Below are 72,089 nucleotides of genomic sequence, written 5' to 3' on the forward strand. Positions count from 1 at the left end.
TGTGACTACCAGGACATGTCACACACTTAAGGTAAATGTCCTATCTTGCACCTACAATGCACCCTGCCCATAGGGCGAGCTAGGGCCTACCTTAGGGTGACTGACATGTAGTAAAAGGGGGTCACAAACATGGCACACACTTTAGGTGCCACATCACAGTGGCAGTGACACTGTGCACACAGGCCCTGCAGATGCAGACGCCTGTGATAGGTTTGCTAGGCTACTTTGGTGGGTGGTTCAATCAGCGCTGCAAGCCCACCAGTAGTATTTAATTTACCAGCCCAGGCTATATGAGATACCACTTTACAAGAGACCGGCAGGTAAATTAAATAGGCCAAACAGGTGTAGACCAATCTTACCATATCTAACACAGAGAGCACACACTTTACACTGGACAGCACTGCTAAAGTGCCCAGAGGCCTAACACCACCAACACCATGTCAGAGAAAAGGCAAGGAGAAAGGCAAACAAGTTTAGGGATGACCGTTGCAAAAAGGGCCAAGTCCAACAGTTCCCAATTGGATCTTGCTTCCTTCAATGCTCTCCTCTTTCTCACAGGGAACACTGGCCTTGGTAAGCAGGTATGCTCTAGAACTCCAGCTCCAGGGTAGGTGATCTTGATGTCCTGGGTGATGTCTACTCACGCAGCAGGGAGACTGGCAGGCCCTGGACCTCAGTCCTGGTCACAGGCAGAAATCTTGCAGATCTTCCCCTTCTCGCATAGCACTTCTGGCTGCTTTGCAGATGACAAATGTTGGGGTTTCAACCTCCTTGCATAGTCCATTTCCTTTTACCAAAATGTAATTTAGGTTATTAGTCTTTATGAACATCTGACCGTCACAGCAGACATGACTCCAACGATGATTGACCCACAGCATAAGTTCCCTCCAGAGTGTGACCCACCCAGCTCGCAGGAATGCAGCAATACACAAATCGGTCTGGGGGAATTCCTCTACTGCTCATGTCTTCACCAGGCAGGCCTGGGCTTTAAATAACGGAACCAGGGCCCTCCTTACTCAGTGTACATTGACAGCACACTAACTGTCCAGCACTGTGAGCGGCTGCACCCCTTTCCTATGGCTTCTATCCTGAGTTACCCCTTCCCGGGTCCTGTGTGGAAGAGGTGTGGCGCTGCGGTTAGGGCGACTGACTCTGGGGATCACGGTTCGATCCCTGGCACCATCAGCAGATTAGCCCAGCACCATGTGACTCTGGGCAATAGCTTGCCTAATCTCCCGACGGCCCACAGTGCCTAGAGACCCTTACGGGTGATTGTCCGCTTTACAAATATGGATTTCTATTATTATTATTATAGAACTTTTCCAACGCCACAGTAGTGTAAACATGGCTAACCATTTTAGAGTCAGTGAATTCCTTTTTGTTGTGCTGGCCCTTCCAGAATTATGCTTGCTGTAGCCATGCCAGCGACTTTATGCCATGGAACAAGTTTTCTGTATTTATTTGTTTTTAAATCCACACTGATGTTTTGGCTCTTGTAGAAATGCTTTACCCAGAAGCCCTATGCATTTAAGGTGTGTCCTGTTCCCCTCCCCACGCTGAAAAGTATTTCAATCTTGATCTGAACTGGAGTAAATCGGCAACCGTTTCTAGATTGGGAGTGGGTGAGAGGTAAGTATGTGAATAACCACAAACTCACTTTTGTGAAGGTCATAAACTTTTAAAGCTAACCACACGTAAATGCTTACGTTCTCACCCCCTTCCACGGGGCTGCTGCTCAATATTACAAGGTTGTGGTGTAATGTGTCTCGTGAGTAAAACTATTCCTGACTACAGGGTTGACTTTTGTCAAGTGCTCAACTTGCACAAACAAATGGCATTGTGACCCAGGCTCAATGAGTCCAAAGTCTCCCAATGATTTAATATGGCGACTTCAATCACTGTTCTTTCTCTCTCAAACGTGCAACCAAGTTTTCAAGACTTGTTTTGGCACTGCACATAGTCGATAGCTGGTCCACACAACGCTCAAATGTAGTCAGAGAGCTTCAGAATCAATTCTTGCCTGATTTATTTCACGGTGAGATCAGAAGGGTTTGCATTTAACGTGTTTTCCCATCATAGCACTGCAGTGTGTTTTTGCGGACGTCAGCTACACTATTTTCCTGTATTTGATGCGGTTAGTATGACGCGAAGGATCGAAAGCAGGCCTCTGTGTAAACAGATTGTCTGGCCTTCCTCCCGGGGGATGCATTGGATGATGAGTAGTCCGGTTTGAGCTGCCCACGACGCGCCTGTCAGGGTCCTTCTTCAGGTGACTAATGGCACCTCTGATGCCCTGGCTAGAGGTCACTGGATAAGCACTCTGTTTACTGACCTCGAGAAGCCTCTCGACCTGCCTGATCATTGCTTACTCCCCTCGAACCTTGGGGAAATTGGATTTTCAGACAGAGCAGCGAGCAGGTTGCATTTATCTCCGGCGTGATAGACAAGAGTGTGCTGCGCAGGTTGGCGAATCAAGCAGAGTGAGGGGTCCAAGACATCCCGAGCCCTACAGTCCGCCGACTTGTGCTCAGAATGAGCAGCCTTGCTCTGCAGATGTCAAGAGAACCGCTAGCCCTGGTTTGCAAAACCTTTTCTTCTCTTCTCCCATGTGCAGTTTACATGCTTGATTTGAAAATGTGTGCAAAATATGACTACCTTTGTTCACAATTATTTCTTTTTCCAGAGTTTTATATAGGGCGAACTTGACCCGAAGGTATTAGAGCACTGTACATTAGCACCAGCTGCGTTTCAGACAGACACATTCATTTTTGTTAGGCAAGGAAAGATTAGGGGGCATATTAGCAAGAACCTCATTAAAAATATCGCCGTTTCAGCTGCAGGAAACTGCTGCTAAAATGGCGACAATGGGCTTGCTAATATGCGTTATAGAATTCCAATAGAAGCCAAGGTTAGATGTGCAGGACATCTAACCTGGGCTTCTATTGGAATTCTATGACGCATATTAGCAAGCCCATTATCGCTGTTTTAGCAGCAGTTTCCTGCTGCTGAAACGGCGATAATTTTAATAAGGTTCTTGCTAATGTGCCCCTAAGTGATTTGCTCAGATTCACAGGATGTTGAGCGTCGTTGCCCAGACTCAAACCCCATTCCCCAGATTTGAGGTTGACCGCTCTAGCCATAAGGCCACATCCTTTCCCCAATGGTAATATGAGGGTGTGTACTGTAAAAGTTTAGTTCCCTCACACTAGGGGAGTACGCATGCCAAAAAAATGGCATGAATAGGTGGCTACTATACTATTGTAAGGCTGGTAGCCAGCTCAATTTAGGCTACCCATATCAGAAGAGTGCAGCAAGGTAGCTATCCATAAAGGAAGAGCCACAGCAACTTGCCCTTCCCTACAGGTGCTGTGTCCATTTACAAAAGGTGAGAGGCATACAGGTGCTCAGTCCTGCCAGAATTGCTGGATCACTGTACAGGAATGCCCATGCATAGCATTGGGCCCAGTTGGTGATTGTTTAAACGCCCAAGGACCATGGCACAGAGATTGTACAACTGCATATCAACTTGAAGAATATTGATTACTTTTCCTAACTCCACATGGCCATACATAATGGAAATCGTAGTTCGTTTTATGATACATAAGTGCGCAACTGAGTTTTTCAGCTGAAGCATTCAACTGAATTCCCTTATTTGTACTATAGCATTTTACTTCCAGATGCAGCTGCGGCTCTTGTACCAGCAGAGTGGTAGGGTGGGCGCGGGGTAGGGGAGGACAGATGACAACCAACAGAGGAGACATGTTAGAAATTAGGTATGCACCTTAACCAGTCAGAACCCACCACTGTAGTCAGGGTAAGGGAGTTACAAGCTCAAGATAACCCCTGCTCACCTCCTTGGTAGCTTGGCAGAGCAGTCGGGCTTATCCCAGAGGCACTGTGTACAGCATTTGTGCAACACACACACATTCTCACCCACACACCCACACACCAGTGACACACTATACCCCCCACAAAAGAGACTCCAAACAGTAGTATATAAAAGTATCACTTATATTTTATACTAACACATAGACCAGAATCACATAAACCACTTTCAGGTTGCCAATAGGCAATTGTCATTATTATTACAGGTAAAACATCACAGTAAATACTGACAGGTTGTAGGTGTCATCAAAAGAACCGCTCCTATTGCACATACCTTGCAAAGATAACACAGGTTATCCAATCTTTTAAACGGAGTAAACAGGTATCTACCCAGTTGCCACTTGAATGCAGGGTAGGCGAGAGAAATACCAGGGTGGAAACCCAGGGTCAGCCTCACCTGAGCACAGGGCTCCTGCACTCCGCTGTTTGGGTGGTTATCGGGCCGCTGACCTGTGTGCTGCGGTGAGTGCTGCTGTGCGCAGAAGAAGAGGGCCGAGCGGGTCCTCCATTGAGGATTCCTTCCCACTTGTCTGACTGGGGCCACAGCTACAAAAAGCACACACCGGACTGACAAGGTAGAAGCAGGCTGGTTACATGGCCCTCGTTCAGTCGATAGTGGGACCAACAGCTAGCTCGAGCCTGCAAGACTCGGTTGTCTGATCGGAGGTGGTGGGCGCTCGGACTAGGCAATGCCGCAGTGGCAATTGCATTCACTCGGTGCTGCAGGAACCCTGGTATCTACTTTAGTTATTGCCGGTCGCAGTGGGAGGCTTCGCCACGGTGTTGATTGCCAGACAATAGTGGTTCCTCTGCACTCGCCCAGCTAGGGAGCACCTGCACTCCAGTTCTCAGGGTCAGCACTCAATCAGAAACCTTACAGCATGGCTGCCAATGCCTTGGTTGCTGCATGCTGTAGCTGAAGGGAGCACACAGTGATTACCAGTCAGAAAAGCGCAAGGGAGCCTTCCAGCGAATACAGCACAGGAAAGCTTTCAATTGAAGTAAAAGCACCAGAAAATTAAGGCACTCACCACACACTTCCTTTTGTTAAGGATGTATGAAGTGGGGAGCGCTTTCCATGCAATACTCAGCTCCAAGTGCACTTTGAAATAAAAAATAGGTGAAAAACAGTAACATCCTTCTCCTGCAGGAGCAGCAATTGCAGGCCAACACACCCATCACACAGCTCTTCAGCTCTTCATTTTGGATTTTTAGTTGGGGATCCAGCAAGAATCTTTCCTTAAGTCTTTTATCTCCCTGAGACTTCCAACATAAGACAAGCATTGTTCTCTTTGCTTCAGAGTCTCTGAGCTCAGTCCAAACCAGTTCTGGCCTCCATGGTCCGGCATGATCACAAAGGGTGGAGCCAGCATTGTACAAAGGAGACATATCCTATTCAGGTGCTAGTGAAACTTCTACCACCACTCTAAATGCAGACTGGGTCTACTCAGCCTAGAGATTAGTCCCCCAGGCAAGGAGGACACACCTTAACCCCCTTCTGACTGTCTAGTGTGAATGCACATCCCCAGTTCCTGTCCCTCTAATACTAGATTGTGAATGCACAAATAAGCAGAGGCACACAGAATAGTAAAGCGAGAACATGGCCACTCCTGTTATGTGAATAGTTTCTAAAAATTGCATTTTCAAACACACAATTTAAAAACCTGTGTGCTCTTGCCTCATGTTAATAAGTCCCAAGATAGCAAATACTTATTTTTAAAGGTTTTATACAGCGCTGGCCAGACCCAGACATATCAGAGTTCTTTACATGAGCATCAGATCATAGTTACAGGTTACATCATTACAAAGGTTACACAGTTACTAGAGCATGGCAACATAGTTACTTGTGAGGACAAGATAAACAATAAGCACAAATACGTAAGGGGAAAAACAGGCAAGGGGAAAGATTCAGGGGAGGGGGGAAGGAGCTGGGGAAGTAGACAGGTAATGAAGGAGGGAAAGAGGAGGGGAGGGTGAAGGACATCGCATGGAAAGAGGAGGGGAAGGGCGACGGGGACACAAACCGTTAGACGAGTCAAGGCAACGTCCAAAGTCTAGTAAACTGTGATCCCAGGGTATGTGGTATCACTTCTCTATCTCTGTAGCGGGAGGCTCCCTTTACGCAGTGAACTCTCTCAGAGGGGTCTCTGAGACTCCAAGGCCTACATTTTGGATCCTTCCCCAAAAAGGGGAGAGGGAGTGCTTTGGCAAGGGTGCCATACCATACCTCATCTGTGAGTGGCACCCTTGGTGCAGTGGACTCTCTCAGTGGGTACGCCTAGACTCCAGAGTATTATAAATATTGGATCTTTCCCCAACAAGGGGAGAAGGAGTGCTTGAGCAAAGGGTACAAAGGACAGGGGGCTAGGCAGACTAGCAGGCAAGGTGAGAGATTCAGTGGAGAGTGGATAGGAGCTAGGAGCTAGGGAGGTCGACAAAGGGAGAAAGAGTACTAAATTGGAACAAATTTAATTAACACCTTGGCTGCTAAGGGTTTTCCCGCTGGGCGCTGGCACTCATTTTTTCCCATTGTTCATGACAAGGTCAGCTCGTCATAAGCGCAGCGCAGGTAACACCCATGACGAGCTGACCTTGTCATTAGCATGGAAGGGGTTAATGAGTTATTATATAGCACTGGCTAGACCTGATGGAATCAGAGTGCTTTACATGAGGGACAATAATGTTGCAAATTACATCAGTTAAAAGTTACATAAGTATCAAGAAAAGCATTTAAAGAACATAATGGTAAGGTGAATGGAGCAGGAAGGGTAAGAGGATAGGGTAAAGGGGTAGGAGGAAGACAGGACGTATAGATGAGGGGAAAATCTACCCAAGGTCCGGCTGGGTAGGTGATGGCAGGGAGGGGGAGTCCACAACCCATCTTCTCTTTAGCTATATGGTAGCTCCACCGGGCATCAGCCAAATCGCTAGGTCTCTACAGTCTGGGGATAGGTTCAAGGTCTGGTCAATGTCCAATTGTTATCCCTGGGAAGTAAAACAACATGTATGGGACTACTAAGGAAGCCATCTTGAGGTCAGGCAGGGGACTGTACTGTACACTGATACACTGGTGGTCATCCTAAGGTAAGGCATCAGGCAGTTAAAGTTAATGTCTGTCTGAGGGTCGGGGGCTTCTCTGGCAATTTGTGCTGTGCTTCCTCCCACTCCGTCTCTGGATGCCCCCAAATATGTTCTACATCCGCACACCCCTCCGGGGGATCCCGCCGACTCTGGCCTCAAAAGGACGTACGTGTCCCTGGGTGCACACTGTGAAGTTGGGTCCACTGGACCGGGTGTTCCTCTCCGGATCCTGGGAGCGATTGCGGCAGTCGCGGGAACTCCAGCTCCCGGTGATCGTCATTTGGCACACTCGACGCTGGGAGGGAGGAGGGGTTGGAGGGCCCCCCTCGGTTATACGAAGTCTCTGCTACTTCCTGCAACAAGGATCCACCTCTCCGTGTCTCACAACCTGGGCATATTGCAGCCCTAGGGCTCTTCAATTTGTGTCGGAGTGCAGTGGCAGCACGGCTGAAAGTGTGTACCGGGACCTGCTGTCAGCCGTTGGTGGTCTCTGGTGTCGTGAACAGTCCTGAGACCCCCCAAGTACATTCACTGTCATGGCTATGGTGCGGGAAATGTCATTTCAGGTCCACAGTGTCCTCTATAGGGCCCCTCTGCAGGCTCGCCATGGTAAAGGCCCCCATTCACTGGCTGCGCGTGCAGCAGGTCAGAAGTGCAGGTGTAGATCAAATCTTGAGCAGGGAGCCGATGCGGGGGTAACAAGAGCCTGGAAAGGCCTCAATCTGCGTCCACGGTGCGCTGACGGGCGCCATCTTGGGGTCAGGCAGGCTCCAGGCAGAATGTCCCGAAGGAGTAGTGCCAATTCGAGTTCTGGGCCCTTGAAGGCTTTTAGAAATGGGATCTCTGGTTGGCTAAGGCTTGCGCCAAAGTCAGGCAGAGACCACCACTCTAGTCAGGGTGAGGGAGTTACATTCCAAGATAACCCCTGCTCACCCCCTTGGTAGCTTGGCACGAGCAGTCAGGCTTATCCCGGAACCAATGTGTAAAGTGTTAGCGCAACACCCACACAGTAGCAACACACAAGGCATACCACAAAATGTAACTCCACACAAGGTTATATAAAAAATAGCCTTTGTATTGTCATAAACACATTAGATCCTAATCACACAATGTACACTTCACCAACTGGCACTAGGCAGTATATACAGGGGCCTATGTACACACGAAAGGGCCAATGGGGCCACTGTCAAAACCAGTACAAATCACAAATTGTAAATGTAGCACAAATAGTAAATGTAGCGCACAACCAGTAACTACTGGTAAAGTTAGGAACTTAGCATGAGATCCTGCAACGTAAAACAGAGGATGTATAAGTCACCTTGCGCATGAATCACCTTAGGCATACAACTACATTAAGCCCAAACCTCATTAGCATCACACATTACGCAATAGGCATCACAGTAGGCATTGCAAGCATAAATACATTACGCAATAACTGTAAGCATGAGCGCCATCACATAAAAACATTGGGCATCACATTAGGGCCTTGTGCCCTACCACCATAAACTGACCCCAGGCCGACTGGCCTTTCACAGGGGTTCAAATGCCCTATGTCCCGCAGAGTCAGGGCTGGCTGCGCATGTAGCGAAGTAAAAATGCACTGAATTTCTTAAAAGTAGCAGCTGCCCACTAATTGCTAGGCAGCTGTGAAAACAAAGGTGGGCACTGGCACCCTCTGTCCCCCACTGGGATTCTAAGAGCATACATGGGCCCAAACATTGCAGCAGTGGAGATGCACCGGCATTCCTGCCACTCCCTGTGTCTCTGGTGCCCAAAACAATGCCCCTCAAGCAATGGGGGTGGGCCTTCAACGGGCCCTCTGGTGTCCCACTCTGGGATTCTGTAACCATTTCCCCCAATGTAAGAAAAAATGGCACTCTCCCTCCACAGGCCGTCGGAACCCCTCTTGGGGACTCCCAGACAAAAAGGGGCCTCCTTGATGCAGCTGCCCGCAACTGCGGCACACCTGTGAAACTGGCCTGGGCACCCTAACCATCAAAAGGGTGGGGAGACATTGTACCCTCCCCACCTTTATAGGCCCAAACTCACCGGCCATCCTGCTTGCTGATTCATTGGGGGGGGGGGCTGCACGCAGCACACGGTGCAGCTCCGGTCTGCTCTTTTTTTTGTGTGACACGCGGGGATTCTCCCTTCACTCCTGGGGAGACCCGCCAGGAGCAATGTTCTGTGTCTTTGGTGCCCGTCACAGCGTGGGGTGGGCTCCTGCCTGAGTCTTCTGGTCACGCTCCACTTCTGGCCCAACTTTTCCTCGGCTCCGCCTCTAACCCATCAGGCTGCCAGGTTTCCAGTTTTGTCGGTCCTGGGTCACAGTGGTGAACCTTTTCCTCTGTAAACGTGGCAATGCACTCTTTAAATGAAGGTGATTGCAGGGTGGGCTCCTGCCGTTCTTTAAAAACCAAATAGTGGCAGAAACGCGGGGTGGGCTCCTGCCGAAGTACACCACAATGCGGGGTGGGCTCTCGCCATTCTTTAAAAACTAAAAAGTGGCAGAAACGCGGGGTGGGCTCCTGCTCTATTCCTGCTCAATTTAGGGGAATCCCTAGTCAGGGATCCTCTCTCTCCATGTGCAGGGCAGTAGTGCCAAACCAAACACTCCTCGTTCCTGGCAGTTTGACTATAGCGCTCTTTGCCCCTCCCAGTTCCTGGGGTAAAGCTGGCCAAGGAATCCAGCAGACAGAGAATAGAATGTCCTTAGGGCTGGGTACACCCCAGCAGGTCATAGCCAGGCAGGCCAGCATGCAGGGACCCCCAAGAAGCAGCAGCTGGGTCCCATGGCAGTTCCACCTGGACGAGTGTCACCCCCCAGCCCAGGTAAGCACACCTTTCATGGGGTCACAGCCCCTTCATTTATATACCCTTTTCCCTTTGTCTGTACGCACAGGGCTGGGGAATCCAGATGCAACTGGTTTGGGGGAGCTGTGGAGCACTTTGTTTTGTTCAGCTCCTCTCTTCTTTGTCAGGTGGGGGCTCAGGGATCAGACACACCACACGGGGTGAAGCCAGCATTGTGGATGGAATCCACAGCCCTATTCATGTCCTATGTGCAACTCCTCCCTCCCATCTTCATGCAGCTTTCTCTATTCACCCCTGGGCTGACTACTCTCAGCTCCTGTCAATCACAAGCCAGACATGCAATTCACATCACCCAGGCAGACACACAGCACACTGAAATGCCATCTTCTAAAAGTATTTACAACAAGGGGTGGTGAGGGACAGAGTCTCTGAATTAAACAGAATACTCTCACCCAGTCAAGAGATCAGGGCTAGATCCAACACCGTTTTTTAGCTCACTGCACCATCCCAGTTTCAGAACCTGGCTGTATGCAAATTAGTCTGTTCCTGTCCCAGTGCATGATGGGAACAGGGCAAACCAAACTACAAAAGCCAATTCTTACACTGGGAAGGAAACAAGCTACCGGGGACCGGTTTCTGGCATTTCAGCCTCTTCGGCCCGGCTTGCTTGAATCCTGATGGTGCAATGAGCAAGGGACTCACATCTGAGTATACCCTTCCACGCTTAGGGTGGACAAAAATATTTACAACAAGGGGTGGTGAGGGACAGAGTCTCTGAATTAAACAGAATACTCTCACCCAGTCAAGAGATCAGGGCTAGATCCAACACCGTTTTTTAGCTCACTGCACCATCCCAGTTTCAGAACCTGGCTGTATGCAAATTAGTCTGTTCCTGTCCCAGTGCATGATGGGAACAGGGCAAACCAAACTACAAAAGCCAATTCTTACACTGGGAAGGAAACAAGCTACCGGGGACCGGTTTCTGGCATTTCAGCCTCTTCGGCCCGGCTTGCTTGAATCCTGATGGTGCAATGAGCAAGGGACTCACATCTGAGTATACCCTTCCACGCTTAGGGTGGACAAAAATATTTACAACAAGGGGTGGTGAGGGACAGAGTCTCTGAATTAAACAGAATACTCTCACCCAGTCAAGAGATCAGGGCTAGATCCAACACCGTTTTTTAGCTCACTGCACCATCCCAGTTTCAGAACCTGGCTGTATGCAAATTAGTCTGTTCCTGTCCCAGTGCATGATGGGAACAGGGCAAACCAAACTACAAAAGCCAATTCTTACACTGGGAAGGAAACAAGCTACCGGGGACCGGTTTCTGGCATTTCAGCCTCTTCGGCCCGGCTTGCTTGAATCCTGATGGTGCAATGAGCAAGGGAAGTGGCATTTCTCCACCAATCACCATAAATCTGCACACACCATTGCGCAGCATTTATTCTCACGAGTTCATACATACTAAACTCGCCCCTGCACTCCTCTCTTACCAGGAATTACAAGGGACACACATATCCCCCATGCATTCCTGTGGGAGGGCAGGCCAATCTCACCACACGCACTCAGAGCGCACACACACTTCACACTGGGCCACAGTGCTAACGTGCCCAGAGGCCTAAGACCACTACCATCATGTCAGAGAAAAGGCAAAAAGTTTAGGGGTGAACCTGCCGAAAGAGCCAAGTCCAACAGAGGCTGTTCCGGCTGCCCTTCCAGCACCTGTTTTTCCAATGCAGCACTACCTTGTGGGGGAAAGTTCAATGCAGCACCGCTGTGCGGCTGAAGAAATTGAAGCAGCTCCTGCCTGCGGCCAAGAGACTGGCGCAGTATCTATTTAGCACAACATTTCTCTTAGGTTTCAGACCACTGCACTGACTCTGACGCAGGACCTGCTGTGCGGTTGACAAGATCAATGCATGATGGGACCGGGGCTGAAGAAACAAACGCAGTGCAAGTTTGCCACTACTGCATCGATCTCCAGCATATCCTGATTTCCTCACATCGTACCCGTGCGACAAGCTTCTCCAATGCTTCCGTTCTCTGTGGCTGTTTTGCCTTGTGGGTTTTTTATGCAAATGAAGTATTTTGTCTAAAATCACCTTATCCATAGAGTTCTATGGACAGAATTGCTTGGAAGCTTTTAAAACTCATATATTGAGTTGTGTAAATGTTTTATTTTTGTCATTTTGGTCTGGCTTGTTTTAGATAAAGATACTTTATTCTTCTAAACTGTTGTGGTGTCAATGTTTAGTCTTTTCACTGTGTTCTGGGTGTATTGTACAAATACTTTACACATTGCCCCTGAGATAACCCTGACTGCTTGTGCCAAGCTTCCAATGGGATGAGCAGGGGTTATCTGGGTGTGTAAATCACTTATCCTGATTGGAAGGAAGGGTCCCTACTTGGGCAGGGGGCATACCACTGCCAACTATAGACTCCTATTTCTAACAGGTGCTATGTTTAAAGCTTCTGTTTTGTGAACATTTTTGTAAAGAAAAAATATCTCCCAAAGTAGGAGTTTGTTTTCGCAGTTCAAAAATGGATCTGACATCCTATGCCTCAACCACTGCATGCACATCATTCAGACCTATAAGTCCAGTGCCCACCGAAAGCTCAACCCAACCAGGGAAGAATTCTTGTTATTTCCCACAAACAACTGCACAAACCTTGCTCAATGATATGAACCTTGACAGCTTCAAACCCTAACTTTAACCAAATGCCAAGCCACTTCGAGCACCTTGGACATTGACCTCACCCTAAAGGAACAAAGACAGACTGCTACCAGTTTTCTCTTCTAAAGAAAGTCAAGCCATTTCTTCCAGAATTGAAAGAGGTGCTCAACTAGTTGCTGAATAGCCAAGTTTTAAAAGATTGGGACTGTTCTTCAAATTCATAGTAGCAAATTCCACAACTTAGCAGTTCCCTGAATAAAACATCTCCCTCCCTAAGAGGCCTGTTTAGTCTTATGACTCACCAGAAGCTTAGAAGTGGATGCCCTACCTTTTCTTGATGGGGAGTAACATATCAATCTGTCTCACAAGTTACTTGGATCAACATTGTTCAGTGCCTTAAAGTCAATGTACAGTGACTTAAATGTGATTATTTTCTCCTTCGGCAACCAGTGCAGTTTAACCAGTGCCTGTGACATTTGAGACTATCTAAGAAGGGGCGTGCTGATGCATTTTGCAATATCTACAGTGTGTCGACCAGTCTTTTTTGGATATTTAGGAATTGAGTGTTGCAGTAATTTAATTTAATAAGGCCAATGACAACTACGTTTTTCCTAAGAGCAAGTGGAATGAAAGGACATATTTTCCTGATAATTCTCAAAGTGAAGAAAACAGGTGACATTAGGGTGATAGCTTGATCTTCAAAGGTTCATTTGTTATCATAAACGATCCCCAACTTTCTCACTTTCCTCCGGGAGTGAGCAATGTGCCCAGTTACCAGGCCCAACAAACTGGGGTCCAAAAAGAGGCATCATTTCCTACAAGAAGGACCTCTGTTTTCACTGAGTTAAGCTTCAAACAATTAACTTTCATCCAGTTATCTATCTCTCATACAGGTGTTAAACCTGGTTTCTGTTTCCCATGGGTTGCTAGATAGTGCACTGACGTTGGTACCAGTTAATTTCCTTAGTTAGTGTGGCGTTGGTAAATGAACGGGACGGAAACCAAGGTGAAGTAAAGATGTTTTTTTTTAACTTAGAACATGCCTCCTCCTAGACGCCAGTCTTCCGGGGAGGATATGGAGTTGAGACTGCTTGGTGGGCTGACGTCCTATCGCTCCCAGGCTCACTCCGGTCCTTCTCCCACCGCGTCTGTCGTCGGGTTCCCGTAAGCTCCTTGATGCAGGCAGCGGGGAAGACAAAGAAAAGAAACTGACGTGAGGGTTCGGTTAATTTCAAACCCGAAGGGTTGGGAAATGAGGGGAAAACATAACAACCATGACACACTTCTAACGAACGCAAAATGCTTGAAGGTGCTCAAGGTAAGGTGAAGAGAGGGGAAGAAAGGAGAGGGGATGTGAGAAAGTGGCTCTATATATACTGTACTAGAATGAAGTACAGTGTGTATAGAGTCCACCAACCCCAAAGGTATAAAAGAGATGAAAGTCAGAACTGGCCTTACTCTCCAAAGTGGTAGCTTGGTCGAGCAGTAAGGCAGTACCAGAGGACAGTGTAAAGCATTTGTTTTACACACTCAGTCAGCAAAAGGTTTCACACACTCAAGGACTGAACTCCAGGCCAATTGTTTTTATATCCACAGTTAAAGGTGTTTTATTTTTAGAACCAACAGTTATAAAAAATACACTTTTCATGTTATGAGTTCTCTCATGTAATTACTTTGCAAAGAAGCAATAAAGTTTGTGCACACAATTAATACAGTATTGACAGTAAGCAACACAATCCTAAAACACACTATAGCATTGAGCTCAATGGGTTTTCCATATATAAGTACAGTTGATTACTATATAGATTACTTTAGTAGTCCCAGAATTAGATCATAGATTCAGTCCTGGGGTCTAAGCTGAAACCAGATTAGCAAAAACGTTTTACTTACTGTAGTGAATTTTCATGAATATAAAGCTGTTTTAAAAGTTCACACTTAAAAACTTTTCAATGGAAATCTGACAATGTTATTCAATGGGAGAAAATTCAGGTTGCAGGTAACCCAGCACTGGTCTCCTAAGGCCAGCACTGGGGTCTTTACTCAAAACACATAGGGAATTGCGTTTCAGTATTTCCTGTGATCTTTAAAGAATATTTCAAGTTTTCAAAATTAGACACACAAGAAATTTCATAGAAAAGCAGACAATGGGTTCCTATGGAGAAAATACAGATTACTAGTAACCCCACTAGGTATTACTTTTGCGGTTCAGCACTGGGCTGCAAGGTACAGTACTGGCTTCTCCCCTGATCACAGGTGAGTACTTCGGAATTCAGACTTTTTCTGATTTTATGTGAATATTTTCAGATTTCAAAACTTCACCCAGAAAATTTTTGAGTCAAAATGAGTCAATGTTATCCAATGGCAGGTAAGTAAATTACCAGTTTCCAGGTGAGTACTTGGTTGGTGAAGTTAAGGTTCTGGGCATAGACTCAGGGGTCCCCCAGGGTCAGGTAAGTACAGTTAGTTCACTCCCAGTGGCACAGGGGCGGCCGGGTGCAGAGGTACGTAGGCCCAATGATATCCAATGAGGGAAGGGGGGCCTTTGGTTGGTGGCTGCTGGCTAGCAGGCCACGCGGCTCTGGGAACTGGGCTCCTGGTCACTTGCCCAGGGCAAGGGGGGAAGTAGGATAGGACACAGGGGGTCACAGCCAGCGGCACTCAGGCGGCTGGGTGCAGGGTGCTTTTGAGCCATTGGGTGCTCAATGTTATCCAACGGGAAAGTTCAAAAAGGAACAAAGGCAGCAGGCTCGGGGAAGGAGACTCTCCAGTGGTGACCAGCACTTCGAGAGGTAAGTTGGGATCTTGGAGCACAGGTAGGTCCCCCAAAGGGAGGCACAGGGGGCTGTAGGGTGCCAGGTGCAGGGTTGTCTTTGTGTGTCGGAAAAACTTGCCCTCGGCTGGTCGTGGTTGGGGTGGCCCCTGGTTCTGAGTCTGCAGGCGTCGGCTGGTTCGTCGAGTAGGGTCTTTGGGCACTGGACTTCGGGTCCCAGTCGCCAGGGGGGACGTCCTTGTGGTCTTGGTTTGGTTGGGCCCGGGTTCAGAGGGTGCAGAGCGGGCTGTTCTGGAGCTTCCTGGGTGGCACCAGGTGGGTTGTTGGTGCAGAGCCTCTGCTGATGGGAGTCCCAGTCTTCAAGAGGGTCAAGGCAGGCAGGTCCTCCGGGTGTCCCAAGGTTGCTGTCCGCAGGAGTCACCGGGATTAAGCAGGAGCAGGTTCCAGGATCAACAGGCCGGTAGGGCTGGGGCCAAGTCAGTTGTTGTCGTTCTGTTGTTAGCAGCTGCACAGGGGGTCTTCTTCTTCTTGATCTTCTTTCTTTTTTTCCTATCGGGATCTGAGGAAGGAAGGTTCAGGGATCCCCTAAATACTGAATTTAGTGGCGTTACAAGTAGGGCAAGGACATGGACCAATGGGTCCCTGCCCAGGGGTGAGTACACCCCCTAGCCTGCTCCTCTCCTGTGGGAGGGGGGCAGGAGCCTAGCTGTGATTGGGCAGGGCTCCCCATCTTCAAGATGGCCAGAGCCTCGGGTCGTGCTTTACCTCGTCTCCCCCACCTGAGGGGTGGGGTTGCCACAGGCTAACACCCCCCCTTCCTGACGTAGTTTTTCCCACCAGTCTTCCCGCCAGAGTGGGGGGCAGGACTGGTGGGGGCTGGTTGCTGGGTATAGCAAATGGTCTGGAGAAGCTCACAGAGACGGCATGCCTTTGAAGCTTCCCCCTGCCCATCCTGGGGGAGGACACCTAGCACCTCGCCCAGGATGTGCATTGTTGCAGGCCCAGGAGAGCGGGGGCTCTCCAACCCAGGGGTTCAGCAACATGTCTGCTGTGTGGCAGCCTCTGCAGCAACTCAGCCCAGACGTGGATTTTAGGATCGGTGAGGGCTCAAATAATTAGAGTTGTAAGTGTTTGTAAAATTAATTGTTCAGTACTCATTTTTGGTTTATTTTTGTTCTTTTCCTTATTCAGGACTACACTATATTAACGGGCTTCTCTCACTAAAACTATTCTGAGGAATTCCTGTATGTATAGTGAATATTCTAAAACCTTTTGTTACATGATTTTTTAGACACATGATGTACTTAAAAAACAGAAGAATCTTTAAAGTCAGGAGGTGAAGCAGTTACCTTGAAAAGGTCCTGGAGCCCTGTCTTATGTTTTTCCCCACTTCACTTTTCCCAAGGGTACTGTTGTTACTCTGAGGTTTATTCTAGTTCTCCGGTGGTTTCAGGGCTCTAAGTGGAGTAAGGATTTGGCTCCTGGATTCGTGTCTCTCTCCCATAAGATTTGCATGGCCAGTTTGGCACAGTGGTTGTGCACAGGTGTTTCACTTGGTACCTGAAGTTACAACAATTACTCTTGGAGGGGCTTGTTGGAAATGGGTTGGTGCTGACTGCTGATAGTTTTCCATTGTTTTAAATAGGAGATCGACATGTCTGCTTTGGATGGATAATGATTTGCCAGTTTATTAGTATATTCTTGAGTCATGCTTTGAGGTTCTTCTGTGCGTTTAGGTTTACGAAATTCTGTTAGAATTTTGTAAAATTCTTTAATTGCACATTTGACATTTTGAATTCTGTCCGAACAGTAACTTCTTTTGATTGTTGTTCTTTTAAGTTTGTGTACGTGAAGTATGTCTTGATTACTATATGTTTTGGGCCAGGTGCACTGCAGCCTCGAAATTTGCTGTTTTATCTCTTTCAATTCTGCATTCCTCCATTGTTGTTTTTTCCTGTTTTGTTGTATTTACTGTTATTAGGATATCAAATGTGTCCTGGAGTCACTCATAGAGGTTTTGAATGGAATTTATTGTATCTACATCTGTGTCGGAAGTTTGCTGTTTCCTAAGCATTTAAAATTGAGTTGTATCCACGGTAAGTGGATGCATATATATGTGGCTTTAGGTACAATCATGTGGGGTGTTTTGTGGAGGAAAGCTACCAGATGGTGGTCTGACCATGTCACTGGAGTAATCCTTTGAAATGTCACTAGTTCTGGATTTGCAAAAATTACATCTAGGATGTGTTCAGCAATTTTTTGGGGTTTGGGGACGATCTGATGTAGGTATAGTGTGTCTAGGCCAGTGATGATACTTCTTGTATTCAGCATATTGGGTTGATAAAACCATATAATGAGTGGGGGTGGGTGGAACTAATGAAGTTTCACTCTAAGGAATTCCACAGAGTTACCCAAAGATTCTGAGAGATTTCGTAGAGTTCCACAAGTGGAAGAATTTGGTACATTGTGCTGCTTGTGCTGATTTTTAGCACTGTAAGCTTGCCCAGTGCTGTACAATTGGTGTGAGCGGCAGCACACGGCACACCAGAGGGCACTGCTTCTTTGTGCCACTCGAGTAGACTTTTTAACTTGAGCAGCAACTTTCTCAGCAAAAGCAGCAGCTTTCTCAATGTGAGGTAACGACTTGCAGCGCCCGCCTGCGTTGAGAAATATCACCGGGAGGCTATCTAGTACTCAATTATCTCGTTCACGCTCACCAAATTAACATTAGCGAGCTACAAATGAGAAAAACCTCTGCCATGCGGGGGTTGGCAGAGTTTTTCTGGAACTCCGCACTCCAAGCGAAGTGCAGAGGGGGCAAAACTCTGCGAACCACACCAGAGTAGCGGAGTTTTCTGACCATCCTTAATATTTAGATCAACAAGGACGCATAGGTCAGAGTGTAGTGTCACAAGGTTTGAAACTGTGTCTAGAAATGTGTCTGGAAATGTTTCATTGCCAGGTGGTGGTCTATAAAGAAGGAGGAAGTTATAGGAGGAAGCTGGTATAGGGTTTCTTTTTGGTCATGAGGGCCTCACAACCTTGTATGGAAATGTCATCAGCTTTGGTGATATTTATTGTTTCTTTGAATATATTAGCTAGTCCACCTCATTTTTTGTCGATGCGATTTTGTATGCCAGTGTAATAGCCTGGAGGAAAGGCTTAATGAAACACTGGAGCCATGTCATCTTCCAACCATGATTCAGTTATGAAGAGTAAGTAAGGTTGTGTGTCAGTGAGTAGGCCATAGATGTGGTGCTTGTTTTTAGACAGTGATCAATCATTTACTACAGATTGTGTTTTGGTGGTGCTGTTACTTTGTTTGCTAGAGGAGTTAGTATTACTCTTTGAACGTGCATTTGGTGTTTTATTAGTGTTGGTATAAATTGTTGAAAGGTAGCCATAATTTTGTTTTTTTATATCGTAATTCTCATCCAGCAGGTTTAAAAGGAATTGTGTTGGGTCTGGGTGCACAGTTGGTGGAGATGGTGGTTGAGAGTGAGTTTGTGTACTGTGTTTTAAGGCTCTACATTGTACAATGGTAGAGAGCCTGGTGAACAAGTTTTGTTGTGGTGGTTTATTTCTTGTCTGTGTTGGTAAAGATAGAAAGTTTAGGAGTAAAGGTAGCATAGGATCTGTATTATTTGTGCAGCGATGAGGATCGGAGTGGGTATATGTTTCTGTTTTGTGATGCAATAATATGCAGTTGTCTGTGTTAGAGATTTTGGCATGCTGGTTGTGTGTTCTGTTTTATTTTTATGGACTAGTGAATGAGATATTGATGTAATGAATGTCCGTGAAGGATTTGAATGTAAAGTACTGATGGTGAGCAGAAGTTGACTGTTAAAGGGGGGGGTGATGACCATCTGAGGAGAGCGTATGTGGTGTGTGAGGGGATGGAAAGGGCTATGAGTGTTTATGTTAGATTTGGTACCAGGAAGAGATAATATGTGTGGTGGAGTGAAGGTAAGGATTGTTTGGTTGTGTGTTTTTTGGTAAAAAGAGGAAGAGGGTGTTATTGGTGGATGATATGAGGGATGGTTTAGTATGGGTTTGGTGGTGATAGATAGGGATCTGTTAGGAGTAAGTAGTGGGTAGAGCTGGTGGTTTGTATGAAAAGGAAATGTGTGTTTGAAGGGATTAAAGTTATGTATAATGTGGGTTTGTGATGTGTGGATTTGATAGTGGTATATAATAGAGTAGTGTTTTATGCATGCCGTTGTGTGGCAGTTGGGGTAAGAGGGTGTATAGATGTGGTTTGTGGAGTTTTGCAGTGGTTTTTGAGACATAGAAGTGTGGAGTGGATTTGTTTTTTTTTATAAGTGAGTAGTGTTCATTTGCTTAGAGTGCATTAACATGCTTGTGGAAGTGGATGGTTTAAAGTGGTGGCAGGTGAATGGAAAATAGGGAAACATTTCTGGCCAGATGACCAGCCTGGCCCAAACTGGCAACTATCCAGGAAAGTGCCCTCTCCTCAATTGCATAGCCAACACACAGAGGAGTGGGATCTGCCCATCCGCCAAAGTTTGGGAGGCGGTGATATTGTATTCTGTGCAGATATTTGAATTGTATGAGATGCACATGGGAGAATAGTACCAGGATTATAGGGGCCATTTTCACTTCAGCCCTGTCTATGAGGACAATGTTTTGGATCTATCTTTCTCTGAGCATCAGGAATGAGTCTGGGGACTTAAATGTTAATGAATGATCTGTACATGTATGATATACACTTCTTATTGAGTTGTTCGTGTATTAGTTTTACTACAGATTGAAATGATCCAAGATCTGAGGCATGACAGGTCAACACATCCCTAAATTGTAGATATTGGAAAAACTGACTCTTGTGAAGTGTATTCTTGGCAGCTAAATGCTCAAGGGATTTCCTATTTCCATTCACCCAGATGTCCATAACTTTCCAAGTGCCAAGCCTGAAACTCGCGTTGTCTTACGACATGCTTAAGGAGTTTGCCTTATCATTGGGGGAGATAAGTGGTTGCCTTACCCTTCCAACATTTTAGTGGGATGTTGGTAATAAGAGAGATTACGGGGGGATGTTGAGACTCCAGCTTAGTCATGGGTAGTTGTACCTATCAGGTATTTAAAGTGTATGAGAACTTTCTTTCAGTATAATGCAGTAAAAATATGTAGGAGATCACAACTCAGTGGCATATAAATAGATTTATCCTAGTTAACCCTGAGACCTGCTGCATCCCTGTATACCTTTAACATGTGGATGATTTGGGGTTAGGAATGTCCCAGGGCGCAGACCAAACAATAGTAGATTGTCTGCATTTGAGAAGACTCTGAGCCTGAATCACAAATGGCCTCCTCACTGGTAACAGAGGCCCGCAGTAATGGGGGATTCTTCGCACTCGGGTGGAATGCCTTGTGAATCTAGTCATCTATCTTCAAGACCTCCTGGACACTAAAATCCCCTTAAATTCTGAATTTTGTTGAAACCATTATCCCAGGGGCTCAGTCACAGAGAAAAAAGGAGGGGTGATATAGGACACCATTGGCATGTGCCCCTACATATCAGGCAAGAAGCCAACAGGCCACCATTCTTGTGGACCTAGGCCTATAAGAAGAAGTGAAGATCCCTAAAAAAGCCAAGGAAATGTCCACCAACCCCATCCTCTCAAACACCGCAAATACGAAGGGCCAAAACACCATATGAAAATCCTGTTGTAAATCAACTGATAGTGCTAAATGGAACAAAACATGAACGTGAGCAACCAGCAGTCACTCATTCCCTGTTCCTGTGCTGTTGTGGTAGGCACTTTTGCACCAAATTACTCTGAATCAAGCAAGCAAGCGTAATCTCTTAATTTTCTCTAATTTCACATCACAAGAGTAATGTAAAAGTATCAAAATTCTATCAATTACTCCAGTGTAATCAAAATTTCATCCATGTATACCATCAATTGGAGAGTAGATATAGGGTAGAGTCCTAGTGGGCATAGGAAATGGTTATACTGAGCAGTGTTTGGCTGGCCCCTGTAAGGAAACCCTGAATCATAATAAACCTACTTAGTGAATCTAGTTGCATTGTGATGGATGTAATAGGAAAGGTTTTCTTCAGAAGTACAATCACTTCCCGCATTCCAATAGTGAACCCCATGAAAGACCCTATTGTGTCCATAACGGACAATGAAATTACATTGGATGAACCAGAGGTATGTTTCCTGCAACAGCAGGACATCTGGGGCAAGTATTTAGTGTATAGCAAGACTGCGCCTTGCTTAATTTGATCATTCAAACCATTCACAATCCCGGAAAGGATTGTGTTTTGATCTTTTGTGGAAGTTGGTTTGTCTAGGTCAGTCCTGTGCAAGTGAGGTGTATATATTCAATGTCATTTGGAGGTAGAGGACACTTACTGCAGTACCTGGTGGCTGCAACTTCAATGAGTTAGCCACTAGGAGTAGGGGACGATCATATGCAGCCCAGTTGTCCAGTGGGAAGAACCCCCACTATAGGTTTCCTCCCCACAATCTTGTACTTGTTCGTGGAAAGGCCTAACCTATAAGAATGTTACTCAAACAAAGGTAAATACTGAATATGACTCGTTATTTCACATACCATTACTTTGCAGCTTTTTACTGCAATGTTTTTATTTAGAGAATACCGTTACTACGCAAGTTTTTTGTTTGCATACCTTTACATTGCAAGTGTTAATGTATGCAAACTAAAAACTTGCCTAGTAATAAAAACCCAACACTACAAGAAATTCTAACTACAAATACACTACCCTACACAAAAAAAAACAACCCTCAAACACTACACTACCCTACACTACTCAAACAACAATACACTACCCTAAACCCGAAATCACTACCCCTGAACGACCTTCCCCCAACCCGCTCCCTACACCCAAACACCACACTGCACGCACCCCTGACACTATCCTAAATTCTAAAACGCTACCCTACAATACAGAAAAAAAAACACAACACTACCCTAAACCTTAAATCATTAACCCCAGCACAACTCTGCCCCTACCCCAAAGACAGTCCCTGCACTGAAACACTACCCTGCAGACTCCCGACACCACCCTAAACCCTAAAACACTACCCTACCCTACACTAACACCACAACACTACCCTAAAACCTAAAACACTACCCCCAGCACGACTCTGCCCCTACCCTCATTCCTGTCCCTACTCCTAAACACTACCCTGCACGCACCCCAACACTACCCTAAACCCTAAAACACTAACCTATACCACACAAATAACATAACACTACCCTAAACCCTAAATCACTAACCCCAGCATGACTCTGCCCCTACCCCCAAGACTGTCCCTACAGCGAAACACTACCCTGCACGACCCCCCCAACATTACCCTAAACCCTAAAACACTACCCTACACTAACACCACAACACTACCCTATACCCTAAAACACTACCCCTGCACAACTCTGCCCCTACCCTATTCCTGCCCCTGCTCCCAAACACTACCCTGTACGCACCCCCAACACTACTCTAAACCCTAAAACACTACCCTACACTACACAAAAACCACAACCCTACCCTTAACCCTAAATCACTACCCCCAGCACGACCGTGCCCCTACCCCCAAGATGGTCCCTACACTGAAACACTACCCTGCACGACCCCCGACACTACCCTAAACCCTAAAACATTACCCTACACTACACTAACACCACAACACTACCCTAAACCCTAAAACACTGCCCCAGCACAACACTGCCCCTACCCCCATTCCTAGCCCTACTCCCAAACACTACCCTACAAGACCCCAGACACTACCCTAAACCCAAATACACTACTCTACACTACACAAACACAACTACAATACCCGTAAACCAAAAAGACTACCCCAGCACAACCCTCCCCCTACCCTAAACCCTTAAATACTACACAGCTCATCTTACCTCTCTCTACTTCTTTCCTGTCTTCTCACTTCACACGTCAATCGAAGACAAATTAACCCAAATATGAGTCGTTATTTCGCATACAAGAGCCACAAGGTAATGTGGAGAAGGAAGCACAGCGCTGCAGATAAACTAACTAACATGGTGGTGTGCAGCACGTGGTCATAAGGGAATGTTAGATTGGTTATTTTCTTTTTATTGTGAGGTTGTGCCATTTTTCCTTTATGAATGGAAGACTACAAATACCAGACAGCAAAGAACAAAATTGGGGCAGCATAGCTATTCCCATCTGAAATGGGCGATCTTCAGAACAAATTAGAAGGAAGGACAGGGCATTTACAGCCTCTACATCTTTGTGATGAAATGGAAGTGCATCAAAGCGGAAGCACGTCTGTTTACACACAATGATGTGGATAGCCTTTGGATAGTTGAAACGCTTGCAAAGTAATGGTAAGCGGTGTAACAGCCATGTACTAATGGATATTTACCGTAAATACAACAAGCCAATCTTTAGCAACCCATCATCTCCAACTCTTTCCCACAATAATTCTGTCCATGAAGCATCTTTTGCCCTATTAACATAGATGAAAAAGAGTCAACACCAACAAACACAAAAAGTATGAGTGCGGTGCCAACCATTCACTCTACCCATCCATACGGTATACATACCAGCTCTGTATAAACACTGTGCCAGAGTCAGTTCAATAGCATCAGCCTTCACCAAAGACCGGAGATGACTCCTTAGATCTGGGCCCCGGGTATGAGCACTAACGGCCATTGTCAGTAACTTGATCATGAACTGTAGTGCCTTTAGTACTGCTTTCTGGTGCCTTATCCTGTGAAGAGGCCCTGGCTAGATTCCAGTGTCTTCTGCAGGATCTTTGCTGCTACATCCAGGGGGTTCCTGACGTTGGTCGAGTAATTTGCCATTTGGATGTAGGACTTTACATTTTTCAACTCTGGGAAGTCAAAAAATATGGATTTTCAGTTGAAGGTTACCCTCAGTTTAGCAGGGAACATAAGAGCATATGATATTCCCATTGCTTTTAGTTTTTGCTTGACCTCAGTAAAGGAGTAGTGATGCAGCTGGACTGCATGCGTATAGTGCCAGAAAAAGCATGATCTTATTGAATTCATATTTCATAGTGCCAGCAAACCAGGCCCCTTTAAGAAATGTATTTTGATCACAGTAGTTGAGGATATGGGCTATGATAAGTCTAGCAGGGCCCACACAGGAGTAGGGTATCCATTTCAGGGCCCTACATGTGAGCTCTAGGATGAAACATTGGGAGAAACTGTTTTCAGGGCCCATGAGCACAGTCGGTATTTACGGGGGGGGGGGCTTTAATATCCTGATCCTCAGGAATACCCACTATTCGGATTTTATTACATCTTCACTTTGGATATTTACATCTCAGCATGACCCACCCTCTCTGCAGTGTTTTGGAGGGCTTCCCACAACAATGTCATATCTACAAGGATATTTTTCTTTTTTCCTTCAAGTTCGGTTTTAGTGTTCCTTGATTGTCCGCTGTGTGGTATCAGTACCAGAGGTCAGTGTGTCTCTAGCTCTAGGCAGTGGAACCCAAGAGCATTCAGCTTACCTCCATTAACCGCCCTGGCATACCATGGGCCATTTTATTTATTAGGGCACTCTTTCCCTGTTTGCGCCTGGTGCACCTTAAAACAGTTACACTGGGGGCAAACAGAGAAACTGCACCCTATGACATACAATGGTCTTCTGCCAGGGCAGCAGTGAATTTGCACTGCCACCAGGGCAGCGCATTCCTGTAAGAAACTGAGTGGCTGCTTTTATAGCAGCTCCATGTTTCACTGTGCAAGCGGCAACCCACCTGCACTTTGAAGGGGAATTAGAGATCCCCTTGCAGCCGGGTGCAGTCAGTGACTGCACCTGCCTGCAAAGGGATGTCTGGAGAGTTCATGGGATGCTGGAGGGCTGCAATCAGGGGGGGCACTGACAGTGCACCACCTTTAGGTGGCGTACTGTCAGTGTGCCTCCTGACAGCTTCTTTGCCTCTGCGCCTGTGTCTGTAATACGACGTGGGCGCAGAGGCAAAGGGATTCCATCAGTTTGGGTGGCACACCCCCATGCAAATGAGAGGGTACCCCCTGCAGATACCGCTGGCGCTTTATGTGCACCAGTGCTATCCGTTATCGGTATTACAGAAGGGTCCGCACAAGCATCTGCAACCCTTCTGTAATACCAAAGTGCCCTCTGGGGGTGCACAAAGAAGGCGCAAATGCCCATTGTGTCCCTGGGACACTCTCTGTAATACAGCCCCAGTTCATCTTGGTCTGGGCCTGAGAGCAGGGCTTCTTCTTAACAACTGCATAACACCACCTCTTTCATCCAAAGGATATACAGTTGTCTATCCCCGTAGGTTGTGGGCTGCCAAGTCTTTTGGGGCTATGCCAGAGGGTAGAGGCTCCTAAGGGGGAGTTCCATTCTCTATCACAGTATATAGGATGCCATAATTTACCCAGGGTTTCAGGTAATTTTCATAGGGAATCAGCACCACTGTCAGTATCTTAGAAATGCAGGGTGAGGTGAGCTAAAGGAACAAGATGAGCTGCAGCATAAGAATCCCTACCACATGTGGAGTGTGCGGGACCAACAGAGCTCAAGTCCATGTGGTCCAATGCTGACAGGTCCGGGCCTCGCCGAAGTATCCTCCCAAAGAAGGTAGAGCTGCCCCCAACACAGTGGCCTGTGTTTTTTTTCCTCCCTCTATAGTCCCAGGAGGCACCCCCAACCACAGTTTGAAGAATATCAGTGCGGGCACACCACAATATGGAGAAAAAGACTGCTTTTTGCAGGGCCGAGACGGTAATGATGTGGGATAGAGAGGTATCTATGCTCTAGCACTGCCGCCTCAGACAAAAAGGCCCGCTGGTGGCCGCTGCCCATAGTCTCTGAGCCATTCACTACAACCACCAGAGCCTGAGCCATTCCCTTAACTATGCAACCAGTAGGTCAGCAGCTGACTCCAAGCAATTCTCTTGGGTCCTTGAAAAAGCCACTGAGCTAGCCCATCCTCTCAGCCACTGCCACATGTCCTGCCTCGTTGGCTTTCAATATCACCTATTCTTCTCTTCATCCTAGGAGCAAGAAAATACTGCACACCTGCCTACAAAGCCCTACACAACGCGGGACCTGCATACCTCAACCACCACCTCTCCTTCCACACACCCCCAGAGACCTCCGCTCTGCCCATCTGGCCTCGGTCACCGTTTCACGTATCTGCAAGACCACGACTGAAAGAAGGTCTTTCTCCTACATCGCAGCAAAGACCTGGAACACCCTGCCTCTCCACCTCGGGCAATCACCTTCACTGCCTCAGTTCATGTAGGACCTCAAGACTTGACTCTTCAACAGAACCACAGTGCCTTCGGCGGCTCAGCAGCCCCCCAAACCCTCCCGGGGCTTTGAGACCCTTTCTGGTGAGTAGAGTGGGCTTTGCAAGTCACCTCATTGATTGATTGATTGCTTGATTGATTGATTGATTGATTGATTGACTGATTGAGTTCGGGTCCCTCCTGGAGTCCACTGTATGTCTCGGTCTATCAGCTTCTCCAACTCAGGCGATGCCAAAACGTAACTGCTCTTCCAAAAAAGCGAACTAGGGTTCGCTGGGCCCCCCTCCTCCCAACACCGCCTGAGGCCAGATGAAAACACCCAGAGACCCCCTTTCCTTGAGGAAGTGTACACATGGGTTATGCCAGAATATCTGGGCAAGTATTTCGAGGTGGAATTCGGAAACGGATCATGGTGAATAGTGTGGAGGACAGCAGCTATGATAAATTAAGCAAATGCCATTTTAGTCCTTTGGCTACGCCCCATCAGAAGTTTATTCAATTATAGATTCACAGATTAAAATTCGCAAACAATAGTGAACCGTAAACCTGTACTTCTTACATTTATTGAAATATCATTTTCAAATTCGAGATGTTATTTGTACTACTTTTCACTATCGTATCAAAAAATGTGAAATACGTCGATTCAGCAGTCAGAATATATAATTTTTAATCACGTTTTTCATTGAGAATTATGAGCCTGCAAAATGACGATAATGCTCGCTTTTGCTTCTCGAATGAGCTACCTGCTTTACATATCTTTACACATGAAACTGGAAAATCCATGCTATTTTCATAAAGTCAGCATAGCTACTGAATTTTAGAGTGACAGCAACGCAAGAAAGAGAATCTGGGACAGCTCTGGATTTTTTTGAGAGTTATTGATGTTAGCAGCAGAATCGAAGTAGATGAGCACTGCAAGGGAGAGAGGTAATGGAAAATGGGAAATTCTCATCCATGCTTCAGATCACATTCTACACGTGCCTTATGATTCATAGATATACACGCCTCTGTGCCTCGTGCCTCCCTGCGGAGAATCCCAACATTTAGAATGAAATGTAGCAGATGCTGTTACAGACACAGTAGTACAACAGCAAAAGCCAAAATTAAGTTTTGGAAAAACAAATCAGTGAGACCCAGGGCATGCATTAATTGTCATTGTTATTTGGCATTTATATAGTGCACAAAGGCCATTCATATTGCGTTCAGGTATCTTTTTTTTTTATAGAATATTAGAGTTCTGTTGATCTGAAGAAAATTTTAATTTCTGAACGTTTTGATGTGAACGCGCTCAACAAAAACATCTCTTACATACTCATGTGCAGAAGCTAGAGGGGTCAATTAGAAACCAGGCATTGCATTTTTGATGGAAAAAGCCATTAAATTCACATTAGGTGCCTAAATATCTTGATTTACAAGGACAAGTGCTTGGAAAAAGTGAATTTGGGCCCGTAAATCGACGTGCACATTCATGATATAAATGCAAAGAACATTTTTTACAAGTCAAAAGTGCTTTATTCGAGTTGTTACTCATAAAAGCATATTATACACAAGAATTTTAAAAACAAATTAAATTTATAATCCAGCACATTGACGCAACACTATAGGTTACATATAAAAATTCATTCGGTTAAAAGAAGAATTAAAACATTTGATAAAAATACTTTTCAAGATGAGAAACGCTGGAGTCTAAAAGCAATTATACAAATGCAAAAAAACAATTATCAAGACAGAGAATAGTTGGTTAACTAGCAGTCTCTATCTTGATACATGGTCCTTGATAAATAAAAAGCAGTAATGTCAAATTCATGAGGGCCAATTTGTCACACAGAGAATAGTTATTTAACTAGCAGTCTCTGTCTAAATTGTCGGGCAGAGAATAGTTATTTAACTAGCAGTCTCTGCCTGAGCATCCATGCCCAACCCAGATATTTTGCTGTAGCTATCAGGATCCAAGAAACTTGAGTCGTACAAATAATTCGCATAGCTACAGAACTACTTGATGTCCCAAGGTTCCTGCACATAGGAGCTAACCATACTCGTCTTGGAATAGCATATAATCCGCATGAAAACAGAAAGTGACCCAGAGACTCATCCCCCAACCCACAAGCTGGGCAGGTGCTATTTCCACCTGAACCCCATTTAGCTGTCAATATTTTTATAGGAAGTGCACCAGCTCTCAGTTGGAATAGGAGCTTCCTGTCACCTGGTTTGGAGATGATATCCCAATATGGTTCCAAGACTGGATACATTTTGGCCTCAAGAAAATGCGAAGACATGGACCCAGAGCTTGAAGCATTTAAAGTTTTAGTAGCAATCCATTCCCAAAAAATATCTTTTAAGACACGCTTAGAAGGGAAAAATGTCCCAGCAGGGTCCTGCCATAAAGAACTCAACCCTAGCTCAAACAATATAGATTTCAATAATTTAAGCCAGCTTATCTTGTGAAAGCCATCAGCCTTGATCACATCCACAAAACCCGCGGCATAATGTGAGAGCTCAGGAGTGGTCCAGAGTCTGCGCCAATACAAGATCGGGCGTAATCTGGCCAAGTCCTTGATTTGTTTCCTTCCTAGATCGTATCGGAGAGGCAACAACGGAGTACTTTTAGGTGTACCGGTAAGAGTTCTTAAAAATTTATTTTCAGAGGCTTGCAGAGATGTAAGATTTTCAAAGCCCCACATTTCAGCGCCGTAAAGTGCAGACCCAATAGCCTTTGCTTCATATACCAATAGGGCTGGTTTAACAGGTTTGGTTAGCGATTTCCTGTGTTCAGTATTAATTGTGCCAGCTATTTGTTTGTGTCGCAAAATAGCAATATTTATATGCTGGCTCCACCTGTGGTCATCAGTTATTTGGATACCTAGGTATGTGAATGATTTAACTAACTCTAAAGGCCCACCACTCATCATAATTTTGGACTTAAAGCTACGCTGCGGCTTGAAGCTCATTAGTTTAGTTTTCATAGTATTCACCTCCAGTCCATGTTCCCCACAAAAGTTCTCAAAAATTGTCAGAGCACGCTGTAGTCCACTAGGGGTTTTTGATAAAATTAGCGTGTCATCCGCAAACATTAATATGGGGATTTTTAGTCCTGCAAGAGAAGGAGCATCAACATTCGCAGTTACCAATCGAGAAACTACCCCGTTTATGAACAATGTAAATAGAGTAGGAGCCATTGAGCACCTTTGTCTGACCCCTTTTTCAACACGGAAATCAGGAGTGACCATCCCGTGACCGCCCCACTGAATTTTTGCATAGTTAGACTCGTGGAGGCGCAGTATCAGGGTTAGTAACTCATCGGAAACCCCCAAGCTATGCAAGACCTGCCACAGTTTTGCACGTGGGACCAGGCCGAATGCAGCCCGCAAGTCGACAAATGCCGCGTACAGGCTACACCCCCCCAGAACCACGGTTTTCCACTGTAATAATTGGAAGCGGAACACTTGATCGATCGTGCTTGTTGCCCTTCTAAAACCTGCTTGGAATGGAGATAGAATATTAAAATCCTCAGCCCAGTCGAGAAGCCTATTGACCACCACGCGACCCACAATTTTTTGCACAGTGTCAATGAGGCTAATAGGCCTATAGTTACAGGGCTGAGCTCGGTCCCCCTTCTTATACACGGGGATAATAACTGCACCCCTCCATGAATCAGGGACATCTGCTCCTTGAGCAATTGAGTTTATAAGCAAATGTATATATTTGCACCAGCGTTCACTATCATTTAAGAATATATCAGCGGGTACTCCATCTTGTCCTGGAGCTCGCCCGCGTTTTACTGCACAGATTGCAGACATAATCTCTTTATAGTTAAAATTGTCATCTTCAAAAAACTTCATAGCCGTACTGTCGTCAACTGAGACCCGGGTATTAAGAGTGTATTGCGAACTAAAGAATTTAACCCATGCCTCCTGTGAGACGTTATTACTTGGTGACTCTTCAGCTCTCTCAGAACCCCATTTTACAATATTCCAGAATACTCTGGAATCCTTCCTGTCACTGGCCATTTTCAGTTTGCACCAGTGTTGCTCGTCCCAATCCTTCTTAGCTTTAGCAATGCATACTTTATATTCTTTCCTGGCTAGAGAAACAGACACACAGTCTCGCTTCTTGATTGCCCGGCCAAGGTCGAGTCTTGCCTTCCTACAATCAGAGTTATACCATCTAGCATCTTTTCTGGTAATAACCCCCTTATGTTTATCAGGTCTTAGAAAGTGCGCCTTGATCTTACCAAAGAGGGTATCATGTATTTTGACCACTTCACCCAGATCCTTAGGAGAGGCATTAGCCAGTTCCATAGCTACAATGGCTTGATCAGTTTCACTGTTAATAATATCAATAGCCTGCTGATTTCTCGCTACAGTGTCCCAACGTAGCCTACGCATATTGTTCTCGGGGATAATGGGCGGAGGGACGAATTCATTCATGCAGCTAGAGTTTGATTCAGCAGGCCACCATTTGTGAGTCACACTTAGGGGGTTATGGTCACTCTCAGATCTTATGATGACTTCCATATCACAAAGGGCAAGCCACAGATGCAAACTGCAGATCACATAGTCAATTCGACTTTTGTGCCTCCCATTGTCGAAAGTTGGTGAACCAATTCTGTCCCCAGCTGTTCTCCCGTTCATAGCTCTCAAGCCTTTTTCAAGACACAGTGCATTAATAGCTATAATGTCCTCTGTCCAATGGGAGACTGGTTTCAGTTGTAGTTCAGGGATGCCCCAGAAGGAATCCTCATCAGCACCAGTGAAAGCATCTCCCACAACCAATGGCTCAAACGTCCTATTAAGGTCTCCTGCTATAACGATGTTATTTTTAACGGAGTGCTCCTCGATGAGGTCGGCCAAGGTTAATAATGTTTCAGATCGACCTTTGGAACTCCTAATATAAATATTGTAAATATCAAGTGACCCTGTTCTGTCATTAGAAATCCTAATAAGCTGGATATCATTGTGTCCAGTAGCTATATTTTTAACTGAGAAATTTAGTGCTTGTCGAATCCAGATAGTAATCCCCCCCATAGGTCTACCTTTCGGACCCTTGACAGCTGACACATAAAAATTCAAATAGCTTAATACAAAGACAGGATCGCAAGCCCAAGTCTCCTGGAATATACAAATATCAAATTGGGTAACAAAGCCAAGCCAGTCCCCACAATCGAGCTTGGATGTCAGACCAGCTATATTCCAGCAGAGTAGGTTAGCAACTCCAGACAAACGACCCTGGCGTAATCCAGGAAAAGAGTTTAGTACACAAGCCTCACCCTCTGGTTGGACAACCAAGTTATTCAACAAATCATTGGTAAGGCAATTAACATTCTGGGTAGATAAGCTATCCGAATTTTGATCCCCATTAGCTAGTGGTACTTGACTTAGATTTATAGAGAGTCAATCACAGTCATCAAGATTGGAAAGGGCTGAAAATCTATTCTCTAGATTTAGACCCCTCTCTGGTTGCTTCACTTCCCTCCGCCCTTTTGTTGGGACAACGTTCCACTTAGTTTTTAGCATTGTTTTATTAGAGACCCTCCCACTACACTGATAGAAAAAGTCTAAAGTGAGTGGAATGATTTCAGTCGATCTCCGCTGCGGAGGTAGAAGGTTGGGTAGAATATTGGCCAAAACCTCTGGGTCAGAAAAATGTAGGATGACGCAGTCACCCAGAAACTTCTTTGTACTATTGCCTATCCACCTCACCCTTCTAGCCTTTACTATTTCGTTAGCCAATTGGTGCCTACCCCTAGGAGTTATTACCATGTTATTTGTTAACCAATAAAGTGCTTTAGACAATAGGGATGAGGTAGATTCTTCCTGACCAGACTGCAAAAGAGGAACATTGGCTAAAACCAAGACCAATGGAGAGGCCTCAACTATCAACTCTACCGAGCCATTTACAGATTCTGGGGCGGAGGATGCATCTGAAGGAACATCTTTATTCTCTGCACTATCTAAAATGGATATCAAGGGAGCCACCGAAGGAACTGGTAGTGAGGAAGCCCCACCACCCACCAAAGAAGAAGAGGCCTTACTGGACTCAACCCTACTAGAAACAGCATCTGGTAGTTTGCCTACTTCAGATAAGGTTTGATTCAGTAAACCCCCAAGGCGATTCACTTCCTTAGTGAGTTTATCAATTCTGCCTAACAGCGGATTAACAATGTCCTTTATCTTAGTGTCTATCATACTCAGTAAGTTCTTAAATTGACCACTAGTAAGAGACATAGAAACGTCATCCAGAGTGACATCTTCTTCCCTTGCGGATTTGCTAGGGGGCGATGCAATCTTTTTACGGCTTGATCTGAGCCCAAATCGTTTCGGCTGTGGCTGTGGCTTTTTAGCCCCTCTGGTGGATCGTGGAGCGGGCACCGGAGTGGGGGCTTTGTCCTCGGGTAGTTGTTGTTCAGTCTCCATCTCACTCTCGCTGTCTAACTCAATCAGAACCGACCGGTTCATTACAGCGATATCAGCTTGGTCAGATTCACTTACAGGTGGACAGCAGGAGGTAGGTTGCTCCGTGGACTCGGCAAAAGCTGAAGCCGGCGAAGTTGGTGAACTCAGGGCAGACGGTGAACTCAGGCCAAGCGAAGATCTCCTGTCACTATTAATTTTGGCAACTACCTGAAAGATATAGTTGTCCATAGTGTTTTTTGCAGGGGATAACTTTTTGCCGGGCATATTTCACTAACAGACAATGCTTTTCAAAAGCACGGGGTAAACAGGTGCTCCAAGAGGCAACAATTCAATAAATAACCCCCAGCTATAACACAGGCTCACCTCCTTTAATCAGGTTTTCTAGCAGAGTAACGGGCCCAACCCAACCTTGTCCAGCCTCGGACGGCCTCAGACGGCCCGCCCTTTGTCTGGGCTTCGTCCGGGCGTCCCGCTCGCGTCCCGCGACGCGGAGGGAGCAGCGTTTTTCTAGCGCCTCAGGGCGCGATGACCCCGCTGGAGTGGATCCGGGTCGCTGGGCAGGCTGGGAGTTGTAGTCTCCCTCCGCTCGGCGGCCGCTAAGGTAACAACAGCGGCGGCGGGAGGGAGACCGGGCACAGCAAAGCAGGAAGAGAGGTCAAGTCAGGAACGACCAGCAGCGAAGAAGTCTCCTCTCGAAGGACAGAACACCCGCTCCGCCGAGGGAGCAGCGTTTTTCTAGCGCCTCAGGGCGCGATGACCCCGCTGGAGTGGATCCGGGTCGCTGGGCAGGCTGGGAGTTGTAGTCTCCCTCCGCTCGGCGGCCGCTAAGGTAACAACAGCGGCGGCGGGAGGGAGACCGGGCACAGCAAAGCAGGAAGAGAGGTCAAGGCAGGAACGACCAGCAGCGAAGAAGTCTCCTCTCGAAGGACAGAACACCCGCTCCGCCGAGGGAGCAGCGTTTTTCTAGCGCCTCAGGGCGCGATGACCCCGCTGGAGTGGATCCGGGTCGCTGGGCAGGCTGGGAGTTGTAGTCTCCCTCCGCTCGGCGGCCGCTAAGGTAACAACAGCGGCGGCGGGAGGGAGACCGGGCACAGCAAAGCAGGAAGAGAGGTCAAGTCAGGAACGACCAGCAGCGAAGAAGTCTCCTCTCGAAGGACAGAACACCCGCTCCGCCGAGGGAGCAGCGTTTTTCTAGCGCCTCAGGGCGCGATGACCCCGCTGGAGTGGATCCGGGTCGCTGGGCAGGCTGGGAGTTGTAGTCTCCCTCCGCTCGGCGGCCGCTAAGGTAACAACAGCGGCGGCGGGAGGGAGACCGGGCACAGCAAAGCAGGAAGAGAGGTCAAGTCAGGAACGACCAGCAGCGAAGAAGTCTCCTCTCGAAGGACAGAACACCCGCTCCGCCGAGGGAGCAGCGTTTTTCTAGCGCCTCAGGGCGCGATGACCCCGCTGGAGTGGATCCGGGTCGCTGGGCAGGCTGGGAGTTGTAGTCTCCCTCCGCTCGGCGGCCGCTAAGGTAACAACAGCGGCGGCGGGAGGGAGACCGGGCACAGCAAAGCAGGAAGAGAGGTCAAGTCAGGAACGACCAGCAGCGAAGAAGTCTCCTCTCGAAGGACATAAAACATTATCTTGCATATGTCGTCTAAATTACATATAACTACGCAGGTGGAAAATGCCATAAGGATTCACCAAACATTCCTCGAAATTATGCTGTAAGACTGAACATTTCCAGGAGCAATGCTAAAAAAGTGAGTCTGGAAGCAGTGTCCATGAGTACACTGGGAAACTCCTGTGAATACCTTAAATCCGTGCCTGTCCAACGTAGTTAATAACTGGGTGCAGAATTCCTATTTAATCATGCCTACAATATGTGAATACATGGCATACACACAAAGAGGAAAGTATATGTAACTACCTTATGTGTGTGTGACCTGCAAATGGTGAACACCACTTGTTACAGAATGTGAATTTATATAGGAAGAAAAATGAATTAGGAAATCATAGAAAGGTCGCTCTGAACAAGATCAAGAGTCCTCAACTCAAAACATATTGAATATACTGCACTTTTTAGATCATATAGTACTAAAGGACTTTTGGGTTGGTTAGACTTCACAAACTAACAATTAAAACCTACTGTGTATGCATGTATAAGCTTACATAGTACATTCGTAGCTACTGATGACGCAAGATTTCGAAAATCATAATACACAACACATTTACTGATTAAAGATACAAAAAGTTGAAAGGACACTTTGCACACATTAGGCACATGAAACTGAGACAAACTAGTTGCACTAATACATTTCTTATGAACATATTTATTAGCATTTAATGATGAAAATGTTGCTATTAATAAAGTGGATTAGTGTTTCTAAGCCCTTCGGTTAGAATGCACCTTTTAGAAAAGTTGGTGCCAAAAATGTGTAGAAACTAGGTACAATCTTGTAATTTTGCATAATACTACTGAATCTATAGTTTATGAAAAGTGAAAAACAAATTTTTGAATGTGAATCTAGAAAATTATATACTTATATGAATATAGAGAAAAAGTGTGGTAGTAGGGTATTTCAAATGCTAGCTATTTCTATGTAATAATTTCTGTTGAAAGTCCTACATAGTCCCTATTTGAAATGATTTTATTATATTATATTTGATATTGATTTAGAGTTTATTTAATTTAAAATGTCTAATAGCATCTGAAAATGGTCTCTAATGCTGACCTTTCCTCAGACCTATTACAATGGTCCTTTTACAACAAGTGAAATGGTGCTTCATTCGTTCATTACTTGTGTTACCTTTGACATTTCTAAATGCTTTGTTGACATTCACAGTGAATTATTCTCGTGGGAACAAGATTTCATCTGCTACTATAGACTCATTGGTCTATTTATTTTTCACCATTGTGAGGCCTATGTGAACCTTTGAATCTTTTGTTTCTCATGGCGAGTGTGGGTAAGCATCTTACTGTTGTGAGTATCCTAAGTGGCATTATGTAAATCTGAACATATGACAGTCTTTCGATGGTGGTGTGATGCTACATCACTGGAACTTTGTTAGAGGCTTTATAAAAGATGAAACCCGAAAGGAGGGACAACATCATTGAATTTAGTTTCTTGACAACCCTCACCGCCATTCTGATTTTCCCTAATCTGAGACCCGAATGCTAAGCTGATTGATTTTTGATGATTACTAATAACTATGCCCCTTTTGGACTGCTTTGCTGACACTACAGTCAATAGCTGATAGATTAAAACCTTCTTCGCCGAACCATTTCAATTTCATTTTCCTTTATTTCTTTTGTTCTATGCTAATGGACTCACCCTTAATAGACTTTAAATCTGAACTGTTTCCCCTTCTTCGTAGGATTTAAGCCATTAGACAAACAAACTATCCTTCTGCCTTTGATGGTAAACTTATTTTTATAATAACCATCCTATAAATCCTTGCCTACATTTTTGACATGTTTAATGCAAGTTGTGATATTCTCAACAGAAATTCTCAAAAGATTGCGTATTGCTTTAGATTTTCAATCTTTAATACAATAACCAAATTAATCTAATGCCTGTCTGAGTTTATTATTGACAATGTAAAGATAAAATGGCCCCCTGCTACTAATAGGAAGTTCCTCTAGGCAGGGCAATAATACATACTGTAAGGATCCTAGTGCAACTTCATTAAATACGTACATACATGCATAATAGAAGCGACAGACACAAAAATTAACAGAAAAATACAAAAACCTTTTTTTATTGATACCTTAATAGATATTTTTCATTTTCATAAAGGAAAGTTGACACAACCACATATATACCATATTCATCTATCTATGCATTCATACTAACAGTCAGACATTTTGTACAGATTTATAAAACAATGTAGACATTCAAAAATTAATAAACGAATTACAAATTAGACATGATTTGATATATATTTATAGCTAACAGATTCTGGAGTTCTCAGACTTATTACAAATACAAATATAGGTAAACCCCTGTACAGTGTCTCTGTCTCATGAAGCGACTGCTGTTCCTAGGTGGTTTAGAAATTCTCAAAAGATTGCTTATTGCTATTCATTTTAAATCTTTACTACAATAACCAAATTAATCTAATGCCTGTCTGAGTTTATTATTGAGTCTTGTTGATTCTTCCATTGATACTCTATATATTTTCTAAATGATGCAAATGAGTTGAAGGGAAAATCAGCAATCTCTGTCAGAACATCAAGCACTACTTCTTTTGTTTATGTTGCTGTTGCAGAGCTTTTGGTCTGCATGCTTCTAGTCCGACTTAATTTCTTCAGGAGGTTGGGTCTCCCCGTTGCTATTCTTTATTTCTACAACATGGTCTTGTGAGTGATGTACCTAAATCTGATCTCAAATGTGTGAGTTAACTGTCAAATAATGGTCCACATTGGACAGCTAATGTGGTGTTTTGGCCACCCTAATGTCTACCCCTCCTATCAGTGGTGAAATATCCATCAGAGGATCATTGCCTCTGTGGTAAATGGAAATGCTGCAGATTTTCTAAATGTAAAGGGCTCAGTATGGTTAGAGCAGTAAGGAGAGTATGTGTGTAATAAAATGTCACCATGTTTGCACTGCAATGCTACACAGTCTGAAAGCCCTATGCTCACTCATGGTTTTACACTGGGGTAATAGAGAAGTGCTCAGGAAGGTAGCAAGGACTCAGCATCAGTGACAGATGTTTACAGTACAGAGGGGAAGGCTGCTAAAATGAAGCTTGCAGGAAGGAGCAGACCACCATAGATTTCAGACACATTATACGGATCAAATTAACATTAAGGACCTTGCTACAAGATAAATCAGAAACATCATATTGCAAGAACAAATATCTTTTGTCTGCTTCATTAAATAAATTCAAAGTAATCGCTCATACAAGAACAGCCAGAAATACTCCCTAACTTCCAAACACACTTCTGGTATCTCGACCAGATGGAAAATATCCTAATGAATGTATTTTACCTCTGTGCAACAAAGATCCATCGCTATTAGGACACTCAAAACAATTGGTTACAGTCAAGTGTGCGGTCGCTGGTATCAGGTGAACCAACACCACAAAACATAGCAGACCAGTTTAACAATAATAATTTTTTCTATCCCGGAATCTTAGACCATGTCAGGTCCAATAACAACTTCAACTGTTTAGCATCAAGTGCGTACAAACATGTCAACAATTTATAAAACACATCCTTACCAAACCGCAACTTGTTCACTATTTCTACACCATGCTATAAGCTCAACATAACACTGCAACACACAACCCTTTTGATATTCACTCCTCAGGTGCCAAAAAATCCTTCAGAATCACCATATCACTGCTGATCCTCAAAACTTGGTCACTGATTTGAACACTTGGGTTGTACTTGGGGAACTCCCGATTTTCTCCAGAGTATTCTGTCTCCCTGCCCTTTAGCGACTAACCGCCCTTTGCTACCATTTGATGGATCGGGGTCTCTGGAACCTCAATCTCTTAGTGCAATCATCAAACAGGCACTGGTCGTATGGATATTTGGTAGTCGACTTGAAGTGTTGAGAAAGAGCTAATATTCAGGAAGTCATTGACAATATTAGAGTCAATACAAGTCTTTCAATACCGACTGAGAAGATGGTATGCAAACGTAAATGTTTATTTTTAAGAATATTAGTTCATTACAATCATTTACCTGTTCAAAGAATAGTCAGAATCATTATGAGGAAAACCTCAAAATGCACACAAAATCTAAATCAAGATATTATAAAGAACAGAATGTAAACAATCGGTGCATAAAGATGCAAATTATCCAGATTGAGTGTTCCATAAATAAATTAATTCTAGCAAAAAGGAGAAATGAAAGCGCAATGGGGGTTTGTAAAGTGGAAAAGAAGAAGTTGTCGGCATCATGTGAACCTTAGTAGAAGTTCAGACAACGAAAAGAGTGTTTAGTGTAACGCCTCACATTCAGGGAAATTTAGGAAAGCAGAGAGATCTGCTCTCTTCCTCAAGTCAGAAATTGGTCTCTCATCTAACTGCCATGGAACATTAATTTAAGCACAGTCAAAAGTCCCGGAACATCCATATCTCTCCAACACAGCTCGGAACCAATTCTATGCCAGCATTCAGTGAGAGCTTGCAACTCTCTAAAGTCGACTTGAAGTGTTGAGAAAGAGTTAATATTCAGGAAGTCATTGGCAATATTAGAGTCATTTACTGAGAGCTTGCAACCCCCTAAATTCCCATCCCAACACAATTAGGCACACAGCTACTCGTCTTTGAGTGCTGCATCCTCCTGGTACACAGGGTACAGGAGTTCCCTATAATCATATCTTCTTAGTCCTGGCTGCCTAATTCTCATCTTCAGGACTCACTTTCACATTAGTACAGAATAGCATGCCTTTCCCTAGCTTATGAGAGGCTGGATAATGCACCCATAAAGAAATGAACAGGTAGCATAATGACAGTTTCAAGATGTGAAATATTTGGATAAGGCCTACATTCAGGCTAAGTTAGCTCTAGTATCAAAATGGAAGCATATTATAACGGTATTAACCATAAGAATGCAAGATGTCATCATACCAGGAAAATTCAAAAAATGTAAATGCATGTGTTAGTCATTCACTCCATTACCATACATTAGGATGTCTAAACGTGTACAGCAACATTGTACATGATAGTGCATACATGTGAAGCACACAAGGTAATGAGTTAAAGCTGCCATTGAATATATGTATTATATGCTTTAACATGTGAATAGAGTATATGCAGATGGTAGGGTCTAAATTATGCTGCACCACTATTAAACATTTTGCACACTTTAAACCTCTCCAAACTGAGTATTTGATAGCAAGGTGCAGAGCAGGCACAAGCATGCAGTTTTTGAAGGATGTCGAGCCAGCCAGCTTCAACCACTCCTAGAACTTATCTAATGCTGAATGATATTATTAGCAGCATGAGAGCAGCGTCTGGGTTGGTCAGGGGATTTGGCTCTGGGACCCCATGTTCTGACGTATTGTATTAGTTAAGAAGAAAACAAGCAGCGGAGGAAGTGCAGCCAGTTGGGTACATTTCATTTTTAATGTTTTGACCCACTGACAAGCACAGTGCCAACCCTGTCACTGAAAGGCAACACCAGCGGAGCTTTTCCTGACAGTGCATTGCACCATGACCGTAGGCTGATCCAGCCTCACTGCTGAACTCCATCACACAGTAAAACATTTTTGTTTCATTAGACAGGGATAAGTGTGCAAAATTCATAGTGTAAACTGTATTTTTCAGAGAAAAGCATGTGCATGAAGATGTGCACCCTTGCAGTCAGAAAGGGTGCTTCAGATGCGCACTGCCTACAGCGAGCACAAGTCAGCTGTGAATCCTGTCAGATGGGATCACCTTTGAGGCATCACGACCCAGTAGTTGTTTAGGCCACCTAAATACAATGATAACTGGATAGAAAGATGTGAAGGGTAGATTGATATTAGAGATTTGTGCGGGTAAACAAGCTTTGGTGCTCTGGCTGTCACTTCTAAGACAGGCGATGAAAGAGGTGTTAAAGGGAGTCTGATTCTTAGGACTTGATTACAATGAAAGTGGGATTGCCACTGACAGCCCATCTGTGGCGGACCCACTGCCATTAGAATGATGACTCCCGCCTGCCACATTAGAATGGCGGGCGGATGGGTGGTGGTCGGAGAGACAGACCGCCATGGATTGGAGGGACTTGTATTCCCTACGTTGGTGGCAGTGCCTGGCAGGCACCGTTGTAGGTATTACAATGTCCCTTTCTGCATGCCATTTCATGCCGGATTCTGCTATGAAATGGCAGGTGGGAAGGGACATTGGGGACCCATAGCTGGCCCCCCTTTCCCACTGTTCCTCAGATATGGGTTTTGGGGGGCACCTATGTTGCTCCCCTACATATGCCTGCCCCATGTGGTGACGCCGTGCAGGGATATGTGTGTTGTCCCCCTTTTGTACTTCAGCGTGTGCTGGAGCCAGCACCACACGTCACAATACAAAATATAGGCATTGCGACCACCAAGGTGGCGGTCGCATCCTAATGCTTATGGCGCACCGCTGACACCCTGTCAGGCGGTCTCATTTACGAACGGATGGCAGTCGGACAAAAGTCCAACCGCCATCCTAATCAGCCCCTTAGTGCTTGAGAAAGTGGTAGAGAAAGGTGCACTCACTGTGAGATACAAGACCAGAAAACAAAGGGAAAATGGTCATTGTTTGACAAAATTAATTGACCCAGTAACAGATGAGTCATGTGTAGAGATGGTAGGAGATTGCTAGAGGGCATGACTTGCCAGCATTGGGAACAAGCATTTGTAATGCAATAGGTCTCACATTTGTGACAATGTTTTTCATGATTACCCACTTTCACTGGTTCAAGGCCTCATTGCAGATAAAAATGATTGATTTATCGACTGGGCCCCAATTCTGACAGCAGTGGGAAACGCTGCAGCGGCTAAGGGATGTCCATCTTCCTGGGGATTATCCACAATTGTACCTGTATTCAAGAAGGGAGACCGCAATAGTACATTAAATTATAGACCAATCTCCCTAATTGATTCCATTGTAAAGGTTTTGGGGGCGCCACACTTAAGAGGTTGACTACCTGGGCGGAGAAGAAAGCGATAATCTCTGATATACAGTACGGGTTCCGCGCAGGACACTCTACTATGGCGCAATGCCTAAACCTTTACTTGATCTTGGGCAAGTACACCCTCTCACACCCTGGCACAATCTACATGGCCTTCATGGATCTTTTCTCAGCTTTTGACTGTGTCAACCGGGGAAAGTTGTGGCAATCCATGGAGGCCATGAGGGTAGAACAACAGTTGGTAAATATTTTAAAAGATCTACACAGTGACACAAAGCAAACGTAAGATACTCCATGGATTTGAAGGTATCAAGAAATTTTAGGACTGGTAGTGGGGCAGGCAGGGGTGTATCCTGGCCCCTTTTCTTTTTAATCTTTACATAAATGACCTCGAGGTCATATTGGTTGACACAGGGGCAGATTACCCCTATGTGGGCCATCCGGGACTGCCCGTCCTGCTATACACGGAGGATGCTGTCCTCATAGCCTGCACACTGAAAGGGCTGCAATCTTTACTCGATGCCTTTCATGGATTTATGGATAGTCGAGACCTATCCATAAATAACACAAAATCTTACGTTATGCAGGTGGGGAAAGTAGTAAAAAAGCAGTACAACTTTATGGTAAATGGCACCAGGGTGCCTTTGTGTACCTCTTTTTCTTATCTTGATGTCCACTTGGATCATCAGTTGAACTGGGCCTCTCTCCTAAATAACAAAATGGGAGAGGTTATAAGGGCAAACGCAGCGCTTTTTGACTTCGCTGCGAGAATGGGCAATAGACCAGTCGGGGCGATGCTGAAGGTCTTTCGCGCAAAGAGTGTTTCGATAGCCAGTTATGGAAGTGAACTATGGGGCTACTGTAATCTAGAGGGCCTTCAGGTGGTTGAAAATAAATTCCTAAAACAGCTCCTATGTGTCCCACAGGGGACACCGAATATGTCAGTGCATGAAGAGACCGGTATGCCTTTTATCAGTGACACTCTGTCCATGCGCCCTCTTATCTTCTGGCTACAATGTTGGCTCAACAAACAGCTTGGTCTAACCCATAGTCTCCTTAAAGAGACACTGAGCCGCGATTGTATGACCAGGATTCCCTGGATGAAAAACTTAAAACTAGCTTCGGGAAGGAAGGGCGCTTGGACCTGTTTTTAAATCCGGAAGGAATTAACAGGAACAATGTAGCATACATAAAACAGTCCTTCACCACAAGAAAATTAATGGACAGGCAGGAAAAGGACCTGTTGAAGCACAATGTGCGCCACCATATGATGCTTAAAAACTCACCAGTTGAGGAACCATATTTACTCTGGCCTCTAACAGCACATGAGCGCTTTTTATTAATTAGGTTTAGGTTTAATTTGTTTCATCTTGTAATCGCAGTCCCGAAGGGGTGCCACAGAGGGACAGTGTTAGCATCCTGTGGCTGCGACAATCAGTCTCCACAGGATCTGCTACACTTCAGGTTTTTCTGTAAATATTATGAATTCCCTAGGGCTTTTTATCTTAAACCTATTTTGAAAAGATTGCAAATTGTACAAGCCCTCCTGCCTTATTATACTTACAGCTGTTAAAATCGGAATGTATACCCCATGTGATCGGTTTTTTAAAAAGCTCAATGAATTACAGAAAATGTTTGGATACTTAGAGTTACACAAGTAAACCTATGAAAGACATTCCTTTTTGATATGTGACAGATGGATTTTAAAGTTCTGAAATATTTGTCTCTTCTATTGTAATCTAACATGTTTTCTCTTCTTTTTAATCCAATGCTTGATATATATTTTGTTTTTTGCACTTTTATGGTTCTTGTATGAAATAAAACCGAATAAAGTACTTTTGATGATTGGTTTATCGACTGTGTGCTGCAGGTGCATTGATAACCGGGGTCCAAGATCTCCCCACCTTTTCTGTCATTCAGAGAGCAGAAGATGCTGGTGGGGAGACAGCTCAGTCAATAAGTGTACCTGCTGCAGAGATATGCACCTCTAGATTGGAGGTCCAAATAATTATAGCTCAATGTGTTAATGCACCAAACACTGCGACATGTGTGAAGCATTCAGGACTGGGTGGAGGGTTCAGAGCCAGTGACTTAGCAAAGGGAGTAATGGAATCAGTACATAGAGTCGTAGTTTAGGGTGGTCTCTGTGTCATGGCATACATCATATCCAGTTTGGTGATTTTGTGGGATGGCAGAGTGTACTCTGTGAATTGTAGTCTTGGATTGCTTACACAGACATAAGTAAAATAACACCAATTTAGCAGTTATTTGTCAGCGATAAAGGCCTGCATTGATAACTGTCCCTACAGATATTGAGTTGAGTAGACCCTACGCAGTTGGGAAGATCAGAACAGAGTATGATAGCTTAGAGGGGCAATGTGCTTGCTGCAGAGGGGTTCTAGACTATCACACAAAATAATAATGCAGATTAAAAAAAGCCAATGGCTTAATATTTTGCCTAGATCAAAGAGAGGCTTCTCCCAGGACAGTCATAAATGAAAGGTGCAGGAAGCGAGTGGGAACTGGAATTTAGAAGAGAAAGTCAGAAGAAGAGAAAAGAGAAAAGGACCACCCAGCGACCACAGAAGGAGAATAGACAAAGAGGACTGCTGGAAACTGCAGGAACAGAAAGAGACAAGATTTGGCAAAGTCAGCAAGTCAAGCAAGCATCCGTTGAAATATTAAGCATGGCGCCTGTGTTGTTAATGCTGAAAACTTAGGCATGCCGAAGTGGGCAGGGGGAAATAAAGAGCAAGCTGTCGGGATGCCTAAAAAAAGAACAGACGGGGCACAGCCGTTAAAGTTAAAGAGTGCTGTGCTTGTAAAAAATAAATAAATAAAACAGATTAAAAGGAGCAAGTTGCAAGGAAAATAAAGGCATGCTGCCACTATAGTTACAGCCAGCCACGCAGCCAAAATAAAAAAAGGCAAGCAAAGCGGCGCCAATGCAGGAACGCCTGTTGTGCTGCAATTTCTTCATTCAAGAAAACAGTGCTCGCAGGCTGTAAATAAGACATTCTGTGTAACAAGAGCAGTAAAAGGGCAGTGTTCACTGGAGGTTACAAATGAAGACAAGTCGGTACAAAGGAGGGCCCAAAAATCATCTTAACGAATCAGAAGCCAACATTTAGAAAGGACAAAGACACAAGCCTATTAAAAAGGGCAGAAAGTGGGCAGAGCATCAAGGCCATGCCTGAATACAGGATGCCTCACAGAGCAGCGTCCGCTCCCCAGGCTCGACCTAAAAAGTAAGTGTTAAAAGGTATCACTGAAAGCGATAGGACGGATTTTGAAGTGAGAAAGTTGATTTTAACTGTTCACTCTGGATGTTGCACTCCAACTTGAATCTGAGTTCAAATGCTTTAGGCTGCATTTTTGATTTGGATGGTTCAAGCACGAAAATGGTAAAAATATGATTTTTGTGTACGGATGCTTTAGCCTAGGTTTCTGCTGGGTCCCTACTTTTTTCAGGGAAGCAGAGTTCATGATTAGGGCTAGCAATCTTCATTTTAAAAAGCTTGCGTATGTTGCAGAATGGGATAGACATAGTTGCAAAGCTGGCCAACTCGCAACATCACATGCATTTGTTAAACTGTGTGTTTGTCAAATTGCAAAACTAGCGATTAAAAAAAAAATATTAAAACAATGCGCTCTTTCAAGGTCCATGGCGTTTTATACCTTTTAATTGTAAACAAGTATGTAAAATGCTCTATTTGACCCAGTTGCTTCAAACTTTTTCTTGTATGAGAACCTCCTCCGAACTATTATGAAGAAGGTATTCACGCTAAAAGTAATCAATTTTTGGCCACTGTTCATGAAAGCAGTAGGAGTTAGGCCACAGAGTAGGAAGTGGCTAGCAACTTCCTAAATCCAAATGATTTGTGTAAGGCCCCAGACAAGTAATTAGTGCATCCTCTTACACCAGAGGTATTCAAACTTTTCCAGGTTGAGCCCCCCCAGCTGAATTCCCCCAGATGTTGGGCCCCCCCACCACCCGACTGAAACCTCGGGAATCCGGCACACCACATGATCGACTGCAACGCGCACACCACGGGCCATATCCGGCAAACAATGCTCAACACAACAAGAGTGCCTAGCAAACTGCAGGCCTGTGAGTGGGTGTGGCGAAACGACAGAGGCGTACCACACAGCTCAAAACACAATCCTCCAAGGCAAAGAAAGTCATCACAACCCTCCCCATCTATCATGTACACCTTGTCATCCACCAACTCCCCCACCATTCATTCCGTCCCTCCATCTGTGCCCCATCCACATCCAAACCCCTTCAACCACTTGCAAACCCATCCACCATCCATCCCTCCATCCATCATCTCACCCATCCATCCCTCCATCCACCCCCTCACCCATCCATCCATCCATCCCTTCACCCAGTCCATCCACTCTTCCACCCATCCATCCACCCACTCATCCATCCAACCACTCACCCCTTCACCCAAGCTATCCTCCCACTCATCCATCCACTCCTCCATTCATCCATCCACTCTTCCAACCATCCATCCACTCCTCCAACCATCCATCCACTCCTCCAACCATCCATCCACTCACTCATCCATGCAACCACCCACCCTCTCACCCATCCAGCCATCCCCCCACCCACTCATCCATCCACCCAGTCACTCATCCGTCCACCCACTCAACCCCCCACTCATCCATCCACCCACCCATCCATCCCTCCCGCTCTCTACCCTCCCCCCACTCATGCATGCACTCTCTGACCCATCCATCTCCATGCTCCTCTCCTCACCCATCCATGCACACACCTGCCCATCCACTCTGCCAATCATTCATCCATGTCCTCACTCATCTATCCTTCCTCCCCCTCTCTCTCCATTCCCCTCTCACCCAGCCACCCATCCCTCCATCCACCCTTCACCCATCCACCTGCTCATCCATCCACGCATCCACTCATGAATCCATCCATTGACCTCTCACCCACCCCTTCACTCCTCCATACATCCCCCCGTCCATCCACACTCCTCAATCACCCATCCATCCCCACATCCACCCCTTCACTCATCCATCCATCCATTCATTCATTCACCCATCAATACATCAATCCATCCATCACCTCTCTCATGCCATGGACACTAAGGACCTGACCGGCGGTATCAGCTCAATCCTGGATGGCCCGTTGCGGCTGGAGTTGTCCCTCAGCAGCCCAGCACACCAGCCCCTCCTGTACAGCTGCTGCTGGGCCACACACGGAGCGGCGGCCTGTACAATTGCCGCACATCCAGTCACCTTGCTAAGTAAGTTGTACCTTACTGTGGTATCGCTCTCTTCTTAAACAATTAGCTTTAAATTTTATTAATAGCGCTAGCGCGCTACCAGTACTGCCGTTCTAATTACTTGTGTTATTTCACGTTAAGAAAGCCTCATCAGTGGACATACAATACAGAAATCGCCAAAAGGGATCCGTCTAGTTAGGGGCCGACAGTTCAATATAGCAGCAACTGAGCCCAGTGGGGAGAGGGCAGTGCAGGGCGTAGTCGGAGTCATGACCCTCCACACTAAAGGTAAGGGCCATCCGATTGCAGCGGCTGCCTGGAGAGGACTCGGGACACGCTGCCTGAACTAACTGAGTACCGGCGGCATTAAACCAAGAATGATTGCTGTGGAGGGTGGTTCAAGGCATCCTAAGTGCAGAGTCACGCGCAGCCCTGCGGCTGCCTGGCCGAAGATCTGAATACCAAAATATTTTGAAAGTAAACTAGTTACCAGTTGCCACCCCCACCCGAGTAGTGTACCAGGTTAGTGGTGTACATTCATTTCCAGTGCTGTAAAGTTATTTGAAGACCCTTTTAAAGTTTCTCGTTGTCGAAATGAGTGTATATTCTGATTAATGATATGCTTAATCTTTAATGCTTTATTTTACTTTTGAGAAAGTGTCACTCCTAATGGCTCAAATGTCACTCATAATTGCACTAATATTGTGAAAATGTCACACGCACTGATCTGAAACCTTGGCAGCTATGGAGGGGGCCAATTCACGGAGTCGACAGCTTCAGCTGCAGTGGGAGGCAAGGGGTCTCCTCTGCTAAAGCTGAAAGCTTGTCTGTTTGTTTGCTTTCGTTTTTAGCAGAGGAAGCTGAGGACTGCATGAATTGGCCCCCTCCTGGGAGAATCACCCAGACAAAGGAACGGGCATAAAGGGAAGATCGGAGTGGAGCGCGCCCCCTGAGATGGTGCCGCGCCCCCCCAGGGGGGCGCGCCCCACAGTTTGAAGAACCCTGTCTTACACTGAAAGAATGTCTGTTATTGATGAGTCCAGCCACAGATGACATGGTGCGGTGCCTTTAGCCTCCCAGCTTTCTCTTTCATTTTATTTGAGACACTATTTTATTGCATTGTCTAGTTTTGAAGTTGGAAAGCAGAATATTTCTCTCATCTTTCCAGTTAGAGTGGAATGGTCCCTGATAGAGATGTGGTAAATAAAAGTTGAAAGGGAGTCAAGAGATGGAAGACTATAATCTTTCATAGGAGACATCCCTTTTCAGAGTATGTGATCAAAATCTTTCGCTGGAGTTATTGCCATCCGCCTTGAATATGCACAGTAAGATGCTAAATAGCATAGTTCACTTATACCTCCAAATCTTTTTTATGTGTGTTAAGTAAGACTGCTTCTCTGCAGGACTTCTATGTCAATGTTGTGGTAGGTCACATATTCAAAGACAAGTATCACCTCATGTGAGTGTCTAACGTGCTAATAGTTTAAATTTGTACGAGTTCAAGAACATGCTAAAGAGCACAAAATAATGCAAATAAATCACAAATTAATAAAACTTAATGACTTAATTAAGGCTTTAGTTATAATTGTGTGAATATCATATTGATTCTGGATGTATTTTGCCTAAGCCAACAAGTTCCATTGTCTGTCTTGGAGGCAGACTGGATGAATAGTTAGGTACATGCCTATTGTAAGACTGCCTATAATTCACTCAATGTTCACAGTACATATATAAACTTTTAAGCACATAGCACCCTGCCCTATTGCTAGCTGCAGCCTACCTCAGTGCTGACTTATACTTAGCAGAATAGCAGTTTATGTCTGTCTATGATTATTAAAAGTGAAGGTTATCCTACCAATAAAACTGAATGCAAGGGATCATGTGTAGCACATCCAAGACATGATGAAAGAGCTGGTTATTTCATGGTAGATTAGAAAGTGTCACTTCTTTACAAGATACACCCGAACCACCAGCTTTGCTCCGCTGATCTTGCCTTGGCCACAGTTCCAAGCATCCACCGAACAACCACCACCGGCAGTCCTTTCTTCTTCAACCTCGCTGCCAAGACATGGAACACCCTTCTTATCCACCTGCAACAGATCCAAGACCTGCTGACCTTCAGGAGACTTCTCAAGACCCGGCTGTTCAAGCCCCCTTAGCGCCTTGAGACCTTGAGACCCTCAAGGGTGAGTAGTGCGCTCTATAAATACATTGATTGATTGATTGAATATGTCAGCTCCTATCTGGGGCTGCTATTTCATGTATAATTAAGTGTGTTGGTAAATGGCTCCCTCACTTTCTGCAATCAATGGTTCTCTAACTGCTTCTAGTCGTGGTAAGAGGGGATACACACGTAAGACAACCCCTGCTCACCCCTTGATTGCCTTGAAATGAGCAGGCAGGCTTATTCCAAAGGCAATGTGTAAAGTATTTGTACTCAAAACACACTGTAACATAGGGAAACCATCACAAATGGACACCACACCAGTTTAGAAAAATAGAAAATCGTTATCTAAACCAAACACAACCAAAACAACAAAAATAGAGCAAACATAGATCAAATTAGGACTTAAAAACAGTCATTTCCAAAAGAAAGCTTATAGGAAACAAATAGCTCCACCTGAGGATATTACAACATCGTGACAGACACAAAACCAAAGCACAACGCCGACCACGGGGTACACAGCGTCGGCCACAGAGTCACACGGACTCCCAAACAACAGTACCTTGGTAACGAAGTCTATGGATGATGTAGGTGTCGTGGAGGTGAGGCCTAGGTCTGAGGTCAAGATCAGTTTACTGGCTGCCACAGGGGAGGGGAGGCGTTGTGTCTGTGAGGAGGTAGCATGCTGATTCCAGGACATAGGAAGCCGGGGAAGTTGGCAGTGAGGCGTTGGTTCTGGTCAAACGGTGTGAAGTCAAAGAGTTTGTGAAGTCACCCTCATCAGTTATCAGCTCTACGATAAAGGTATGCCGGCGATGGCGGTGACAGCGTTGGTGCGATTGCTGGCGTCGGGGAGGCCTATAACTGAAGGTGTTGGCAGACATTGAAGGGCAGAACCAGCCACTGCAGGCCAACCCAGAAAAGAACCCACAGCAAAGGGGTAGTACTCTTCCTTACAGCTCTCCAACTCTTCTTCTTGTCAAAGGTTCCTCTTGAGCCCAGGAGTGATCTAGTGCTCTGGGGTTTAAGGGCTACTGCTTATACCCAATTTTGTCTTTGTTATCTTTGTGTCAAAGGGTCTCAGAGCCCAGTCCAAACCAGCTCTGTCCTCTCTGGTCCTCTATGGTGCAGCATGACCACAGGAGGTGGAGATAGCATTGTGAAAAGGAGACACAGTCTATTCGGGTGCAAGCAAAACTACTCCAACCCCTCTAATGGCAGACCAGGTCTATTCAGCCTAACAACGTGTCACCCAGGAAAGGCAGGACACAACTCAACCACCCCTTATGGCTATCTACAGTGAATGCAAATCCACAGCCCCTGTCACTTCAAAACCAGACAATCAATGCACAAATAATCAGAGGCACACAGAATTGGTAAATAAGAAAATGCCGAACTCTTGTTTTTACTTTCTAAAAGTGGCATTTTCCAACACACAATATAAAAACCGTCTTTCTAAAAAGATGTGTTGTTAAATTCTGAGTTCTGAGAGCCTAAATTCCACTTCTCCATCTTGTGTTTATTGAAAGTTATATATGAAGTACACAGAATTTCACTATCAGGACATGTCACGCATGCCAGTACATGTTCTACCTCTCACATACACTGGGGGTACCTTGGGCCTACCGTTTGGGGTGCTTTACATGTAAGGGAAGGTTAGGGCGTGGTCAAGTGGGTACACTTGCCAGGTCGACATGGCAGATTAAAACTGAGCACAAACACTGCAGTGGCAAAGATACTCATGTGGGTGGCCCAGTCAGAGCTGCAGGCTCACTATTTCTAAAGAAACACTGAGACCCTGAAAATCAAAGGGACCTAGGGTGTTAGTATCTATAACAAAAACAGCGGACCCTTCCAGAAAAGGTAAGCAATGAAACACAGAAATACAGTGATGTCTATCCTTGTACACTCCAAATGTAGATTTAAATAATTTATTTTACCAAACAATGATTCAGAACCATAAAATAAGGAAATAAGTGGGAAGAAAGAACGGGCAAAATCATATTTCCAGACCTCAGGCATTACACATTTTAGTGGCAAACATTTAATGAACAATCAATGAGCCACAATTGCAAAGAATCTTTGCTCATAAACAATCACGCAAAGAAATTATGTCAAGCCACTAAAATCGACAACATTTGGATCCCCAATGAGGTGGTGGGATCATCATCAGAACACAGGGGATTAGGCCTGATAATGTGCCTGTTATAAAAATAGAAAAGGAGAAGAAAGAAAAGGTAATAGAGGGGAGAGGGGCTATATAATACATTGATTGATTGAATATGTCAGATCCTATCTGGGGCTGCTATTGCATGTATAATTAAGTGTGTTGGTAAATGGCTTCCTCACTTTCTGCAATCAATGGTTCTCTAACTGCTTCTAGTCGTGGTAAGAGGGGATACACACGTAAGACAACCCCTGCTCACCCCTTGATTGCCTTGAAATGAGCAGGCAGGCTTATTCCAAAGGCAATGTGTAAAGTATTTGTACTCAAAACACACTGTAACATAGGGAAACCATCACAAATGGACACCACACCAGTTTAGAAAAATAGAAAATCGGTATCTAAACAAAGCACAACCAAAACAACAAAAATAGAGCAAACATAGATCAAATTAGCACTTAAAAACAGTCATTTCCAAAAGAAAGCTTATAGGAAACAAATAGCTCCACCTGAGGATATTACAACATCGTGACAGACACAAAACCAAAGCACAACGCCGACCGCGGGGTACACAGCGTCGGCCACAGAGTCACACGGACTCCCAAACAACAGTACCTTGGTAACGAAGTCTATGGATGATGTAGGTGTCGTGGAGGTGAGGCCTAGGTCTGAGAATGTGTAGCAGTTTTAAGTGATAAGACAGCCCTAGCAGTAAAAATACATGACCAAGCTCAAGTATACCAGGCCTGAGACATAATCCAAGGGCTACATTCTGCATGGCAAAATGGAAAGTGTCACTTGTTTAAGAGATATTTGAAAGAGTGTTTCAGTTCCCCTCTAGGGCTGATTTCATGTGTATGTAAATTTGTCAGTAAATCTCTGCCTCTCAGTTATACCTGTCTGTGTGAGTGTATGCTTACGTGCTTCTCTAACTACTATCTGGATGTTTCAGTGTCTGTCTCCTTTTCTACTTAGGCACAAGATATTTAAGTCTGGGTGTAGGCTGATTGTGTAATTGGCTACATAAGTCTCTAGGCGTGCATATACCTAATTCAGTCATCAGATTAGATGTCATTGGTTTTAGGTATATAGCTCTCTACAGTATGGCCTAGCTACACTTTTCCTTAGTATGGACTCATTTATTCTAAAAGACCAGTTTACACCTTCAATAGTATTTATAAGTAAGACGACAGCCATAAGATTGAAACTGGATGCACAGGTCAATTATACCACATCCAACACATAATTTATAGGTTTCTACTTAGGAATGTCAGATTAAAACGTGTATTGCACAGAGCATGTACACTTCAGAACAAAAATCTTTTTAAGATCATATAGCTCACTCAAATATTCAAAGGACATATATTAAATTTTAGACACTTAATACACTGTGCTATGGCTTACCTAGCAGTCCCATAACATGTTTTAAAAAATTTACCAGTATCTATTTGTTTCGAAAGCTCTAAAAATATCAACATACACTGCTGAATAAATGCTTCAGTACCTGTATTATGTATTTGAAACATATCTCTAACTGCCTTTTGTACTGCTACACATATATCTACTTTCTGAGTATTTTAGTGAATATATAAGTTCTTCTCTTGATCCATGAGTGGGTGAGAGATAGCCTCTATAATTTACAAACATGTATGTCACATGTATCACAGGTGCTATACTTTATAAAGTACTTGGCATTACAGTGCCTAGCAGTTTTATATTACATATCTCAATCTGAATATAATTAGAGAAAATATCTCCCCATATATGCACATACAAATCTACCCTGTAATTATCCAACACCCACAGTAAAGAGAATGAAACACATAGTTATCAACTTTGAGAGATACACATTTCAAATATAGTTACAATGCATTCTCTGTACTTTCAAACATGAGTGGTCTAGTCATAAAACATTGATTATAAGCTGCACATCATACATACACAAATAAAAATTTGACATCTTGTACTACATTATTACATATAAGTTTAACCATTACGGTGCCCTATCTTCTACCACTTACAGAAATGACAAGGCGGAATACAAGTGCAATATACACCTCCATGGTAACATTGTCTAAACTAACTTGACAGACACCGAGTCTGCACCTGAGGCCAACTATATCTTAGCTACCTATTAATAGATATATAAAAACAATAACAATTTCAATGATATATCATCAAATACTTATATATACTTCAAAATCTTTTATCACAATATGACTTCATTATCTTCATTATTACAAATTATTTTCTGCTTATACAGAAATTTTATTAACATACAACAATATTGAGTTTGTTGGTAAAATCGCTTTTTCTTCTCTTATTAGATAGAGGCAATATTCTCAGGGTTTGTAAAAACTTGGCACAAGAAAGGCATAGCACTGTAGTATAAAGCAAACATAAAAGGCAAGATTCTGAATTTTGCATCGCCTGATACTGCAAAAGTCGGTGAATAAAAGCATCCCAAGCAAATTAAATTGTTGTAAATGCATTTCTGAATTGTTACTGTCTGTTAACCCTTTCACTCCTTTTTAGAGGTAGCCCAAAATGCATACCTTTGTGTCGATAATTGTGATTTAATCACAATCCTCGCAAGGAATTTGCAAAAATGAAACGGGAGTCAGAAAACCTACTTTCCTTTATAGTTTTATATTATTAACACTAATACCACACTTTTTTGTAAAATCCTCACTATGTAATCTTACTTACCACATACAACAATGAACCTACACCTCTCCAGTTTGAAAAAAATAATACTTGTACGTTTAACACCCTTCCCCCTGTATACCCTCTGAAGATTCTCCATAGAACCCCACTAGTACCAGTAGGTCACAAGTTCACAACACATTTCAGAAGGGCCATACTAGTTACAAAATGAATTATAGCTGGTGTGGTTTACTGTACATACTGTAAAGCATATCCAACTCTCTATTGCATTTTTTTTCTATTTTCCAGACCCAATGAACCATCTATTTACTAATCATGTCTAAATGCTACCTACTTTTGTGGACCTCCATATTCCCGCCACCTAATCACATTTTCAGATGTTTTCAAACCACCGGCACATATGCATTTTCACTGTCTTTCAGAGTACAAACTGTGATATTCAGCTGTAGACCTGTCCTGTGTTCTACTCCTCATTCCTACAAATTGATTAGAGTGTGGCTTGTGGTCCACAGTTATTTCTGTTGGGCTGCTGAGGCTGCAAGAAAGAGAAATATTACCAGGGACTTGTATTTGGTTAATGTGGACATTACTTGGATTGGGCAGAGAGGATTCAATTTTCATCAATTGCTGCCCTTGGTTAAAACCATTGTGGAATCACCAGCCCCTGACCTCCTGATTGTGCACTATGGTGGCAATGATCTAGGCACATTAACTGGACTCAGACTGGAAAGCCTAATGAAGGATACCTTTGCTGAATTGATGAGGTTTTTCCCTCAAAGTGCTGTGGTGTACTCTAAAATATGCCAAAGACAGAAATGGAAGTGGTCTAATCAATTCTGTCCACTGATTGACAAATCCAGGAAACATGCTAATAAACTCTTTCTGCTTTCCTCAGAGACCATAACATGGGCTCTATCTACAACAACAACCTGCGTTTTAACATGCATGGAATCTATAGAAGTGATGGAGTTCCCTTTACAGATGAAGGGAACAGGGTGTTTTTAAGCAAACTGAAAATTTGCATAGTCTTACCTATAAATGTTTTGTACACACTCCCAAAACAAAGGCTCTTGTCAGAGCCACCCAAAAGACCAACATTTTGTTAATTTTCAAAAGAATATCTTTTCTGAATTTTCAATCATGTAGCGACATCAAAAAAGAGAAGCACACTTTCAGCAACCACCCCCACATTCATAAGTTTTACCTTAAAAAATGAATTCTAACTTTTACAATATACTCCTTATTAACTACATCACTGCTTAAAAAACATTGTTCTTCTAAGTTTAAAAAAGACGGTATTTGAACGCTACTTTCCATCTTCTCGATGATGCACATATTTGCGATGACTTCGGTAACCATGAGGATCGCGCCTTTTTTTAAAGGTGTAAAACACGTATATGCACACATTTTACAGTATTTCAGACACTCGTCTGTTTAAAGTCATATTTTCAAAGGGAGTTTGTGTAAAAACAATCTTTTAAACCGATTTTCTATTTCCGTGATTACTCTGACAGTCGCGATGACGTCCTTAAATGCGATGATCGCTCATTTATTATAAAGTGTAAAAGAAGTATATACACACATTTTACAGTATTTAAGACACTAGCAGTTTATAAGTGCAATGTTTAAAATCATATTTTTCTAGGGAGTTTGTATGAAAACCATCTTTAAAATTGATATTCCGTTTTTGAGTTGATGCTGGGCACAGTGATGATATCAGTAGTCACAATCCCCGCGAATACATTGCGAAGTGACATAACAAAAGCATACATTCAATAGCCACCACCACATACAAAACGCATAACTGCAAAATAGATTATAGTCAACACACTAAATACATTACTATCTAAGAGACTCTATATTAACATGTACAACTCCCTTGGTATCTCTATAACACAGAGTATTGTCGCAGGGATTCCGTTCTCATACAGAACTGTGCATTTAGACTTGAAACCTCAGTGAATTAGGGTGTACCAAAACTCACCTTTGTACCCAAAATCCCCTACCAGACTAGCTACAGTGTCTCATTGGTTATCACAGACTCCCAATGCTTAGACAAACCAGAACATGGACTTAGTACACCTTAGATTACGTGGAACACATGAACACTCTTTCGTTATACAATCATTTCAATCCAGAACAAGGAGTAAATGAGGACGCATGCATATTTGAAATGTTTATTGACTAATGCAGTATTCTCAAACGTAGTATCTTAGCTAAGACAAGCAAACATATTATAAGAAACAAAGTAATCAGCATAGTCACTAGTCCATAGAACACAAAAGGTGAAAGCATGGTAAAATGGTAAAATGAATAGGGTTCAGTAACACCTAGTTCTCACCCTCCCTAGCTAGTATACTATATTATATCTAAGAAGGTCTCTTTGGGTTTTTAGCAGGGTGGCCCCATACCTCAAGATCCTAGTGGTAAGGGATCACATCATCTTCCACCAGCTCTCTGCATGCGAAGCACCATCAAGTGTGTTTGTATGCTCTTGTGCAAAGCAATATAAAACGTGCCTAAAGCCAGAATTTGCGGTACAAAAGGGGGTGGTGATGGACGGAGCATCTGAATCAATCAAACACTCACACCCAGTCAAAAGATCTGGGTTTAATCCATCACCGTTCTTTAGCCCACTCTGCCACCCAGTTCAGACATGGCTATATGCAAATCAGTCTGACCCTGTGCTCCGTCCATCACAATCCCCTTTTGTACCGCTTCTGGCTGCCATAAGTGAGGCAGGGTATGCTCAGACGTGAGTCCCTTGCTCACTTTGCCAGTGGAATCAAGCAAGCTGGCTGAAGACGGCTGGAATGCCAGAAACCGGTCCTCTGTAGCTTGATTCCGGTCCAGGGAAGACATGATTTGCAGTTTGGGCTGGACTGAACTGGGGTGGTGTGGAGTGCAAAAAAACGATGGATTTCGGCCCAGATCTCTGTACTGGGGAGAATGTATGACATTGTTCTGCCTTCTGTCCATCACCTGTGGTTTTTGCGTTTGCTAAAGCCAGAATTTCGCCGCAGCTGCATGTATGTTATGTCTAGGAACATGCGAAGATCGGACCTCACAACAACCACTATGTTGAGATATCCTTGAAGGTTTCAGCACTCACTGTACAGACACAGCTCACCAAGCAAGGCTGATATCAGAGTAACAACATATTATTCTCGCGTGAAGCAAAACACTGTACTAGGCTCTAAGCTAAAGCAACAGATATGTGTTGTGTGCAGAAGCAGCAGAAAGGTAAAATGGCCTTTAAACTCCTAATAAGCTCATGCTAACTTAACACAGCATATAGGCAAAGCATATCTATATGACACCCTCCAATGATCCGATCTTGGATAAAATAAGATGAGATAAGAAAAGGGACTCAATTTTGAAATGCAGAGTTCAATGAAGTAGTCAGTTCAAATTTGAGCAGGTGAGGAAAAATATTTCTGTCAGCCAAAAAACCAAAATCTCACCAGCATGACAATTTTGTGTTCACTGTAACTAAAGTCAATAGGTCCGAGACTAAAAATGTCCATCATAATTTTCCCCAAAAAATCAAAAAAGTTCCATGATATCAAAGGCCTCGATAGGACTCAGCCTAATACTGAGTATGCAAAATAAGCAGCAACAGCTTCCAAAAGGAAGTCACTGTTATCATCCGAAAATAACTCAGCCATCCAATTTAATAGTGAGAAAGAACATACATGCTCTTCAATTACCGGAGCCTCTAGTACCATCAGAGGACAACTCGGCGGGTTCTCAATGAAGCTGTGTGCCAAGAAATCTTGCGCCGCTGCAAATATATTCCAACTACCCAGTATTCCATGCATCGCTGCAAAGGCCATAATCCCTCCGTCAGAACAAAGAAATTCATGAGAAACTAAGGGGCTCATGAGCTGTTTAAAATCCACTTTAGGAAACACCATATTGCAGAGACACAAATCCAGTCGAAATCGCAGCTCAGGCAAGGAAATACAGGCTGGACACATTTGAAATAGGAAAATCAAAATGATAATCCATATGCTGCACTTAAGGTGGTGAGCGGCAGCGTTCCATAGTATTCAAGCATCCTGTTGCGAAACAGTGCCAATTGCGACAGCTCGTCTTGGAACACAGGACGTGCATCCATTTTTAATAAAACAAAATAGCACTAGAAAGCCTGCAGCCAGCACCAGTAAAACGGGAAATCCACCAAATAGGCTGGAAAAGATTGAATGGAAGAAAGCAGGAATGACTTCTAATATCTTTTGGAAAGAAGTCACAAGACCACTGCTTAATACTTTAAAAAAGTGCGCCAGCCCCGATGTGGAGGATGCATTAAAGATTGTATGAATCAGTTCACCAAAATGCAATGGTAGGTCAGAATTTAATAAAGCATGCACCGCTGTGCGGGTGTTAGCTACGTGAAGGACAAATGTTTCACGAGCAGATGTCAGGGCAACATCTTTTTGTGACACTGGGGCTCTTATTCGACTCTTCTTATTGAACTCTGCTTTCAAGGTCGGAATCCTCGGCCAGATGGAAACATCCAAGTTACCATGCGTGGGTGGATACAACACATTTTTGCAGCAAACAACACTCTCACTGACTGTAACTACATAAGCTTTGCCTTTTAATAACCCACAGCAATCTTCATTATTTAAAAGTAAATAATTACCGTTTGCCAGTAAAGTGAATGTTGGAACAATAGCGGGTACAGGTGTACCTTTTAGAACACATGCTAAATTAGGCCGTTCCTGATTACAATAGCCATTCAATTGTATATGTCTACACATTAATGAGTGATCTGGTGTTTCGGTGCACTCTTCACCTTTCAGATAAACCTCTTTTCCATCCCTAAGGCATCTGTAAGTGAAAGGGAGCGACCAGGCTTCATGTAAATAGGAGCTACCAAGAGGCTCGTACCTACCAAAGGCAAAATATTTCATACAATTTGTAAACTGGAAAAGTGCACACGGTAAAGTTATTAACCCATGGATAAGCCACGTTGCAGTAGTGGCCTCTGCCACTAAGAAAGGCAAAGACTCTAATCGTTCAATGTGTAACATGGAAAAAGAGGCATCTCTCATGGAAAGCAAACGTTGCTAGTCAGTCAAACTAAACGGGGCAAAAAGAGACGAGACATTCATGTAATTCCAAGGCACCTTCCGGGCCTTTAGCATCTGCAGGGTCCATGCAAACTGCATAATAAAACGCATTTGATTTTGACCATGGTACAATACAGACACATCATCTTGTACAATATCAACAACAGACAACACAATATTATCCAATGTGTAGATGCGGGAGGAAAGCTCGTTAATGCTGTTATCCACTACTGCAAGCACTTTCTCTAAATTAGCTTGATCAATAGCCCTAAGGCGGGTAGCTGCCTCAATCTGTGATGTTTTCCAGAGTTCATTATAAACGGCATATAGCCATCTTCTAGATCTACCTCTTGCTGGGCCTTTTATGAAATCATTTAAATCAACATTGTCATTCAGTTTAGACAAATGTAGTTTGACTGACGCCAATGTAGAATGTTTGAGCCAATTCTGACACAACTTGCCTACTGAATAAGTGGTAACAGAATGGTCACTCTCAAAACGGGGATCTTCCCTGACCTGTGTAATGCCATCAGCCAGACCCAAAAAATGATGCTGACACGAATCAGCACTTCTGTGCCACATCAACCAACCCTTGGGATCCAAACTGGATATGTTAAAGGACAAATTTTGCAATAGAGTTTGCAACTCTCTAATCGAAAATTTAGTTGAATTTTCCCAAACTGAATATTCTTCCAAATCAGGGAAGGAAGGAGTATTTAATTTTTTAGAAGTAGTCAATCCAAAGCATGTTGTCTGTGAGATGGTAGAATTCAAAAACAACATATGATTCGGGATGAGACATGCACGGTGCAAAACCTCAGTGCCTCGTACCTGCAAACTTTTAGAACCCCGAACAGATTTAAGGTCAATGGTTTCCTTCCACAACTCGTAGCCTCCAACAGCTAGCTGGTCTAGAAAGGACTTCGAGTACGATAACTTAGTATCGGTAAGTCTAACTTTGGATATGGATTTTTCTGTCATTCTAAAATAAAATGAAGCGGGATTGGACTGATTGAAATCAGTAAAATAAGTGTACTTTTTCAAAAATGTACTTGAGCTGCCTCGCAAAGGAGCTGGGCAATGCTCCCACTGTGTATAATCTACAGTACTCCTCCCAGAATTAGTTTTATGTGGGTAGTGATTGCCAAAATGTTGGAAGCAAAACAAATCACCATAATTAGCAGATTCTAAATATAAATCTTCAGCATCATAGGCAGCATAATATTTCAAATCAGCAAACAACGCCTCTAGGCCCTGAACATCCCAATCATCAGAACGTATGTTTTGTTTAACCACATCCCCCATGGTAACTCTAAGCACATTAAGGACATTTATAACTTCAGTGGGCCCATGGATTTGAAACTTAACAACATCCCATACTATCCCATCTAGGACAGGCCAAGTGGTGATGTTAACAAAAGCCAAGTCTCTCTGCAATCTGTGGGCAGAATGTGACAAGGAATGGGGTGCCAATGGTCCATTCAGATGTTGAATGCATGTTCTCTCCTCAACATAGTGTCCATTGATGAATCAGAAAAAATAAAATACAAAACCAATTGACATAAAAAGGTAAAGTGTAAAAAGCCCCAACCAAATGTAAGTCCAAGGGGAATCCCAATTTTTTTTTTAAACAATGTTGCATAGGCCCTAATCCTTGTGGGCTTTCCTGAAGTGCGTGAAACTGTGTCAAATGAAAATCTGGATTCTGTGGCAAAACGAGTTTGCAAATCAGGCATTGATAAGTCAGTTGGGTATGTGTAGTCAGTTTCATCAAGTTGACTACCAGGCAATGCACTCAATAAAGGACTAGAAACTGCAGGCATCTCGAGGGCCACCTCTGGCTCAGGATTCAAAGCTGTGGCCAATACAGAATTTCTCACCATTGAAGGACATGAGACTGCCGGTGTCATACTCAGAAGAATCAGCCACTCTGTGTATCTTGACATTGTCAATTGAGATATACCTGTTTTCTTTACGACCTGGAAGTGGTGGTAAAATGACTGTTCTTGTGCCCTTCACACCAAGTACAGGAACTGGAGCATGGTATGAGGAACCAAATTCTTTCTTGTTATCGATCTTCTCCCGAACCAATTCTCCAACTTTGGGTAGCCAGCCAACTACCGGGATCTGCAACACATCATCCGAAGTGGAGGGCAAATGTTCTTTTGCAAGACTGTCTCTTGTCTTTTGTAGAGTCTGTAAAACATTGCAATGTTCATCTACGTCAAGGGAGGCAGCAGCAGCCACCGAGTCTATACCGTCAAGGTCCGGTACATACATCTTTACACCAAATAGCATTTTGTCTGGGGTCCGCCCACCCAGAGACCTTCTAGGGAGATTATTAAGAGCACATTGCACGCCATCGAGATGGGCCAGCTAGTTCCTGCCAGTGCCTATAACTCGAGCTGTCAATGATTTCTTTAAGTCACGGTTCATTCGTTCCACTACACTATTACCCTCAGGTCTGTATGGAGACGAAAACTTGACTTGGACCCCCATCGAAGCCATGGCATCCTTATACGCCTAAGAGGTGAAAGCAGGACCCTGATCTGAATGGAAGGTACCACAGGCAAAAATCCGTACAAAGACACGCAAATCCCTTATGACAGTCTGTGAATCAGCGCTGCGGGAAGGCCATACCCATACAAAGCGTGTGCATGAATCAACTGCGACTAAGATGTACTTATATGCAGTATCAGAAGAAAAGGACCACAGTGATCTAAATAAACACAACCCAGTGGTTTATTAGAAATGACCAACTGTGTTTGTGGTGGACGTGCAGCAGTTGAAGGCTTAATCTGCTGGCAAATGTCACAGTGAAGGACATAACCACGCGTCTGTTTGTACAGTCCCCGCCACCAAAAACGTTGTTGTAATTGAGACACAGTGGCAGAAACGCCTGCATGCGCAGACGCAACTCCTTCATGGGCTGCTGTGATCAATGTATTTCTGCGATCCGAGTTGGGAATCAATTTCTCCCCAACACCAGGAATTTTCACATAAGGAACCTTATCAGGACTTAAGTGGCATGTGTTACCTCCCTTCTCAGTGGCAGCAACAGCCGCCAAGATATCATCATCAATCTTACTTTTTGGACCGTGTGACTGCTGCAACTAAATATGTCGATACTGCTGATTTCGCTGCTTCATAAGCAAGCGAGTTGCCAACAGCGTGGCCTCCAACGTGCTGATGACCAAGAGTATGAAATAAAAACATGAGTGGCAACTGCTCTTTAAGCTCAGCCACTCGGACCCAGATCATTTTATGTTTTATTGTGCTACCCTGTGAAACACGAAAATCATTCTGAACCCAAAAGAACAAGTTTTCATTGTAAGACCGGAAACGTCAATGATGCTGCCCATTGTATCCCCAGAGGGTGCAAAGCTTTAGAATTAGGCACACTGGCTTTCGTAACTGCTTCCAAAGCAGGACACGGGGTAACAACCAACATGCGTTTTCCCTGTGACAGAGCACTTTCCTTAAGAATAGCCATCTGTACAGCCGTCAAAACTTTCTCCACAGTTGTAAATCACATTTCAGCCGAAGTGTACAAGTGTAACTTGTAGGCAATAGGTACTGTGTCTCCTTCGTTAAAAGTAAGGTATGTGATGCCCACCGTCCCAGGGGTGATTCTTATCACCAGGTTGGTGTGGTTGTCACGAGTCAACAAGTATTTAGAAGCAAGCAGATCAGCCTGCAAAGATTGCAGTATAGCTGAGTGCTCCGCCAGCCAGTTTGATTTGGTAAAAGTTGGTTGTATCAAAGCATACAAAGGCTTTATACTTTGGGCATATTCAGGAATGTATGTCCTTCCGAAATTCAAAAAGCCCAACAAAGACTGTAATTTTTCAGAGTTGTCGGAGCGCGCAATTGTTCGCATTTCTCCAAGAAGTAAGGAGCTAATCCTCGTACTTCATTTTGAGCTTGTAGCCCAGAAACAACACTGTGTACTCCGCAATATGCAATATTGCAAAGTTAAATTTGTAACCGAAGTCCGCAAAGCTACAAATGAAGTGGTCAACTCGACACAGATGCTCCCAAAGTTCGTAATCTGTGAGATAAATGTCATCCACATACGAACAAGCATTCAGGTCAACTCTCTCCAAGAGAGAGACTATGCGGCAGCAAACACTCCAGGACTATTCTTATAGCCCATCAGGAAACGTTTGAAATGTTTTTGGACACTGCCGCAAGTAAAAGAGGTCCATTGGGAACTCAGACCATCAAGGTGATGGGCATAAAAACCGTTGGAAATGTCAAGCGTGGTTTTAAACCGCTTACGCACAAGACTATCCACTAAGGCAGAGCGGTGAGTATTCTGTACAGCACAAGTATGGCAATGCGAGTTTAAATGCCGGTAATCCAATACCAAACAATAGGAACCGTCAGGCTTGGTCACAGTAAAAAGAGGGTTATTCATTGGTGAAAACACAAGTTTCAATCACTCCTTGATATTCTAATTGTTCAAGGATTTCCGCAACGGAAGCCTTGGCTTCTCGTCTTATGGGATATTGGGGTTGAGGAAAATGTATCCCAACCACAGTGTGTACGGTACAGAGCCGGCACAAGGGCTTTATCCCACTCTTCTGCAAAATTCAGTGCATGCTCCTTTGAGACAGTGTGCGCGAAACTAGGGAGGATCACCTCCTCCCCTCTTGGAGTGCGAGAACAAAAGTTGGGGTCCAGTCAGCCTCTGCTAACAAAATGTCATAGGTAGTTGTAAGATTCTCCCAAACACCCCTTTTATGGTACATTGAATGTCACCTTCAATGAATAGGACTATTTCATAAAGTCTGTCAGGGGGAGCTACTCTAGTGTCAGCTGTTTCCGCAACAACATAACGGTCAGTCGCTGTCACCTTAAGTAGTGGATGCAGGGCCTCTCGCACTATGGTAATCTCCGCCGCACTGTCCAGCAAGGTCAGAGCCTATGTCTGATTCCGAAGCTGCGTTCTCACTATCTGTGGCATATCACGCTGATAAAGCGGCAACTTTCTTTTTCTGAAACTGGTGCCTCTTCGGTGTAGAATTGTCCTGCTTGCCTTTACCATCATTCGGGCGGGGCTGGTCGCGCCCTTGCTGGCCACCCCGATCCCTGCCGCCTCCTCCACCACCGGTCGAAAAGGCCGATGACTCCTGAAAAGAACGAGGAGAGCGTTGATCAGAAACCTGAAAACGATCAGGTGATTTTATCATCGCGAGATTGCGCAAGTCATAAACACGTTCTGGGGGCGCAGGCAATGGAGACGCAGGACGAGACTCCTGTTTCTTTTGTTGCTTTCCGTTTTTGTTTTTTTAGCCAATTTAGTTTTTTTGGTCTTGGGCTGTTCGTCAGTTTCTGACTTCTGCCCTTGGGGTTGTATTTCTCTTTAGTAGAAAAAGGCTTGAGACCCCAACTATTGCGGCCCACGGTTTTATAACCGCCACAATAATCCTCGCCAACTGTCAGGGTTTTTCGGCATCGGGAACTGCCTGCAAAGCATTGGCAACCTGAAAATTCACTGCATCCCCCTTGACATTAGCAAGTATGAGATTGGAAACCACAACAAAGGAGCCACAGAGGCGCATACCCAATTCAACCGCAGCCTCTGGTCTGTGCTCATCCTGGACATGTTTAAGGACCGGCGGCAAGACAGTCATAGACGGAGTGCCGTACCACCTCGTATAGATCGCCGCAAATGTTTTACCTCAGGTCTCACAGTCACCGATTTCAGGGGTCAAGTCTTTCGGTAAGCTAATTGTCAGAATCCTGTGTTTTTCACCAGGAGATGTGTTAGGAAATACTGCTTCCAGCTGGTCAAACTTCTCGGCAAGCCAGAAAGGAAAATCATCCTTTTCTTGGGGGAGCTTGCCCATCACAGCATTGACCATAACAGGACTGAGTTTCATACAGCCCTGTCCGGCAGGAAGCGCCGCACCACCCGGGGCCCCACCCGGGAGATTTCGGGTTATGTATTGCACTAACGACCTAATTACGCTAATTGCGACTACATGTAGTCGTCTTAACTCAACCACGGTACATGCCTCATGTTGAGGATGAGGAGTTAATCAAGTCAAAACAGGCCAATTTGCGCATGGAATGGACAAAAGACCTAACCTCGGAGCTGTCAAAGAATGGGGTACGGCGCCATCAAACCAAACACAGTGCTGCCAAGTATCTATAGGAATTTCCTGTGCCCTATATGGACTGTATTCCTGTGGCACAGCCGTGGGAGTTTACGTGTCAAACACATTAGTATTTGCGTTCACAGCCGGGAAGGTCACCCACGAGTAAAAAATCTGGTACGGTAAGCCACCTTCGCATTCACCACCATTATCACTGCCATGCCATACACAGGAACATTATAATTTTGCAAATTATTGCGTACCGCAATGCGACTATGCTGCAGAATGTCCACCGCGGCCATAGCGACACAAAAAGGAAAAGGTACAAAGGAAACTTTCTAGCACAACTGGGTAGTAATTCAAGGAAACCGTTTCGAAAGATTCAACCTTGAAAAGACCTATGTGAATATAGGTAGGTTTGTCCGACACCACCGTTAACCGGAAACAACAGTGAAGGTGTTAAGGACTGAATATTGTACTACTCAAGTGCCTTGTAATAAGGTCACCAACGTTGGGCGCCATGTCGCAGGGATTCCGTTCTCATACAGAACTGTGCATAGAGACTTGGAACCTCAGTGAATTAGGGTGTACCAAAACTCACCTTAGTACCCAAAATCCCCTACCAGACTAGCTACAGTGTCTCATTGGTTATCACAGACTCCCAATGCTTAGACAAACCAGAACATGGACTTAGTACACCTCAGATAACGTGGAACACATGAACACTCTTTTGTTATACAATCATTTCAAACTAGAACAAGGAGTAAATGAGGACGCATGCATATTTGAAATGGTTATTCACTAATGCAGCGTTCTCAAACGCAGTATCTTAGCTAATACAAGCAAACATATTATAAGAAACAAAGTAATCAGCATAGTCATTAGTCCATAGAACACAAAAGGTAAAAGCATGGTAAAATGCTAAAACGAAGAGTGTTCAGTAACACCTAGTTCTCACCCTCCCTACCTAGTATATTATATTATATCTAAGAAGGTCTCTTTGGGTTTTTAGCAGGGTGGCCCCATACCTTAAGATCCTAGTGGTAAGGGATCACATCATCTTCCACCAGCTCTCTGCATGCGAAGCACCATCAAGTGTGTTTGTATGCTCTTGTGCAAAGCAATATAAAACGTGCCTAAAGCCAGAATTTGGCCGCAGCTGCATGTATGTTATGTCTATGAACGAGCTAAGATCAGACCTCACAACAACCACCGTGTTGAAATATCCTTGAAGGTTTCAGCACTCACTGTACAGACACAGCTCACCAAGCAAGGCTGATATCAGAGTAACAACATATTATTCTCGCGTGAAGCAAAACACTCTACTAGGCTCAAAGCTAAAGCAACAGATATGTGTCGTGTGCAGACGCAGCAGAAAGGTAAAATGGCATTTAAACTCCTAATAAGCTCATGCTAACTTAACACAGCCTATAGGCAAAGCATATCTATATGACAGTATACCTCTTTCAGTGGAATCTGTGACTGCATGCATCACTGTATCAGTAAGTCTCCCATTCACTGTATAAGTATTTCAGTGGATCTGTGAGATGGTGCTTCAGTCTATCAATGGTTCTCTAATGAACTGCGTGACTGTCTCAATGCATCTATGACTGGGGGCATAGGTGTCTCAATGGGTCTGTGATTGGTTGCTTGATTTTCTCAGTCAGTCTGTGAGTAGATGCATGAGTGCCTTTGTTCATTTGTAAGTAAGTAGATGACTGGATTTGTGAGTGGATACATGAGTGTCTAAGTGGGTGGGTGAGTGAGTGTCTGAGTTGGTCTGTAAGTGAGTACATGAGTCTCTCAGTGGTTCTATGACTGGGAGCGTGGGTGCATGGTTCTCTGAGTGGGACTGTGAGTGGGTACATAAGTCTCCGAGTATATAAGTGACTGGGTGCATGAGTCTGAGTTGGTCTGTAAGTGGGTGTGTGAGTGACTGTATGGCTGTGTGAGTGTCTGAGTTGGTCTGACTCTATCCAGGCCCAACTAATTTCCGTTAGAATAAATATTTAGGAACAACTGTCATTCTTCCCAAAGGAATTTTGGAGAACTTCACAGCAAAATTTGCATTTTGTAATGCACATCGGCTTTTCAGAATTTAAAAAACAATATTGATATTTTAGTGCATTTGGCACTTTATGTATTGGGGATTCAGATAGGAAGTCAAAACATAGTTGTTCTTATAACATATGTTATTAGGAGGCACTATTTCTCCTTGGTTGTTCTCTTTGCAGGACATTGCAATTTGCACATCAGTCACACATCCTTTGTGTTCTGGATATTGAAGGAATCCCTGTATCATTTGAATGCTAGAATACCATATGTAGCAAAGTTATTTTACAACTACTTCCCTTTTGCCAAATGTTAAGGCCCACTGACTTCATGCATGAATGTAGCTCAGCTTAATGTGGGGTGCTAACAAAAAACTATTTTAGTTTGATTTAGAATAGCACACATTCCTGACAGAGTAATTAACAGGTGGTGATGTTGCCAACTGATTGTCACTCACCTATTCAATCACAGGAGAAATCGAAGATTCTTCCTAAAAATTAGTGTGTTGATCCAGTAACTTCAATATTTTTAGACAAGTACATGTGTGCAGCATCAAACAATATCCTGATGAGCAGACTGCAAAATGTATCTTTGGTCGACAGTCAGTCAGAAGCATCTTTCTGAAGTGGTAATACAAAATATTTCTGGAGCTCATTGGCAAATATATATATATATATTTTTAATTGATTCAGTTCAAAGCCATGTATACAAAAAATAAAGACATATCAATGTTTCAGCCTAATAATTAACATATTCAACATACATAGACATAAAGGATTGAGAATGGTTTTAACATCAGATAAATACAATCTAAACAGCAGCTTTATCTTATTTGATAACATAAATAATAATAGCTAATGATCCATATAATCTATCAAAGTCTGCCATATTTTGTACCCTCTTCTCTTTTTCGTAATTGATTTAATGCAATAGAGATTAAACTCCAAATTAAAAATATTATAAAACTTTGCTCGCCACATTTCATATGTAGGTGCTTCAGGTTTTAACCACATTGATGATATACAGAGGCGGGCTACAGCCATAGCCATGAATATGATATATCTATTATCTTGATAACCTAAAAACAGTTCATTATCATTTGATAAACCAAAAATAATCATCTCTCTAGAGATTTTTACATCGCAATTTGTAATGTGTGCTAAAAAAAATTCAATGGATACAAAAAACGGTTTTAATATAGGGCAGTCTGAAAATATATGTATAATATCTGCCAAATCACATTGACATCTATAACATTTCCCACTGTTTGCATTACTCCATTTTAGCATTTTAAGTGGTGTATGATAAAGATTAAATAAAGTTTTATAATGTCGTGAATATAAATTGGCAGATAGAATAATTTTATCAGCCATGAATATTGATTCTTGAAAAGGTACTGCAGATGTACCTAGTCTCGTACACCATTTTGATACCTGCTGTTCCATATCATCCTGCTGTAAATTTAACAGGTAATTGTAAATGATCCCTATGCGTGTTGTTTTTTTTATTATTTCCATAAATTCATTAGGACATAGTGGTACAATATGTGGATGTGTATAGATGAAATTCCTTATTTCCAAATACTTAAAAAAGTCATGTTTCGAAAGACTGAATTGATCTCTTAACTCCTGAAATGAGGCGATTGTACTGTTTTTAACCATGTCCACCAATGGCTATTATACCCTTTTCCGTCCATCATTTCCTTTGTTTTTTCTTTGTTTGCCCTAAGTTGGCAGTGTATGCTCAGACGTGAGTCCCTTGCTCACTTTGCCACTGGATTCAAGCAAGCCGGGCTGAAGAAGGCTGAAATGCCAGAAACCGGTCCTCGGTAGCTTGTTTACAGTCCAAGGAAGGCATGGCTTGGCAGTTCGGGCTGTACTGTTCCCATGAGGCACAGGGTCAGACTGAGTTGTTTATGGTCATGTCTGAACTGGGGTGGCAAAGTGGGCTAAAGAACGGTGATGGATTAAACCAAGATCAGTTGACTGGGGGTGAGTGCTTGTATTGTCAACGCTCCGTCCATCATTTCCTTTGGTTTTTCTTTGTTCGCCCTAAGTTGGCAGGGCATGCTCAGACGTGAGTCCCTTGCTCACTTTGCCACTGGATTCAAGCAAGCCGGGCTGAAGAAGGCTGAAATGCCAGACATCGGTCCTCGGTAGCTTGTTTCTGGTCCAGGGAAGGCATGGTTTGGCAGTTCGGGCTGTACTGTTCCCATGAGTCACAGGGTCAGACTGATTTGCATATGGCCATGTCTGAACTGGGGTGGCAGAGTGGGCTAAAGAACGGTGATGGATTAAACCCATATCAGTTGACTGGGGGTGAGTGCTTGTATTGTCAACGCTCCGTCCATCATTTCCTTTGGTTTTTCTATTTAGATGTTCAACAGCATTGGGCTGGTGGATAAGCCCTGTGATACGCCGCAGATGATCTTGGTGGCTTCGGAGCAGAAGGGGGGGAGGCCCGCGCTCTGTGTTCTGCCAGAGAGGAAGGAGGTGATCCAGTCTAGTTAGCTTTAGGAACATTTCAATGGCTCCCATTTCAAAAGACACTGATATTTAAAACCCTAATAGTTTTCTTTGCAGATGTCCGGAACGCTTGAAAAAATATATCCTAAATACAGTCTTGAGTTGATACCTCTTAAACACCTAAGAACAGCCTGGCAAAGCTATCAGCTGTACACAGTTACAAAACAGAGATATGCTAGGATAGCTTCTCATTTCTAGAGGCCCTCCCGGGAAAGGGTTTTCCAAGTAACAGTTGCTATGGTGATATATATTGGTGTTAAGAAACTCTGTAAGGCAAACCCCACCTCCAATGGTTTTGTTTCCTTGAACACACACTCAAACGCCGTATTCAGTTGAGTACAGTGCTACGCCAAGAAATAAGATGGTATAACATAGGCTTATGATGTTGTACAGACCAATGCTTTAAGGACTAGAAAAGGAAGCCATTGTTCAATACTAAAGTTTCATAGCACCTGGTGTGTGAATAAACCATAGTTAATTAACCTGTGTATCTGCTGCTGTATATTTATTTTCCTCACTACTTTACAAAAGCAGTCTCCAGGGCCTGGGAGCTATGCCCACATCTTTACTATTCTGTTTGGACCGTCAAACCAAAGAATCTATCATTCCGTCCTTTAGTATGTAGCTCCCCTGCTCTGCCATTATAATCATTGATACTTCCGGCCTGATATAATGGATTAATGGATTAAAAAACTGTATTTGGTTACTCAAAACCATTAAAGAAGACAAACTTTGGTGAGCATTGTTTTCATGTCAGAAATAAAATAGTGAAAAAGAAAAGAGGAAAGAATCAAAAAACTTAAAATGGAGTAAAAGCATAGTTAAAAGAGCTGAATTCATTAGTCCATTTCATCGTAGGCTGAAATGTCTCATAACAGTTAACGGCCGCGGGTCTAATTTAGGTTGGGCCATCAGCTTTCCACGTATCTGTTGTATAAATATACTGAACACAGCCATATCTTTCACTATATCCATTGTGAATAGGTAGTTCACCGCCTCCTTTGTTGTTCTAATTCCTTGTCTGAGTAGAATTGCCATTAGATAGCGGTTACGCTCGACAGACAGCCCCGGCCTGATATAGAATTTGGAAGGAATGGACATTATATCCTGTGGCACTAGTAATACGGCGGACCGGATATCCTTCACGTTTGTAAATGAACTATCTGCCAAACTTAAACTCAGGCCCTTCGTTTAGTCAATAGTCATTCCATTCCAGCACAATTTATCTGACTCTTGAAAATTTTTTGGAGGAGATGTGTACTATGGAAAAAAAGTAAGTGTCATAAATGCATGCCTAATTTCAGAGGCATGGAAATATGTAATCCACACCCGCAATTTACTTCGTTTGATAGAATGTGACGAACGGCAACGTCTTACCTCTGGCAAATTAGGTGGCGAATGAAAGCACATGCTGGAAAGCAGAAAAGAACATGGCATGGGTGATTCCCGTGAGGTAATCGTAGAGGCAAATAATGTCACAGAAGAAATGTCATTTAGCAAACAGTAAGACATGTTGTCATTGCTGTGGTGATGGAAGAGTATTTCTTTTAGGAGTACTCTGTATTGAAAAATCCAAATCTAGGAAAAAACATGAGCTATTTCTATTTCTGCTTCAGAAATGTCTTACTCTGGCTGCATTGCAACATAAAGCAGTGCGTCGTCACATCAGTATTCTGCTGAAAAGGATACATAGGTGTATACATAGTTTGTTCAATTATGTGTTGGAAACTACTATATAAATCAAAGCCACCCACTCCATGCTAGGCAGAATTCTCTGTGATTAATAATGGCGGTATCTCAGATGGCAAATAGCTCTTCCTCTGCCTAAAAAAAATCTCTGTTACTGGCGCTTGGTTTTTACTCCCATCTCTGTGAGGTGCTAAGATGTATGTTAGCCGTCCGCCCACACAACTCACCGTGGGTATAATGTTGGCTCTGCGGGCCTGTCCTTAATGCTAAGACTCCAGCTCTCATTCATACGTCAATGGTAGGTGCATATAGGAGCAAGAGAGAGGCTAGGGCCTTCCAAACTCATTATAAAGCTCTGCATCTGCTGAATTTGTGACTACGTAGAAAAAAATGTTCCTTCTTCGACCCTCAGAGAGAAATTGTCCCCCTCTAAACAGGGAAAGGTGACACTAAAAAGTACATCTGCGTTGCACTTTATATTTTTAGTTAGGAGTTAGGGATGATGAATATCGCTGGCAAACTGTAATAAAAATTTGGGGAAAGAGCACGATGAATACAGATGAATGTGCACTTCTCGGCCTTCATGAGACCCATAATATAATATGGATCCACTATGACAAACTGAGAACAACTTCTACAGCACCCTGCGTTCTAATTATGCAATTCTCCTCGATTAGTGGGCTATCTGCCAGATAGCTGCAACCTATAGCAACTCGCTTTTTTCCTTTAAAGCAAGTCTAGATCAATCACCAGTATTCGACATCACATCACACCTGCTCTTCTTTGTTACATGGCTTATTCTTTCCGGTAAGTTATACTTCTGACAAGTAAAGTATTCCTCCCCACCCTTTCGATGTCCTCTGCGAACCCAAGCCAACAGACCTT

This window comes from Lissotriton vulgaris, chromosome 5 (assembly GCF_964263255.1).
Source record: "Lissotriton vulgaris chromosome 5, aLisVul1.2, whole genome shotgun sequence".
Taxonomy (NCBI): Eukaryota; Metazoa; Chordata; class Amphibia; order Caudata; family Salamandridae; genus Lissotriton; species Lissotriton vulgaris.